This window comes from Conger conger, chromosome 2, assembly GCF_963514075.1.
Source record: "Conger conger chromosome 2, fConCon1.1, whole genome shotgun sequence".
Classification (NCBI taxonomy): Eukaryota; Metazoa; Chordata; class Actinopteri; order Anguilliformes; family Congridae; genus Conger; species Conger conger.
The window spans coordinates 51,298,623-51,370,711 of NC_083761.1; the positions used below are offsets into that span (position 1 = coordinate 51,298,623).

At 39.8% G+C, this 72,089-nt stretch overlaps 4 protein-coding genes across 7 annotated transcripts; all 4 read right to left on the bottom strand.

Moving 5' to 3' along the window:
* Positions 1–218: 218 nt before the first annotated feature.
* On the bottom strand, positions 219–23,675 carry si:ch211-234p6.5 (pleckstrin homology domain-containing family A member 4). Of its 4 annotated transcripts, none has more exons than XM_061222570.1 (24): positions 23,374–23,675; positions 19,743–19,815; positions 19,399–19,497; positions 18,420–18,492; positions 18,137–18,237; positions 17,484–17,602; positions 17,188–17,394; positions 15,521–15,857; positions 15,221–15,280; positions 14,242–14,376; positions 11,999–12,067; positions 11,778–11,858; positions 11,444–11,611; positions 9,910–10,008; positions 9,631–9,739; positions 9,461–9,546; positions 7,213–7,323; positions 6,726–6,825; positions 6,499–6,554; positions 5,646–5,783; positions 4,426–5,010; positions 3,489–3,613; positions 3,168–3,283; positions 219–2,941 (listed from the first exon to the last, which is right to left on the bottom strand). In XM_061222570.1, the coding sequence occupies exons 1-24, from the start codon at positions 23,427–23,429 to the stop codon at positions 1,422–1,424; spliced, it is 4,623 nt and encodes a 1,540-aa protein (XP_061078554.1). In that variant the 5' UTR covers positions 23,430–23,675; the 3' UTR covers positions 219–1,421. The 4 variants fall into 4 exon arrangements, with proteins under 4 accessions (XP_061078554.1, XP_061078570.1, XP_061078561.1 ...); XM_061222594.1 differs by having other exon boundaries at positions 2,804–2,941; positions 3,168–3,278; XM_061222586.1 differs by lacking the exon at positions 14,242–14,376.
* A 1,480-nt stretch (positions 23,676–25,155) lies between these two features.
* nucb1 (nucleobindin 1) lies at positions 25,156–34,615 on the bottom strand. The gene is made up of 13 exons (XM_061231711.1): positions 34,469–34,615; positions 33,551–33,680; positions 33,290–33,397; positions 32,778–32,910; positions 32,083–32,186; positions 31,760–31,945; positions 30,821–30,911; positions 29,805–29,863; positions 29,525–29,617; positions 28,886–28,975; positions 26,535–26,708; positions 26,289–26,409; positions 25,156–25,971 (listed from the first exon to the last, which is right to left on the bottom strand). Exons 2-13 carry the CDS (start codon positions 33,677–33,679, stop codon positions 25,877–25,879), a joined length of 1,383 nt encoding a protein of 460 aa, XP_061087695.1. The 5' UTR covers position 33,680; positions 34,469–34,615; the 3' UTR covers positions 25,156–25,876.
* Positions 34,616–37,948: 3,333 nt separating this feature from the next.
* ccndx (cyclin Dx) lies at positions 37,949–42,391 on the bottom strand. Its single transcript, XM_061231712.1, has 4 exons — positions 42,185–42,391; positions 40,214–40,429; positions 38,963–39,293; positions 37,949–38,118 (listed from the first exon to the last, which is right to left on the bottom strand). Exons 1-4 carry the CDS (start codon positions 42,389–42,391, stop codon positions 37,949–37,951), a joined length of 924 nt encoding a protein of 307 aa, XP_061087696.1.
* A 14,076-nt stretch (positions 42,392–56,467) lies between these two features.
* On the bottom strand, positions 56,468–59,480 carry LOC133121249 (tripartite motif-containing protein 16-like). The gene is made up of 5 exons (XM_061230453.1): positions 59,474–59,480; positions 58,755–58,793; positions 58,169–58,231; positions 56,995–57,134; positions 56,468–56,893 (listed from the first exon to the last, which is right to left on the bottom strand). The coding sequence occupies exons 1-5, from the start codon at positions 59,478–59,480 to the stop codon at positions 56,468–56,470; spliced, it is 675 nt and encodes a 224-aa protein (XP_061086437.1).
* Between the last annotated feature and the right edge of the window lie 12,609 nt (positions 59,481–72,089).

Consider the following 72,089-nt stretch of genomic DNA (forward strand, 5'->3'; position numbering starts at 1 on the left):
TAGGCGTAGGTTTCATTTAGGGTAAGAGTCACACCGCTGGACAGTGGACACACTATCTCGCGAAATTGCTCGCGAGTGAAGTCTTACAAGCAAGCGAGTCTCCAAATTAATTCATATGAAAACAGTTGAGATTACAAATATGAGTTTGTGTCTAGCAGCATCGAGTGACAAAGTACGTTGTGCATATGGTCAAATATGTGTATATTTCAGCAGTAGGCGTATGTAGGTGGAACAGTAATTTAATTAGCAGCGCACCGATGGTAAAAAAAGAATTCAGAAACCGGATTACCCGCTTTCTCTGTTCCACCAATCCCATTCTGTTAAACAGCCAATTGATGTGGTGGATTTTCTTTAGCCAATCCACAATTTAGGTTAAATGAGCGCTTCCAGTTAAAAGCGAATGGGGGATGTATCTATATTGGTCAAAGCCAATACAGATTTAAATCGGCCGACACTTGAGGAATAAGGCGCGGTTGTCTTAAAGGCAGTGGTGTCCAGAAAGAGATGATGTAATGTATTTTTGGACGATGATGTCATTAACATAGACGCGGAAAGAATTTAAAGAGACATCGCTTTATTTGAAATGAAGTACCGCATCAAACCACTCTCTCAATTAGGAGAGAGAGAGATTGCGATGGGAAAGGCATTATATAAACACACACAAATGAACATGTAAAATGAATAAAAATGAAAATATAAATATACCAAATACACAAAACAATAGACAAGTCTTTAGCAACAGTACCACAGAAGTATCAGCCCAAGTCTAAAAAGCAGTGTGTAAGTCTAAAAGGCAGACTAGAATAGAAAATGTTTATTTATTAACACATCAGAAACACAATGTTTCAGTAACTAAAATCTAGGTTATTGGTGAAAGTATTTCATTCTAAAAAAAACATGCAAATATATGTCTATTGCAAACAATAATGGAATTATAATGGAATTAAGCATAACAATCATTTAAGTAAGTTTATAGTCTGCCGCTGATGTGTCAGATTCATTTGTACAAATATGGTAATGACATTTCTTGTACTTCCTCTCCATTGTGGTATCACCTGTTTTCAAATATACAGTAGAGGTTCAATGTTTGCAATAAACCACAATGTATTCAGAGTATTGTAGAATAAATGTTGGCATAACATCCTTACTGTACACATGTTCCTGAAACTGAAAAATTCAGGACAGAAACTATGTAGGTTCCTATTGCCACCTCATGCCAGTTCTCTCTTAATGCCTTTCTTGCACTGCATTGTCAATTAGGTTGCTTTGAGTCTCCTCCTAGTCTATTGTAACTGTCCACTCTTCACACTGTGTCTCACTCCCATTCTCACTCTGTCACTTACACATTTTCTTCTTCGACATACATGCACCATCCATTCCATTATTCTGTTTCTCTTACTCTCGTCAGCCCTCTCCCTTCTTTATAAACTGGTCCTCACCACAGTAACTCTTGCCTGAATAAAAGGGGAGCTCCGATTGTCTTTTCCATTCTTTAGCTTAGAGTTCAGATTGACTTCATCCCTTCGAAGACGGACATCCTTTCCCTTCCTCTCTGATAATTCTACATTCTCACTGGTCCCCTCTAGCTCAGCCTCAATGGATAGTCCATTTCCTGTTTCCATTACTGCCTTAGCACCTTGACTGGATGAAGCAGAATGCCCTGGCAAATCGGTGGGAAGGTGTTTGGTGTGTTCGGACAAGGGGGGATTAGATGTGGGGAGATTATTAACTGCCACTGGGCATTCTTGGATTTGATTAGCTTGTAACGTGGCACCATAGGCTATTTCCTCATAAATGTGTAACTCATGTGTTGATTTTGAGGAGGGATGGGAATTATTTTTGACACAGAGAGCTGGACATACGTTCTGATCAACCAGCGGTGGACCTTGAGGCTCAGTGCTTAAGAGTGAGCCAACAGCAGGTACAAAATTGATTGTGGCATATGGAGTTATATGTTTTGGCAAACATTCTGCCGTGTTACGCTCCTCAATATCAGCGATATCGCACCCGCTATTAGCTGGAGACTTGTGCTCTTTATTCAAAGCACCGGCCAGTTTCTGGGACTCCTCATTCTTGCCGGTTGTTTGTTCCAGTACTTTTTTCTGACTGGCAAATAATGTTACCTCCTCTGTTATGTCTGAGTCAGGATGATCTGATTCTTTTGTTTCATTGGCTAATTTGATCAGGATAGGCCTGTGATTGGATTTAGGCAGGTTTTTAGGAGATGAGGGATGAATGGCTGTGGTCTTCAATCCTGTGCCTTCGATTTGCTCAGAAGCATCTGGAAATGTACTTGATGCATCCTCCTCTAAACTTTCCACACTTTGTTTGGCTGCAGACAATAGACTCTCTGAGGAAGCATCAGTAACTGTGGGCTCAATTGTAAAGTCACAGGTTGTATCATTATGGTCTTCTGATGTGGCATTTTCACTGGAGGCTGGTTTTATTTTGGGATTGATGAAAGGTATACATTCTACCATCTGATTGGTGGAAAGGAACCATTCTGCCCTCGGATTGGTAGGCAAAATTGGGATTTCATTTAGATTGCCTGTGAGTTCCTCTACCTTTTTTGTGACACAATGGAATGGACAGGAACTTTGTGCCTCCTGAGTGGATTCTATGCTCCTATTGGTTGGAAACACAGTAAGTTTGGTGATATGATTGGTTGAAATGAAGTGTTTCTGGGTCACGCCTTTATGGTGCCAACTACTGATATCAGTATTACCACAGTCACCTTTAAGGGGTACCTGCTTAGAATCACAATCAGAATTCTCACTATCTGTGTTTCTTTCTACCTGAATAAAATTAAGAGTTGGGACTCTGGAGGGGTGTGGTTTAGTTGTAACATTAATGCTAAGGTCAGGATCCCTGTAACTATGGCAACAGTGATCACAGTCCACTCCTTCAGCACAGCAGCATACCTCTGAATCTCCTGATCCAGCTGGGGAGGAGTGAGAGAGGTAAACATATCAACTCTTTCTACTCACAGTAGTAACCGACCCTACACACAGTTAAAACTGACAATAGGATTAAAACCCTCTATATACTGTATGTACATTAAATCAATAATAATTCCCTTAATCTCCCACCCCGACAGCCACCGAATATCCTAACATGCATAAATGCCTGGGAAAAAATCTGAACAGTATGGTAAATGTAGACCGTACCTGCCATTTGCTTTTTCAAAGCTTTGTTAGGTAGGGTGGAGGAGTGTTTCATCAATCTCTCGATATAGTCGCCGGTCTGTGGAGTGTTGGGCTGCATATTGCTCTCTCTGACTGCACTGAGAGAGAGAGATAGACATAGAGAGGGAGAGAGAGATAAATACATGTAATGAGGAAATAAGAGTATATGAGAAAAAGTATAGGAATTTGGTGGTTAGAGTAAAGTAAATAAAACAATTTTTTCCCCCCGTATTCCAAGATACTCTGATGGTTCTGTAGGTCCACCAGCATGAGACAGACAGAAGCATAGAAAGATTCACGCACCTCCTGATTACTCTCGCCCTGATTCTCTCCACTCGTTTTAGTTTTGCATCCCTCTGTTCTGGCGTCAGGCAGAGGTCAGGGTCAACATCAAGGTCAGAAACCAGAAAGGAGGTGCGCCCTCTGACCTGTAAAGGGGAAAGGTCAATGCACATACTTAGAGCCAGATGACATGTCTGCACAGGTGTTTAGGGCCCAGCCTCCAACCAAGAATCATGGTGCGTATGTGTGCATGTGTGTGTGTGTGTGTGTGGTGGGGTTTGTGCAGCTGCTACAAAGGAGATCCTTCCTTTGCATTTGCTGTCTAAAATTCTGTTCCCGTGCCCTCTGGGGGTGCAGTTCTACTGTTGTGTATGGGAAATAGCTTAAAGCACTAGTGCATGCTGAATTTTTTCTTATTGATTGTCACTTATTTTAGTTCTTTAGCAACATTGCAGAAAAGCATGTGCTTTCTAATATATACACCTCACACAAGAAATGTTCTCAAGTGGTTGTTACCTGACAACTTTGATAGATTGACAGCTTTTCAAAGTAAGTTACATGAATGAACAAGTTCATGGCATTCATTGGTGAGTTTGGTTGGCATGCAACCTTAAATAGATAACAAAACCATTACGCTAAAAATGTTTTCCATAAATGACAGTTGAATAGATCCTACAGAGGGAACACATTTGGGCATAAGACATGGAGATCACTTTCTTTTGTCTTCAATCAGCTAAGCTAATATCAGGGTAACTTAGTTTGCCACTTTGGTCTTGTTATCATCTTGTATTCGACGCTTGGTCATGAGAAAGTACATAGGCATGTACTGAATTTATGTTGACTACATATTGATGCATATTGATGCGTCTACTTCAGTTATCAGAAGTACCACTATATAGTGGTGAGTATTGGCCCACTTCATGCCTTTGTGCCTACAACCTGTTTGCCTAAAACTCACCTTTTCCCTTCTCTCATTGCCAGTAAATCCACGACACCCGTCTTCGTCTCTAGGTCTAAGGTTAGGGGGCAAACTTCCATTTCCTGATACTGACCAGTCACTTCTGCGTGGTTGCACAGATTTTTCAGGCTCTATAATGGATGCCTCTGGGAGTACAGATTTTTCAGTTGCTCCTTGTATCTCGCTCATAGTGGACTTAGGTAATGAAGAAGAGCCATCCTCTATAGCAGTCATGTGCTGGTTCTGAACAGGCAATTCCCTAGCTGGATGAGACAACTTTGATTGGTGGTCAGTCATTTCTGATGACAGCTCTTCACAGGGCAGACTTTGGCCGTGTCCATCCTTCATTACTTCTGTTGCTATTCTGTGAGAATTCTGGTGACGCTTCTCAAGAAACATTTCTCTGTGTCTCCTGTGTGGCTTTTTGTTCTGATCAGGAACTAATTGATGCATCCCAGGAGATATTTGCTCAGGCAATGGAGTGGCCAGCTCGTGAGGAGGGTCCTCGACAGACACACGCCTGGCAACCAGAGCAGATGGCAGGACAGCAGTGAGGACTCGTGTCACTCTGAGAGGAAAGGGGGGCTAAAGAAGCAAAGATAAAGAAAATGAGAGAAAAGATTACATTAATATAATGCAAATGGCTCATTCAAACATAGTCACACATATAGTTAATAGTCACACAGTGAAATACACAAGAAATGTATTTTATATTCTTGAAGAGGGTGATGACTAGGTCTTGGTAATGCAAGAGTGGTCAGAGCGATGTATGTTCCTGACATAAAAGCAAAATTAAACACACAAACAAAATTCTACACACATACGCACATGTGCACAGAAACCATACACATACAGTATACTGTATACATATGCGCGCGCACACACACACGCAGGCACACACACAAACACACAATATCTACATGGCTCATGCTTTGTGAAACCAGAGTGACTCATCAGTACATTCCCTGGCTTTGGCAGAAAGCAGAGTAGCAGTCCTGTGTAGCTCCTCCCCTCTCTGTACTGCAGTTCTGTAGCCCTACTGCCTCGTGCTCTGGAAGAATATAGCAGCACGCTCCTTTGATGCTTCGGTCAACATGCATCACCTATGAGTGAACCGAACCTCATCTCCATTACCAGGCGGGCAGGGAAGGAGGGCTGGGCAGTCCACCTTGGACTGAGCAATTTAATGTTCACTCTCGGTGCCACTCAAATATACTTACCTCTTCTCTGGGAGGAGACGGCTGTTGAGACTGGCTGTGATTGGTGGGGCTGGATGTCGGTGCTTTTTTCTGATTGGCCAGCCTCTCTTGGTTTCTTTTGATCCTCTCTCTCTGCTCCTCTTCGCTCATTCTCACCCTCTGCGCGAGATAGAATGGTTAATACAGTGGGCAGGCTGGTGGCTTTTTAACCAGCTGATGTAAAGGTGGGTTCGCACACTGAGCACAAGCGTACATTTCAACTGAAACAGATAAAGACTCTAGCTAAGAGTTTAATACATTTGTAGCAGCGGATATCCAGATATCTGCTGCCCTCTGTTGTTTTTCATAGGAATGACACCATGCCCTAATTACACTGAATTTGACAATTTACATTTCACACAACTAGTACTATTCCCCTTCACATTGGGCTATTTCATCTGAATAATATTGGGGTAATGGAGTTATGACCACAGGCTGCTTTGATATTGACACTGTGCTCCCTGCCGCATCCACAACACGTCAGAACTGCACACTCCCAATGCCGATGTCAGACCTAATCACGCCTAACTCAAAAGAGGGAAAAACTGCCAATCCAGCTGCCAGAGGACCAGCACGCTGCATTCCTGCTTAACACATCATTACCTGACCCAGACACAGAGAGATGCACCAAACACCTGTTTCAGACCAGTATTTACCTGTATTCACTGACATGGCAAAGTAACACACAGTAGTATATAAATTAGCAGGGTACGACATGTTTACATTGGGCGTCCTTGTTTACTTAAAGTTATTAGTTATCAACATTTACTGTATGTTGGTGTACAGCATTGTAATGGGCTCTTGTTCTGTTTGAATCTGTGTCGGAGCAGCTCACCTTGATTGTAGTGTCTGGTGTCGACCAGTTGGAGGCAGTAAGACCAGGCACAGTGCCTGTGTGAGAGAAAGATGACCTCACATGATTTCTGTATCAATTTTCAGGTACACATATTACAATATGTGTTCAAGAATGCAATAATTGAGGTTTTATATATTATATTAAAATAGGTCATTAGAATTTATCATTTTGCATTGGGTACATAGGGACTAGAAGAGAGATGTTACCTGGCATGGTATCTGAGAGCTTCCTGTCTCTAGACAGGACAGACGGGTTGTCTCCGAATTGTTCTGACCGATGATGGGGGGACAGACCGCCGTAGAGACCCTGAGATGGTGAGACGAAGAGCAAAGAAATGAGAGGAGAAAAACTGGGTGGTAGGGGAATGGATGGGAAAAGGGTGCAGTGTGATACAAGTTTAAATATCATTTCATATATTAAATATCATTGATGCAAATTTTTGGTTTGAAGAGATAGTGGGGAAAAACAATAATGTGTGAACTGATGAAAAGCATTTATCAAACTTCAGGTCAATCTGTTGTGTGTGTATAAGTTCAATAAATGCTAGTATCTAAGGGTTTTTTTGCACAGGATTTTTCTTCTTTTTACATTTCATGAGATGGTAGCAGGGAAAAACAATAATGAAACTATTTGAACTGCAAAATATATCATTGTTTAGGTCTGTTGGCAGCTGTTGAATTGCCTGACACTCACCTCCAATTCTGATTCGCTTTCCAGCCAGCCTTGCTCCACCTCTCTGTCCTGAATGATCCCCTGCAGCTCCTGAGGCAAAGGGGGGCGGGGTGGGGGTTCTGACTCCACCCCCTGAATGGACAGTTGATTACTTAAAACCCTTCACTTGTGAAGGCTGGTTTTTGAATGTGTCATTTTCCATTTGAGCATGCTGTATTTTATTGAATAACTGAAGAAATAACTTGTTTGGATATGTTGTAACTAAGTACTACAAACAATGGGCTTCGTACGAAAATATTTGTTCTTAAATCGTTCCAACAAGTGATTTAAGAGAACTTATTTAGAATGTTCTCTTATTTAGAATTTTTTTGTAGCAAATTACTTGAAAAGCCAAGATATTGTTCTACATTACGTTATATAAATGGCATTTGGCAGACGACGTACAATTGATTAGACTAAGCAGGAGACAATCCCCTCCTGGAACAATGCTGGGTTAAGGGCCTTGCTCAAGGGCCCAACGGCTGTGCGGATCTTATGTGGCTACACCAGGGATCGAACCACCGACCTTGCGGGTCCCAGTCATGTACCTTAACCACTACACTACAGGTTAATCATCAGCATGGGAAAAGCCAAAGAACTTTCAATTCAGAAGACAGATGGCAACTGAGCATCACAAGTCGGGTAATGGGTACAACAAAAATTTTACCACCAGTTAAAAATACCGGTTAAACGTACCACTTAACATAGGTTCCATAAAACCTATGGAATGGTGTCAAACTTGCCAGGAAGATCATGAAAGTGCATATTATCCCCACGGACAGCAAGGAAGATGGCAAGAGAGGCCATAAGTAACCCAAGGATTGCAGTTTAAGAATTGCAGAGATTGGTTGTGTGTTGGGGTCACCAAAAACATAAAATGGCACCTCCATACCAGAAAACTCTTTGGAATGGTAGCTTACTGAACACAATAAACAAAACCAAGCATCTTGAGTTTGCTGAACCTCATTTGAATTATGAATGGAAGAGAGTGCATGGCCAGATGAGATCCAAATTGAACGTTGTGGCCATACACACCAGCAACATGTTTGGTGGCAAAATGGAATGCGTGTGTTCTCTAAACTAATCACAAAATTATCGCAAAAACTTTCTTGGTAGTGACTTCTCACCTATTGTGGCCATGTAAAATAATTTCAGTGGACTGAAAATATTTTCATATTGAAACATTCTTAATTTTGCTGATGGCACGAGCATCAGATGGCTGTATTACAAGCATTAATATTTTTTTCTCATTCTTTGGCTTTTGCAGGTCTCTTAATTTCACTGATGATGCTGCTAAAAATGATAGGCTTTCGTTTAGGGATCTCAGAAAGCAGGACTTCAGTCTCCAATCTCGTAAAAGTATTTTTCTTAGATGCCAGGACAAATAGGATGCCTTATATGATATGAGAAAAGTACCATTATATGAGCAAACAAAGGCATATATTTTATAAAGATTAAAATATATGAACTTGCCATTCAAGAATCGTTTTTGCGCTTTGTTTAGCTTTGTAAATCAAGCAATGTGATTGCTTTCCCACTAATGCCTCCTTTTTTAAAATCCCATTATTTGATCCCCATACAATTTGTTGACCTGCATTGCGGGTACAAGGCTGATTGGTTAAAAGAAATTTAAGATAAGAAAACAAAAATTTTCTTGCATGAGGCTGGTGTGCAAAAATCAACCTAAAATTATTTAATTAATATATAATAATGTTCTTAAGCAAATTATTGTTTAGGATTGACATTGACATTGGCAATACATTAATTAATCACCTACAACAACAACAACAAAAGCATGAATTTCCAAACAAAAGATATTCTCATTAACAATAGACAAAATAGCCAGGGAGCAAGGAAATGGAGGGACTGCAGAAGGAGACAGAGAGGTGGGTGGCTGACTGGAAAGAAAAGGGAATGAAAAGAGAGAGAATGAAGCAATGCACATTTTTAAAAGCTGAAATGGTGAAGGATAGGATTTGTTTGAAGATGACACCCAAAAAATGAAAGTTATAATAGAGGAAGAGAAATAATGTTTTTTTTTGCACTGGAATCGTTGAAGAAGCACAGATCAGTGATACTTATTTAGTCGGTATGATGAAACCATTTACAATGTTCATGCATAATCTATTTTTAATGCAAACTTTTGGTGTTCTGTATTTAGTAAGAACAAATGAACAACTAACATTAATTCTACATCCCAAAAAGTTTATAAACAAGAAGTATGCCTTACCATGGATGCATCATTCTGCAACCCATCTGTCTGTGAACCTGGGGCTCCAGGGTGGAGGACTGACTTTTGTAGAATTGGGGAGGCCACTGATGAAGGAAACAGAATCTTTTTAAAAGTTTACACTGTAAGGATATTAAAAATGAATGTAATAGCACACTATTGTATGTTACCTATTTGCCTTGGCAACCTCAGCATGTTCCGGAAAAGATTGCGATTGGCCTTAAGGCCACAGAGGATATCCTCCATCATCCACAGTTCCCTCTGTGCCTGGGACTGCTCCTGGAAATATAATATAATCCACGTATACAGACAGCTCAGCCAATTGGTAGGTACAAAAACTAAAGTGTAAGTTAAAAAACCCAGTGGTAATAAAGGTAGACATGTAATGAGGGATATTAAACATGGTTTTGGCCAGAGGCACAGAGGAAGAGGAAAGGAACAAAGTATACCTGGGGCCTTCCAAAGCGACAGATATGCTGGAGGTGTGAACGGAGGACGGAGAGCTCACTCTCCATCCGTTCATACTGGCTCCACACTCTCTCCATTTCCTGACAGGAGCAGAAAAGAGGAATCAGATGCACCTTTTCAATATATGTATTATTTAATTAATTTATGAATATGAATATGTAATAAGTATACACTATACACTCAGTGAGCACTTTATAGGGTATTTATTAGACTTCAATTTTAGAGTTATTAAGTCTTCTGCTGCTGTAGCCTATCCACTGAGAGGTTTGACGTGTTGTGTGTCTTCTGCATACCCATGTTGTAAAGTGTGGTTATTTGCGTTACTGTCACCTTCCTGTTAGCTTTGACCAGTCTGGCCATTCTCCTCGTATCTCTCTCATTAACTATGCGTTTCTGAATGCTGCTCACTAGGTGTTTTTTGTTTTTTGCACCCTTCTTTGCAAACTCTAGAGACTATTGCGCATGAAAATTACAGAAGATCAGCAGTTTTTGAGATACTCAAACCACCAACAAACTAACCAACCAACCAACCAACCAACAATCATTCCTGGTCAAAGTCACTTAGATCCAGGGTGGAGGACTGACTCTCCATTCTGAAGATTGATCATTAACTGAAGCTCCTGACCCGTATCTGCATGATTATGCACTGCACTGCTGCCACACGATTGGCTGATTAGATAATTGCATGAATAAGTAGGTGCTCAGTGAGTGTATAAAGTATACTAAATTAACTATATTAGTACAGAAGATAAAATGTACAGTATCATACATTCACAAAATATCTTGCTAGTAATTTCACTGTGCCTATCTTTCTACTTTTGAGACTGACACTGCAGCTGTTCTTTAAATTTAATTCATGGCATATCACAGTGAATGCACTCAAAGTGCGGTAAAACATTAAGAGGCCCTTAAGCACATTGTGAGACAAAAGGTTTCACTGCCTGATCGCTTACGTATGAGTACTATGTACAGTGACATAGAAGTGCAAAATGTACAAAACTCATTTCGGTCTAAATATAGTATTTACATGGAAACACTGAACTTCACTAATGCTTATTGTCTTCATTTGAGACAGATTTTAATAAATTATTCTAATAGATAAATAAAGAAAAACTGAAGTTTTCAGTTTCAGTAGAACAATGAGTCATAGACAGCATTTGGTTAAAGGTAAAACCTTTTTGAAAATCCTTTTAAATGTATTTATTTATTTAGTAAAGAGCGATATCCATGTGTGAAACCACTTGCCAGATAATTTATTGTAGCTAAAAGTCCTCAGGGTATTTAAGATTTGAAGCAGTGCTGGACACTCTATAGTCTGTAGGCAAATGTTGGACCTAGAAGGGCTGATTATTGATGTTGTGCCTTCTGACATTACTACTATATGTTCTTAAGCCGATAACTGCAGCTCAACTGGTAAACCACAGAGTGAAACATTGCAGTGATGTGAAATAACTAAGTATATATGGAGATTACAATTGGAGACAAAATAAAAACATTAGATAAAAAATATCCTACCATTGATACATCACACATTCTGGCCCTGATAGTGACCAGGTCATCCTGGAGGAAAGCTTTCTGGGATAATAACCCCTCTTTCCCTCTGATACATTGACCTTTGAACCCTTGACCCTTCCATTCCTCCAATTGCAGCCTCGCCATTTCCAGAGCACACTGCACATTGTCCTGGGACAGAGAAAGAGATGGAGGTAAGTAGGTGGAGAAGATAAATGCATTCAGCCAAAATTGATATATTGAATAATCAACAGGCAGACTGAGTCGCTGAGTCACTGACTAGCCCACTCACCCACACTCATAATGTTCACAAGCTGCTATGACTGCTAGGACTGACCTTGTCTGCTTGAAGCTGGGCAATTTCTAATGAGAGAGACTGAAGCAGCTTGTCACAGCCACACAGCCTAGTCAGCACAGCCTAGGAAAAAGGATAACAAGGAGAAGACAACCATTCCTACCGTCCCAATGAAAGAACACAATAGAAAAGATCACTCCACTAAAGACAATAATCATAACTGTAATTCATATTCAAATTAATGTCAGTTTGAAGTTACTTACATCAACTTCACTCTCTGGGGTCCTCAACTGCTGTTGATCTCTCTCCTGGAAGAGGTCAGAGGTCGCAGGCTGCAACAGAAAAAGCGCATTGGTCAAAACAGACAAGGATTTGATGGCATTGTATATAACATAGAATTGAGATGACATTCAATCCATTGAAAATCTTCAGCCTTGAACTTTCCAGATATGCATACCATCTGCAACCTAATGTTTTTTCTTTAAAGAGTTGTGTATCTGTATCTATGTTGACATGTCTGTATGTCAGGGGTTTTAGAAGCTAAAGCAGGAGATACTCCCCACCAATCATTTCAAGTCGTCATCGAGTCAAGTTAGATGTCTAACATCGAGGTTGATATGGCACTGAGTAGTGGGGCAAAAATGAAAGTTTCTTGAGGTCGGTAAGTCAATGAGTACAAAACACTGATCTATTATATGTAGAAAAGTGGTTGTGTCATGACTCCACATCAATCAGCCTTGTACCCGCAATGCAGGTCAACAAATTGTATGGGGATCAAATAATGGGATTTTAAAAAAGGAGGCATTAGTGGGAAAGCAATCACATTGCTTGATTTACAAAGCTAAACAAAGCGCAAAAACGATTCTTGAATGGCAAGTTCATATATTTTAATCTTTATAAAATATATGCCTTTGTTTGCTCATATAATGGTTTGGCCCATTCTTACACATGAAACCATAGGTACCTTTGAATAATTTAAGCAAATTATCAATTGCCTACATTACATAGCTTCCACAGAGTCAACCAGGCCACAGTGGAATAGAATAAGCCTACCCATTATATACAGGCATGTGAAACTTTTCACACAATAGCAGCATCTCTAAAATGTAAATACTGCATACATACAGAAATAATACACAAGCAGTACACACAAACACGCGTGCAAACACTAACATATGTACAGACGTACAATATATAGACAACAAGAAACAAAGGGCCAGATATACTAAGCCTTTTGCGACGATTTTCAGGCGCACATATGACGCATTCGGCCCGAGAAACATACGTCGTATGTAACAAACTGGCGCACGAAGCTGGAACCGCAGAATGGTGCCATCTAGGTGAGTCATCGCAAATGCGCTTCTCTCCTTATTACATATGGATTTAAGGATGGATCGCGCAAATAAAGGGCGGAGATATTATAAGGGTGGATGATTATGTATTTCGTTGAATATACTAAAGTTTACGCAATTAACGAGGGTCAAATTTTACATGAAAAGTATCCGCCTCTAAAGAGCATGCGTAAACAGAGGCTCAACGAGACAGAGACAGAGGTGTAGGCTCCGAAGATACACTGAAATAATCTTTGAAACAAGAATCTAAATATTTCAACTCCCAGAGCAAAATATCATAAAATATCGTAAAACAGATTATTAATAGTAAATATTAATGAATGATTGCAGCCAGGTAATAATTAAGACTGATTTTTGTCACTGAAAATATTTACAAACTCATTTATTAAATTAACCATGTCTCATGTGAAGCAGTGGGAAGTCACTGAAATAACGTGCTCAACCGTAGTTACAGTAACAAGAGTCTGAAGTAACAAGGCCGCTAGTAAAACATATGAGTAGCCTAAATTCATTGAAATGTTGTTTTAATTACCTTTGACCATCGTGGAAAGAGTGTGTGCTTATTTTGATTAGTTATCTTCCAAAACGATCGCGGAAAAGAAATGGGGAGTTAAAGGGACTGCCGAAAAAAAGAAAAGCGCCCAGCCATACAAATAATTACGCTTCTGGGAGAAATAAAAAGATGTCCTGGAACCTCACACACAGTGTTCTCATACTATCCCGGCAATAGTCAAGCTCATTGCAACATTACATTTCGCATTTGGATTAATTCAAAAGACAACTGCCGCCACAGATGGATTATCTACACATTTTATGCTGCGCTCGATAGCTGGATAAACTTTTACATGGCACCAGATACATGGATATCGCCGCATGCAGTGAAGATATTCAATGCACTTAATAGGTGTTCTAACTGCACTGTTTAAGATCTGCCTCAATCGCAAAATGTGATTAGTAGGCTGTCCCATTAGTAATGAGCTGTAGGCTGAAATTAAATAAACCGTTATTTTCAGGCAGACTGCGCCCGCGCTAGTATACCCTCGTCTGGTCGCCTTTTGCGCTGTGCGTAAATCTGGCCCAAAGAATCACCATAACCCGTTCATTCAGAGCGACATACAAGAATTCAGACAGACGTGAAGACTAACAGCTGGTACCATAGCTGGCTGTAGCGGACAAACAGACATATGGCTGCGATGATGATGGTGGTATTGAGGTGGGGGAGGGACAGGGGCAATTCTTGGAGGGGGCAATGGAGGCAATAAGCCAGCCTGCCCCCCCGGAGAGCAGGCCTATGGAGACAGAAAGGGCATAAATGTTCTGAAGTAAAAAAAACATGTATAATAGCTGGCCATAAAGAACTAACTAAATAAGGGAATAGAGTGTACAGTGTAATATATGACACATATTTGTTTTTGTTTTTACAATTTATACAAAACATGGTGTATTCATACTGTCATGCTACTGGAACTGACTGAAATCTCCACATTCATATTATAAATAATTTATATGCTATGTTCAAACATATAGTAAAACTATATACTTTGATTTCAATACATTCATTCTCATGTTTCAATGTGAAGACACCCCTTACTGAGCACAATAAACAAAACCAAGCATCTGGAGTTGGAATTGTGACTGGAAAAGAGTGATATGGTCAGAATTGAATGTTTTGGCCATGCACAACATCAACCTGTTTGGTAGCAAAAGATTAATTTTTTGGGGAAATATATGTTTTATTTGAGAAATTCAGTTGATTCCTCTGAATCATCAATGAAGAACACTACTTTACATGTGTTGGAAAAAAGGCTCATGTCAATAACTGTATTATTTTTTAGTTTACAGTATCTTTTGTGCATATTTATCACATAATATTTACCAATAATTCTAGAGCCCACTGTATATATATTTATAATTGCGCATGAACAATTTTGATGCAGCAAACATTTGTGTCACCGAAAAGAATCAACATATCAATCAACATAATTACACAATACCCCCATCAAATTGTCCCCATCCCCCTTCAACTTCTGTCCAAATCTCCTCCCCTCACAAAGTCTTTTGTGAAGTACATCTAAATTGACCAGCTCTGTGATTACAGTATAGTGACATGTCTCTGCCTGTCTCCATCCATACCTTTCCTGCAGCTCTCCTCGCTGTGCTGATGGGGTGTGGGGAGGAATACCCAGGAGTAGGCTGAAGGCGAAATGTACATGAAGAATAATGTATTAGACACAGTATCTTATGTGGATGTTGTTAAAGAATAGCTCTCTACCCACTGCCTCCTTCCTTCCTTTGTCTTCCTAATCACACCACTTACCCTCCTAATTGAATCCACCCCCTGTGTTTACACAGCACCTGTGTTTACACAGACAAATCCTTGCTTTTTTCATTCCCACCTGCCAACCACCCACCTGTGCTAACAATCACGCTTACCCTGTTAAGAGTGTGCCTTTTCTCTGGGGTAGGAGTGAGGGAACAGGGGCTGAAATCCAGCCTGGGGGATGGTGGGGCAGAGCCTATAGACTGCGGTGTTAAAAGCAGGTCATCCTGCGGTCGAATGTCAACCCTGCCCACAGGAGTATGGGGTCGTGACCCGAGTTGACCTTTTGGGGTCAGTGGTGCGGATCCCGTGGATTTCATGGTTTGGGGTGGTGTTTGATGAGGGTAGTTCAGGGGGAGGCTGTCTTGCTCAGCAGCCTCCTGGGCATGGGACTGGCGACGCCTCGACTGCCCAGCGGAGTTTGTCGGAGTCGAAGTTCTTGGTGATGGACTGAGAGGGAGGGAGGAGAAGGAACATAATTTGTTACAGTTACATTAATTTATTGTTATTTCAGCTGACATTTTTATCCGAAACGGCTAACAGTTGATTCGACTAAGCAGGGGTCAATCCCCCCTGGAGCAATGTGGGGTTAAGGGCCTTTCTCAAGAACCCAACAGCTGTGCATTGTGGCTACAACAGGGCTTGAACCACCAATCTTCCAGGTCCTAGGAATGTACCTTAGCCACTAGGCTACAGGCTGATCACTCTCTGATTGACTGAAAATCTCCTAGAATCTAATTGTTTCACCATTAGATTCCATAAAAGCACTACAAAGAGGACCTGCCAGTAGCCACAGCATACCCCTGAATCATGCAGTGAGGTTTTTCAGCCACGCAAAAATACATAATCCGTGTTGATATATGGCCAGTTCACTCTACAGTCCTATGAAAGATTCTACACACATCAGGAGAGGTGTGCTTCTGGTCTTCAGCTGATGGTGGTGTCACAGAGCTGAACCAGAAACCAACATTAGATGAGTATTGAATATTCTATTAGCACATATACTTGAAATAGTAGTCATAGTAATGCCTGAAGTCTGACACAATGCATTATAACCATTGTTATACATAAGTATTATACCCAGCTTATAATAATTAGTTTTCCTAGGATATGTGACATCATGTCACTAGCGTCATAATGCTTAGTATTACAATTGACATACCATAATTTTGTGCTAATTACTGTCGGCCCAGTGATAATATTTTTTTAGACATTTTTTATGTATTTATTTATATATGAATAAATACATAAATGGCCATTATACAGCCAATAAAGGTATTTATCCTGACAACTACCTCTAAAACTTTTTTATGCTAAGACTGTAGTATTTCATGGCTGCAACTAAGAAGCTAGGACACTTAGTACCAGAGGAACAAATAAACAGCCGCAGAGTAAAAACTTTCACCATTTTGCATTAACAACCAGTTCACTAAGGCTGGTTCTAATTATGCAATAAAATGTATTCAGTTTAAGTAAGAAGACACAACATTATGGTGCCCTAAACTTATAGTATATAAAAAGTGCTGTAATGTGTGAAACCAAAATGTATAAAAAATACCCTTTAATAAACACTTTAACCACATGGGAAAAATCGTGGAATGCAGAGCCAAACCAAGAAAAGTGATGAAACAGCGTCCCTGACACATGGGTGAAAAGAACCTAGGAAATAACATCCCTGACTGAGTGAATGAGCTTCATGTTGTGCCTTCTGCCCAGTAGGAAAATGGCACTTTATTTGCACTATTATTAGCTATAAACAGAATTGTGTGTAATGCCCTACCTCTGTCTCATGCTCCTTTGCTTCCCCCTCTGTTCCAGTTGTGGCGTTCCCATTCTTCCTCCCACCAGTGGGCTCGCTTCATTCTGGGATCCGTTGCTGTGCACTCTCAACTGTGTTGGGCCATTTCTGACAGCAGGTGTTTCAGGAAGGTCCAGTGACTCGCTGCTGCTCCTGATTCTTGTGAAATCCTGATAACTCGAACAACGCCTGGCAACAAGAAAGTTAGTACAGGGTCAGTTTAAATGTTTTCAACAAACAATGGCCTATTTAAGATGGCAAAGTGAGTTTTGAGGTACCTGTTGAGGGAGCTCTCCATTTCCATGCAGGCTGACTGGCTGAGAGCTCTGACCCAGCCCAGCATGTCCTCCTGCGTGTCAGCACTGAAGATGTAGGAACGCATTCCCTGGTGCACTGCCTGGGACACAGTGCACATGATTCTGTATGTACACACTGACTGACAGCATTACAGTACATTGGCTTTGAAGCTGAGAAAGACTAAGAGGATTTCATGATTAGAATAAGAAGATGTACTGCATTGAACCCTGTGAGGTTATTTTGTCCTCTGCATTTCACCCATCCTATTTGCTTAGGAGCAGTGGGCAGCCGCAGTGTTGCAGTGCCTGGGGAGCAATGTGGGGTTAAGGGCCTTGCCCTAGGGCCCAACAGCTGTGCAGATTGCAGCTACACTGGGGCACCAACTTTCCAGGTCCCAGTCATGTACCTTAGCCACTATGCTATGGGCTGCCCCAAATGGAGATGGAGAGACACTGGGACTAAAATAATGTCTTTGTACAGTTTCCCCTTAGATGGCTTGCATGGTAAAGAGCATTAGCACCAAGTCTGAAAAAGGTGCCTGTCATAATGATTGGATGTGGTCAGTGGTGAAGACAGTGATATCAATGCAAAGTAGAATGAGGTATTTTCCATGCTGATGAGGACTTCTACTTACTTTAAAGGCATATTTTCTGTTTTTGCATTCACGAGGAGTACAGAAGAGAATATTGTAGCTGGGGAGAGGAATACTACCCAAAACGGACTCCTCCCTACTATCTGTAACAAAGATGACAAGAAAAGAAAGAAACAGTAAGAAATATAAAAAGAAATACTAAGTCCTTTTCTTGTTAACTACGAGTCATTGAATACATTTAATGTGTTTATAAAGCATGACAAAATAGCTTTCATATCTTATTTTATCTAGCTATTCTTGGGTATAAACAGACATGCATACTTACCTTTGTAATAAAAGAGACAAAAGTCAGACAAGACAAACCATCTTCTTTTCCACAACTTTAATCCTGAGCTGTCCTGAAAAAAAAAATGCATTTACAATGCCCTCCATAATGTTTGGGACAAAGACCCATCATTTATTTATTTATTTGTCTCTGCACTCCACAATTCAAGATTTGTAATTAAAAAAATCACATGTGGTTAAAGTGCACATTGTCAGATTTTAATAAAGGGCATTTCTATACATTTTGGTATCACCATGTAGAAATTACAGCACTCCCCCCTGTAGTCCCCCCATTTCAGGGCACCATAATGTTTTGGGAGTTTTGGCAATGTTATCTAAATTAAAGAAGTCATGTTTAGTAGTTGGTTGCATATCCTTTGCTTGCCATGACTTCCTGATGTCTGGATATCTTATTTTCAGGTTGTCCTACGATACTAAAACTCTGTGGATTTCTATGAGAATTGGGGGCTGGGACTAGATTCAGCTGTACATTATGCTGATACAGTATGGAACACTTCTATTGGCTAAATGTCTTGTCTGAGTCATCAAGGGTCCAAGGTATCAAATGAGCCTCAATCCACCATGCTGCTGCCAGATATGCAGTAGATAATAGTTTAATATTTTTTCCACTTGGTACAACAGGAAAATTTGTCAAGAGAAATAATTTGTTTCTATCTATTGCATATCACATGAGCCTCAAACCACCATGCTGCTGATGGATATGGAGTAATTCCCCACATTTCATTCATTACAAATCTCAAATTCAGTGCTTTACAGAGGCAAATTAATACATGATGGGTCTTTGTCCCAAACGTTATGGAGGGCACTATATGACCATTACATTCAGACCATTAATGCAGAGGAGTGATAAATGCAATTGAGTGTACTCTTTTATATTACTGCACATTGGTAGTGGTATAGCATTAAACCTCAAGGCAGTGTAGCATTGGCCTATATTTTAGATGACTAGCTGGAGGTACCTGCTTGCAGAGCCAGCCCCTGATCACCACTGGACAGTTAGGGTCTCTCTTCACAGCTCTACCTCTCTTCCCAAAAGTCTGCAATTTACCATCACCGCCCTGCAGGGAACACAGAGAACTCTAACACAAAAACCAAGAAAGACATGTATAATGTATATTGTAATGCTGGGAATGTGAGAGACATGGAGAAATGAAATTGTGACATGAAGAAAGGCATGGAGAAATGTAACTGAGAAAGACGCAATGATTCAGTAACACAGACACTTTGAGACACATGGAGAAATGTAACCCATGAAGGACACAATACATTTAACATTCAACGCATCACTGACACTGAAACAAACCTTGCCATGGACAGGAAAAGCAGAGATTGTGGCCAGACTAGAGGCTTGGCTTACTCTATCCTGCTCATTCATTCTGAGAGAAAGCAAAAGCGAGAGAGTCAGAGAGAAGGAGAGAAAGGGGGGGGGGGGTGAGGAAGTCATCCTCAAATACAAAGCAAAGATCAAACATTTGTGTGGAGGTTCATAGAAGCTATGTTCATAGAAGCAGAGTTATTTTCATGTATGTATACATGACTATACAGTATATCCTAGCAAAATAAATGTATACTTGTCATGCAAATAATACTGTAGCCAACTAAATTGCACTCAGTCTGAGAGGGCCAGAAATACATCACAATCACATGCTAAATAACATCTCAAACAAAGAATATATCTTTTAATAGACTACAATATGGTAGGCATGTCTATGATGAAAATGAATGCTAAAAAAGAAGAGTGGATTGAGTGAGGCCTGGCTATGCAGAACAACAACAGGATGATCTATCAACCTGGAGATGTCTGACTGTGCTCACCATGGACTACAAAAAGAATGTTGAATGTAAAAGATTTGTCCATGACTTGCTTTAAGTGGTTAAAAACTTCTTGACATCTGAAATATTATTTTGTTGCATATAAAAGTTTGAGTGCCCTTCATCAACGTGTACATTACAATGGATCTCAAGTGAACAGATGCTGACTTGACCCCCTGTGGTACTAAAATGGTTCAGCGTCAATCATGACATCTTTTAATGCAGGACTACTATTTATTTGCATTTATTACAGATTCAAAGTAATCAAGTGAACATGGCATGTGCAAACGTTTGGGCACCCTGTCAGTAAGTAATATCCCAATTTCTATTGGAATTTTCCCCCACTTAAAAGTCCTTAGAGAACTTATCTAGTTCATAAATTCAATGGTGTCCTTGCATGCTCTTCATGTTTGAGATCTCAGCACAGATTTTCATTATACTATTCTTAGTTTTGGGGCTCTGAATTCCATTCTAAAACCTTCACCTTTCTTCCTGTGAGTACTACAGTAAGGTATGCTTGGGATCATTACCCACCACTGGCGTTCATAGTGAAAATGTATAACACCTGATTTCAAGTGAAGGCCCAGCGATTGCAGTTATGGGCCTTGTTAAGTTCAATGGAATCGCTTGATTTCAAGTGAAGGCCCAAGTGGACCATGCCCACCATGTGGGTTTGACATCAGAAGAAGGATTGTCTTGTTGAGAATACTGCCATACCTACAACAAAACCCTCCTGGTGTGCGCGGTCAAAAAACTCTTGGGGACACACACTGCTTAACTGGGCCCTGGAAGGTTGGTGGTTGAAGCCTCAGTGCAGCCACAATAAGATCAGTGAAGTTGTTAGGCCCTTGACTGCACATTGCTCCAGATGGATAGACCCCCGCTTAGCCTAATCAACTGCAAGTTGCTTTGAAATGCCAATTGCTGTGGCAATTACAACCAATTTTCAACCAATGAGCTTGAATTATTGTACAGCTATACAATGTTTTGGTACAGCGTGCCGGCCCGTCAACTGCATATTTTGAAATGCGAATTTAAGGACTATAAAAACCGGATGAGTCAACATGTCAGTGATAGGAAGAGATTTACAATGGTCTTTTAACAATGTTTTAACACAAAAATTTTACCTATTGTACCATTAAGTTCAATGGTACCATTGATTGTAAGTAGGTACTACATCTGGTCAGATGAACTAAATTTCTAAAAACAAAAGGCAACTAAAGGATTTTCATGTTGAAAACGATGTCATACCTACAGCAAAATCTGTTTGTAGGACCAGTGTGTAGTACAGTGTGTAAAATATACTGTATATTCCACTCAATCTGAACCGGCCTGATGGGAAGTTAGCAACCAAATTCCTGGTTAGAGACTGTTGTTGTACGTTGACATTATGAAAATTGAGCAATTAAACTTAAAAGGGAACAAAAACAGAAAATCAAGTCAAACTTCATACCTAATTTACTTACAGGCTCTCTGCTCTACACTCACTGAGTTCTATCCGGAGCCATGCCATCTCTGTTATTCCAGATGGTAACTGACAGGTGACAGCTGCATTGCCATGGGGCAGGGAGGGTCAGGGAGTGTGTGAAAATTAATCTGTTGGAATGCAGAACTGGAATGTTGCATATGGCAGGGACCGGGTGTAAACTGCATACATATTACACATAATAGTCATGGAATATGCGCAGCATAAAAAAAGATTCCATATAAACTATAAGCATGAGAGACAGAGAGAGAGAGAGAGAGAGAGAGAGAGAGAGAGAGAGAGAGAGAGAGAGAGAGAGAGAGAGAGAGAGAGAGAGAGAGAGAGAGAGAGAGAGAGAGAGAGAGAGAGAGAGAGAGAGAGAGAGAGAGAGAGAGAGAGAGAGAGAGATTTTGGTTTTAGCGGGCTCAGGTTTACTATAAGGGGATGTGGAAAAACAATACAGGGGGAAGAGATGGAGGGAATGAGAAATGTACAGATGGAAAGGATCCCAGTGAATTTACGGAATCAGTATATAAATAGAAAAATAAAAAATAATACCCAGGTTAAATACAACCTCTTCCACTGCCATTGTGTTAGGAGTGAGAGGAGAACTCTATACACTGTAGTGTGTAAACACTCTTCAGACAATAAACCCAGTGTGAAAGAGAAAGAGAGTGAACAATAAGGAATTGACAAGACTGGGAGTAGGGATTGAAGGGTCAGGTTATGTGGGTGGCAGGGGGAGCTGAACTGCCAAAATATTCTGAAAATCTGCCTCACTGGTACTGAGGTCAGAGGTCACAGATCAGAAATGCAAAATTCTAAAGAGCAAGAGCAGCTAAAGATGCTGGTTTGTCCAGCAAACAGACACAGCATTGTGAGGCTTGTGGGCTGGACTGCATCATGGGAACCCAGCACTGGGATGTATTAAGACTACAGTATATCCTTGAGCACAGACAGTATCGCACAACAATGTACAGACAGCTGATATCAATGAATCCAAGAAGATCACTACATACGTCAACATATGTCATGCCTGGTAGTTAAAGTGCCTAGGCCTCTCAGAGGTCATGACCTCAGTCTGCTTGCACTGTAAAGAGGGCTCTATATTGCACTGAATAGTCTGTCCAGTGCCAGTAATGGAAACCAACTGAATTGGAGTCAGTCCCATTGAATACAGGACCATTGCAGCACAGACACTAGAGCATGACAGTACCAAAAAGCGAGAAACAAATACATTTATATGAAGAACTAATCTTTGACCATGGTAATTTTTTTAAAACAAATATTTAAGACCTGAGGACTGAGTGACAGTATCAGTATAGCATAAATTCACAATTCTCTGCAAGAACTGTTAGAAACAAACTGTTGTCGTTACTTGCCTTTAGCAAGCGCATTTTCATATCACCATTTGTAAGCTCTTTAGTTGTATTTACAAAAATGCAGCGCTTAAAGTGTGCCCAAGACTGGCGCTCTTGAATGCTCATTGAACCCACTTAATCATAATTATGTATTTTTAAATATACAAGAAAAAAACCCAATTATGACAGAAATATTATAAAAGGAGTGCTATCTCTTATAATCAGTGATTTTTTTAGCATTACATACAACAGAGTTACAGATGCCTTCTAAGTGTAAAGATGCTATATTCAAGTACCTGACCAAGCTTTTCCACTCCTTCGCCGCTTCGTTCTCTTCCTCCATCCCAGACATCACTGCATCCTACTGTTGGTTGCTCTGTCCATCAATACCGCCATCCACCCGCTTAACTTCCACAAAGCGCAACTTTCTTTGCTTCAGAGATGCCTTCCTTTTCGTGCCCTATCTCCTCTCTATGTATTCTGTGTTTATCTGCAGTCCTTCTCTGCCTACCTACACTGTCTATTGAGCGTCAGTCTCTCTTTCTTTCCTCTCACAGTAAGCCCTCTGTATTCTCTCCTTCCTTCCCCTTTGCTCTCTCTCTTTCACTCTTTCGCTGAGTGTGGGATTGTGTGACTTGGGCATTTGAAAACAGCTGTCCTCTCTCTCTCTCTCCCTGACATTTGATACCACCTATATTAACCCCCTTTTAAAGGCCTAGCTCTATGCTATGCCCCTTCGGACTGTGTTGTCCATCTTTCCACATATCTTCTGTATTAACAAATTCAAATGAATTTTGAATAGCTCTTCAGTGTGACTATACCATTATTATCTCCATCACTATCACGCTTGTGAGTTATGTTGGTGGTGTACGAAAACTTTTACCTTTTCCCAATTCGTACAATTGGATTTGGAGATCAATTCATTTCGTACAGTAGTAGGGAAAGAGTAAAGTGAAACAGGGCATGTGTGAATGCTCTTGTGTGTTTGCGTGTGGCAGGGAGAGGGGGGGATTACTAAGGAAAGACAAAGCGTGGGAATGAAACATTTTCCAGTTTTTTTTGCTTCTGTGAAAAACAAGAGTGGGAACAATTAATACACTGTGACCAAAGCTGAGAGGGAGAGGGGGAGAGAATTTGGACAAACAGGATATCACATTAATAGGATCAACACTACTCACACTGCCTGCACATCGGAGCACAAAAGTGGACTTGGGAGGTTAACGAAGAGGGCAGGAAGAAAGATGAACAGTGCCCAATCTATAATTACCCCCATTACAACTGACTAGCCACATAGCGTGCATAACTTCTAACGGTGTGCCAGGATGAGGAGCCAGCTCAAGGAAGCCACAAAGAGAGGAATGGACACGCACAGACTCATACCAAATACAGACATGCACAATGCACAGACACAGGCGCAATATCAGACACACATGCCGTTTAATTCTTAGTTTAGGTCCACATTTACAAAATACATTATAAGGGCCCAAATACACTCAGTGACCACTTTATAGGTATGGACATCAGCTTTTTAATCCAAATATTTACTCAGCTAATCTTGTGGCAGGAATGAAATGCATAAAAGCATGAAAATGTGGTCAAGAGGTTCAGCTGAAGAAATCTAAGTGAGAAATCTAAGTGACTTTGACTGTGGAATGATTGTTGGTGCCAGGCAGGGTGGTTTGGCTATCTCAGAAACTACTGATCTTCCGGGATTTTAACGCAGACAGTCTCAAGAGTTTGTAGAGAATGGTGCGAAAAACAATGCAAAGTCAGAGAATGGCCAGACTGGTCAAAGCTGACAGGAAGGTGACACTAATGCAAATAACCACACATTACAACAGCAGTATGCAGAAGAGCATCGCTGAACAGACAACACGTCAAGCCTCTAAGTGGATAGGCTGCAGCAGCAGAAGACCAATAAGTAGAAAAATAAGTCTAATAAATACCTAATAAAGTGCTCACTGAGTGTATATTTCAATTTCATTCTGATATCCTTCACTTACACACACACACACACACACGCGCACACACACAAAGAAAAAAAAACAAACATACCAAGGAAGTTCAATAAAGCACCATTATCTAATTAAATTGAGCTCTTTATTAGAACTGAAAGACAACTCCAGAAATAACCAACTGTTTGTGTGAATAAGAGAAGAAGAGAACACGAAAGAGGGAATTCAATTTTGAGGATGGTAGCAGATGGGACAGTAAAATAAAGAAACATTCTAAAAAAGCAGCATCAGAACAGAGTGCGCATGGAAATAGGAACTTAATGCAAAACATTACAATTATCAACACCATTTACCTCATTAAATACAGCACAGTTTCACCTGCATCCACAGATAATCAAATGTTAGCATCTGACGCAGACTATCATTACAATAATAATAATGTGCACATTGACTTTATTCCACAAATACTTCAACATAGCCACTTGGCATGATTTCACGAGCATGATTTCAGCGTAATGGCTCATTAGAAACTGCTAATAGTGGCGAACCCTGACTACAGATGCCAGAGACGGAATCTACGACTACGTCAGGGGAAGAAATAACATCTTCTCAGTCCTCCCGGTTTTACGCCCATCCACGTTTTCAAACTGGTTGAAAATGGTGATGAACTCTTCTCTGCCTCCAGGGAGCTGCTGCGGCTGGCACCGAGCTGCCGGGCTCAACGGGAACGGCCAGGTGCGGGCTCGCGGAGAGGAAGAGGACGGCAGGGCGCTCTTTGGGGGCAGTGAAGCTGAGGACAGATGGTTTGAGTGTGACGGTGTGTGCTCAGGGGGGCGGGGTGCTGTTAAAGGGTGTGCAGGGGAAGATTCTGGGGCGGCTCCACCGGTAGGTTGTTCTTGGCCTCTCCGCCAACATCCTGGGGAAGGGGTGGGTTGGCACCTGGAGAAGGAGAGAGGGCATTAAGCAAGCGCAAAGCAGCTGAAGCCCGGGCCGTAATGGTGCGGCCTTCCTGCTGAAATGAGGACGTTTGCTTAAGTCAGAGGTGGCTTAAGTCACAGAGTGGAAAAGCGGCACCTGTAAGTTAGTATCTGGACAGTCCTAGCTTTTGCCAACTTATGCCAGCTAGCTATGTCCATCTAGTTAGCACCGTGAAGAAAAAACAAGAAGCCGCAGTGCAAGGTTACTGGACAATACAAACCCTTCCTCCTTTATTCCACAATTATTACACATTGTCCCATTTTCTCTGTCCCTCTCACCTTCTTCTAGTTTCTTCAGTCCTTCCTGAAATTGTAGCTCATTATTCGGACCTGTAGGGGGCTGCCCTTCCGCTGCCTGTGCCTGAGTGTCTTTCTGTCTCTGGGACATCTCCATTACTGCCTGAAGTAAAACAGAAAAAAGGTACAATTCAAACTCTACTTATTTGAAAATATACATGATTTTATTGAGTGAAAAGTAGCAAGCATCCTAGATTTGCCCAGTGAAACTCCAGCCCCGTGCCTCACCTGCTGGTACTCTTTCCTCTCCGCCTCCAGGGCCTTTCCCCGCTCCTTCAGCAGCTCCTGCTGGTGCCGCAGAGACGCGGCCCTCCTGCCCAGCTCCAACTCCTTCTCCCGGAGCTCGGCCTCAAACTTCTGAAGCTCTGCCTCGGAGTATACCGGCTTTGTGTTGTCCAGTGTCTTCAACACAGAAACCACAGCCTCACCACCACACTCGTGTAGATGCAGACGCATACATAAAACATAACGTAATAATTCATTCTTAAATATGTACTTCAGAGAAAATTCCAAACCAGCAGCACAGAATCATTTCCGGAGAAAGAGCTGATTGAATATTGCTGCAAATGCGCCTCTTCAATGCTATCGGGGAAATACAGTATGGGCCAGATTTACGTACATGCGCACATGCAGAGCAAAACACAGCTTGACGAGGACGTGTTGGTGCAGTTGCAGTCTGCCTCAAATTAACATCTTATTTACGAAGGCTACAGCTCATTACACAATCAGCAAACACTTTTTCCACAATGGACAAAAGCAAATAGAAGCATTGCATTTCGCCTACTCATATTTTTCTATTAGCGGCAACACTGATTTTTTTCAGTTACTGTCACTACAGCTGAACACGTTATTTCAGTCGTGATGATTGGTTCATTTAATAATCTATTTCGTAAATATTTTCTGAGACAAAAAAACCAGCCTTAATTATTGCTTGGCTGCAATTATTAATTAATATTTACTATGAATAATCTGTTTGATGATTTCTTGCTCTGGGGGTTGAACAGATTATTTCAGTGCATCTTCGAAGCAAAATGCCTAATAGTTTATAATTCAAAAAACGTGCTAACTCTGAGAAATTTCAATAGAATGTTCACTGTTTACTTTTTCAGGGGGAATTATCATTGTTGTCCGCTTCACTTTAAGAATTGCATTATTATGAAGTTGGTTTGCTGGACCCTTGTGATGAAAAGGACACTGACATTACCTTATTTCTTGTACTACATTGATTTCCAAAATGCAGAGAAGGTGAGGTCCCCCCACACTTGTTTTGCAACCCACGTTACAAAATAAGAAACTGATGTCGCTTAAACAATGGCATATTAAAATAAGCTACACAGATATAACTGTGAGTTTTAATGCTTTCAAATGGTATATCCTGATTGAAAATTGCACCTTGAACAAAGGAATTAATGCAAAAAAAAGTGATAACGTACACTTAAAGTGCAGAAACGTATAATAAAGTGTTTAATTAAATAATGTTCCAGTGTTTTTCCCACCATAGTGCTGCATAATAAATCACCACATAATAACGTAAAACCGTGAAATCATGATAGTTCCTCATACGATAATTGTACCTTCAAAATACCATTACATGCTTATTTACAAACATACATTTTTGCTTTGTTTTGCCTGTTTTACACATTTGACAGTTGTTTCAGGAAGTCTAGGCCCACGGGCTCATTTACAATGCGAAAAACTAAGAATAAATCTGGTTTAGCACCTTGATGAAATACAGTGCCACTCAGAGGAGTTGTCCAAAGCTCTAAATCTGACCACTGTCGATACTCTAGTGTTGCAGCCCATGAAGTGACCTCAAGGCTGTTTTCCTGAAATTTACTTTAATTTGGTGCATATACTGGTGCACAAATATTGACTATAAAAGGAACCTTAGTCATAAAGATGATTGGTAAAATGACCAGCAAATTCATCAATTAAATTTAAAATTGATAGCAGTTTCAATTGAATTTGAAATAGCAATTTCAATGTCAATGAATTATTGCTAATCAATTCAATGAACTGAATAATAATAATTTCAATTAATTTTTATTATTTCAAATGACTGATTTGACTGAAATGACTGACACATGGTTGAAGGGAAAACAGGAGTAGGCGAAAATATTTGTTCCATATAAGGAAATATTACCTAAATTATAAGACAAATAAAATTATATTAAAGGTAGCAGGTCATCTTTTCATCAAATAATTCCAGTATTGCAGCGAAATATATACAAGCAACTGACTGACCAAGATATGCAACTCTGCTGTTATTTCCCTGGTAGTTCACTAGCATGTGCTTCCCATCCCATCCATTGTGGGTGCTTAGTGAATTGTTTTTTTTAATGGTGCTGGCAATGGTTTGCTGATAGCCACAGCCCCAATCAGAACAAGAGTCTCACAGAAAATGAGCAATTAGGAAAAATACTCAGCTGCACATTACGTCTATAAATGTTGTGACATTAGATAGAGAATAATTATTAATGCATTATATAAAGAATTTACAGTGTCAATATAATATAAATATGAATGTATATTTTATGTTGTATATTACTATTCCTACAAGGCCTCAAACGCTTACCCACCTCCCATTCTTTAGGATTGTTGAACTCCTTCTTCTCTGTTGATTTCAGAAACTCCTCCAGGGTGACGAGACGATCGTGATTGGCATCCACCTGCCAAAACAATTGGGGGAATAAAAGATTGCCATCTTTTCTTTCCATCCTCCACAGTTTCTTTTATTTTGCCCAATTAATTTATTAATGTCACTCCAAATTTTGTATCCTCTCCATTGGTCTTGTATGCCTATGCTATAATACGGGATTGTAAAGCTGTACCTTGTTGACCATTACCGGATATTTCCTGATTTGTAAATGTAATTTATCTTTCTTGTGGATCCCTCGCTACTTGTGCCTGGTTATTTTGTACCTATTTCTTAGCCCCTTGTAATCTGGACATGCATCGTACATTGTTTCTTATCATTTTATGGGTGTCTCCAACCACTTGGTAAGTCTTGGTAAATCGGTAGTTAATGCGTAGGTATCTGCTATCGCAATAGAGCAGATGTTTTGCGCTGCTATTTCCTTTGGCCCTAAATGTGATAAAAATTATAACTGTACTGCTATTGCTAATCGTATGCTGGTGCTCTATGGACTTTCTTAGGCATAGAGGCAATGATACACAGACAGCAATCAAGGGATGGATATAAAAGAGAAAATTCTGACATTCTGCATGACGTGTTCTCTCATCCTCAGCCTCTCTTCCTCCATCTCCATCATATCGTCCTCTTCATTCCTCGGGTCATACACCTTCTCCAGCTGAAAGGGGGGGGGGGGGATGGGAGGAAGGAAGAGTATAAAAAAAGATGTATATATTTTTGTGCCAATACACCAACTGAACAGCACACAGATAGCGAGAAAGGACAGTGTTTTAACACACAGCACATGCATGTTGACAGAGGACAGCAGACCACTGACAGAGATACCAAAAGAGAGATAACAATACCTCTTTAGTGAACAAAGCCTCCAGTTCTTGCTCATCCAAAACTCCATCTCCATTGGTATCTTAGAAATAATTTTATGAGAAGCAGCATTAAAACATTCTGTAGTACCTTCTTGAACATTTTAATATTGATCTGTTATAGGATACCATGAATAAAGCCAGAGCAGCAAAAATTCTATAAGAACATTTTTCCCTTATAATTCATAGACTCTCGAATCGCGCAGCATTAGTGTAAAATAGGTCTCTTCCACCATTTCTTCCTGAGACCAGATGCGAAACAATTCCCATACTATTTATAAAAGTATTATTATTAAGAAATTAAATTATTTACTATTTATGATTTATGATTTATATACAGTTTGCACATGTACAGCACAATAAGCTGTCTTTTTTTATACATATATATATATATATATGCTGAGCGATCACTTTACCACTTGTCAGAGGTCTGATGACACTGCACTGCACCAGGAAAATTGTTAGTGGAGGGGGAGGTGTCTTGGAGGGTAAGCAGTGGTGGAGTAAAGTGACAAGCTGTGGTATTGAGCGCATGGTATAGCCAAGACCTGACCTGCTGAAATACGTCTACACAATGCTAGTTTTGTCTAATCGCGCCACCGTGCCTTTTAATTTACTCCGTCCAAGGAAATTAGAGTCTGATGCTTTATTGATTTTTCTCTGATGTAGCCAACATGCTTGTGAATTCATCTGAGGTACAGTGCCTCCGTTATTAATACCTGGGGGAATCCCTGGAATTCTTATTACATGTGCATAATATTTTATCCTATCTGTGATCCAAGGCCAAGAGACTACATTTGGTGGGTTGCATCCCAGGCCCCCAGTTAAACAGCACTTCCATAAAGCATGAACATCATTGATTATTTAACATAAGTCATCACTTCTCCCATGAAGATTCTCAATAAACAGTGGAGTAGCTCTCTGTGCAATTCCGTAATTCAGGTCATTGTACAAAAAAAGAAGCAGAATCAGTGTGTTGGGGGTAAGACTGGCAAACAGACCATGTAGTTTAAAGAAGGTTTTGGGGTTGAACTCCTGAGGGTCAAGGCCATCGGTCTCCTCCCACACTTCTCTGAGTTGAGCCACGCTACCCTGAGGCCCAGAGAGAAGACAGAAGGAAGGTCAGAAAAGCATACCATACACTCACTGAGCACTTTTTTAGGAATGTTTTTGCTTTACTACACCTTCTTATTCATGCAATTATCTATAATTATTGTGTGGCAGCAGGGCAATGCATACAATCATGTATATACGGGTCAGGAGCTTCAGTTAATGTTCACATCAACCATCAGAATGGGGAAAAAATGTGATCTAAGTGACTTTGACCATGGAATGATTGTTGGTGGCAGACAGGGTGGTTTGAGTATCTCAGAAACAGCTGATCTCCTGGGATGTTCATGCATACTAGTCTCTAGAGTTTGCAAAGAATGGTGCAAAAAAACAAAAAAAAGCAGTTCTGCAGACAGAAACGCCTTGTTAATGAGACATCAGAGGAGAAGGTCAGACAGGAAGGTGACGCAAATAACCACACATTACAACAGCGGTATGCAGAAGAGCATCTCTGAACACAAAACGCATCATAACTCTAAGTGGATAGGCTACAGCAGTAGAAATCTAAAAAAATAAGTCTAATAGATACATAATAAAGTGCTCGGTGAGTGTATATCCACAACAATATAGCAAACAGACGAACACAGAGCAGGTGGGAGAGGAGGTTGGTTAAGTGCGCAGACAGAAGACAATCCCTGTCTCTACAGCATTTGTGCCTCTTTATCCTGCTCCATAGTTCCTTCTCTCGCCTTCATTTCATTTCATCCCTATCTTTCTTGCCCACCTCTCTCTAACTGGCCTCCTTTGCAGCCACCTGCTTTGCCTTCAGCTCCCACCGTTACCTCAACCTGCCTTCTTTATCATCGCATCGTTCGTCCCTCCTCTCTTACCGGAGCATTGACTTTGGGGTGCTGCCTGTGCTTCTCCTTTAACTCCTCCAGCCTCTTCTCCTCCTTTTCCCTCTTCTCCTCATCCAGGCTCTTCAGGTACTCCCTCCTCTCGTGCTCCTTCAGCATCTCGTAGCGCTTGAACTCCTCGTGACGCTCTGCGTCATAGCTCTCCAGGTCCTTGGTCGCCTGTCAAGACAAACAGATTGGATGGGTGCCTTGAGGAAACAAAGCCAAAAACCAAAGCCCAACGGGAGACCTATTTCGTAATGTCCTGTTTCCCCTCATTGAACTGCGTGTTGCCACGGTATCTCCCCAATTTTTACCGTGGAGATGAGGAGCTCCAAGTCTTTGGCCTCAAAGGTGTTCTGGTTGTGGGGGTCCAGGTGCTCAAACTGCTTTAGCAGTGACGCATGGTCCATCTGCATGTCTGGGAAGAGAAGGAGCTATATTAGACTTGAATTAGCACCAGACACTTTGGCAGCACAGAAAATTTTACAATATGATTTCATCAATTTACATTCCAATGAGAGCTAATGAGAGCTAAATATGTGTAGGTTTTCCATCATGTAGTCCTGACTCCACATAAACTAACACCATAATGGGTCATAATGAATTGGAATGTCCCGTCATACTGTAGACTGTATCAGTAACCATTGCAGTGCTTCCAGAAAGTTCCATCCCCCTTGGATTGTTTCTCATTTTGCTCTGTTGCAAAGTCAAATATATTTAAATGAGATTTTCTTTCTACTCATATACAAGTAATTCTACATTATAAAAAATGTATTAAATAAAACAACACCTATTTCAGACTCTGGTGAGGAGAATACTTATATTTTTTCGCATTACAAATGTGTTGAATTAATTTAGTTCATGAAGGTGGAAAATATTTTGATGTAACAGGACAAAATGCTCTAAAGGGGTGATAATCTGAAGGTACAGCAAATAATGTTTTACTCCCCCAATCACTACTGTTTGCATTGGTACAGTTTGCACGGTTCATATGCCCTCTCCCCCTCACTGTGTGAGTTGGTACTGTCCATCTTGGCCTTCAACAGCATCCTGAGTCTGGACACCTCTTGTCGCTTTAGCTCATCCAGACGGGTCCTGACGTTGTGTCCCACCAGGTCCAACTCTTTACTGAGACGACCATTCTGAAAGGAACAGATGGTGTGATGCAGTATTTTCACACACAAGATGAAAGGCTCGATGCTCACTATTTAGACGCTGACATAATAAAGGAAACAGCATGTTGGGCTTTTCTACATGGGTTGTACAGGGTTCTCCCCAGCATTTTCAACAGGCCCTTCAAACCTCCCAAAGTGAAAAATGAATCTCTCTCTCTCAAGGTGTATGGGGGAGGGACCCAGACCCAGTGATTCCTGCATTTCTGATTAGACCAAGGGACCAGCTTTTGGTTCTCAACCTCAGCAACGGAAATATCGCCCTCTGCTGATATCTATGAATTAAATGAAAAAACAACAACAATTTAAAGCAAAATGAAAAGACTGAGCATATGTGAGAGAAAATTACCTTGATATCTTCAGTGTTGGCAGACTGTAGCTTCTCTCTGAAGTGAGGGTCTGTCTCCAGCACCTCAATGACCTCCCTCAAGTACCTGTCATAGTACAGACCTGTGTCCTGTAGAAGGAGGTAGGCAAGACTTGTCTCATGCACTGACTGCAAGAAGTAGAAGGTGAGTACAAGTAACACACTGTACTAAGTGTTAATCTGACCACTCTTCGATTATTCAGTCCAAGGAGAGATGGAGACAACGTTTGATGCTAAACATACCACACTTTCTTCCTGTTTTGGCTCCTGGGGAGGTACAGCTTCCTGCTGCTTGACGTTATGGTCAATGGGTACTGACCACACCCCAAGCAAAATGGACAAGGGCAGGAGCCAGTGAAGTGCCACAGGCATTCTATTTAAAGAAAAAGGACTGACATTATCAAACTATATCAAAGCTATGTAGTAAAAACAGGAATGGCTACGGGATTATTAATTTGATTACATTTTTTTTAACATCACATTACATTATTTATCTCTAATGAAAGACTTAACAATGTTTGAGAAAGCGTCAATATTGCAAGCAATAAGCATAGGCAATTAAATTCAACCGAGCATAATTCAATAACTTTAATAGTTAATCCATGATTCAAGAAAGAAATTCAAGTTTAGAGTTTCTATGATAAGTCATTCAAGTTTCTATAATACACAGAGATCATAAACATACTTCAATGATTATTTTGACTAAATTCTAGCCCATGGCAGGGAGGTGAGCATTTAGCTAAGAAAATGACAGAGAGCTTAGCTATATTGGCTACGTCGCCATCTCGCGTATTCAGCCATCTATGAGCAACGAGTCGCTACGGTGGCTACGCAGAATCAAGAATCAGTCATTTGCCCTCATCTTGGATCGATTGTTTGAGAAGCCATGTTCGTGAAACATGGTTCTGGTGAGCATAAAGATCTCTATCGCTACTACTACCCAGTTACGTTTGTGTGTACAAGTGCATCTTGTACAAACTGCAGCTGTATGTTGTTAGCACTAGTAGCTAGCTACATACTAACACGCCACTGTGTATGTGTATGTGTAAATGATCAGTCTAGCATTATTGCTGAATTAAAAACCCTGCTTTTAAAAAGTTAATGTTATGGTTACTTGTGTATGCGGTTATCAACGTCACCACTAACATCACACTTGCTTACTTCAACAAATCGGTCGTAGTCCCTTGTCTTTAGGTCCTACGTATACGTTGCTCCCTTGATGTCCCAACTTCCGTTATGTTTCGTTTACGAATCAACCGCATCGAGGAACTGAATAGGATAGGAGGGGCCAGGCTGTGAAGTCTAAGGAAGCAGCCTCTACTGCGCATGTTGAGGGCAAAGGAGCTCGTTGCAAGAAGGACAAGGTGATACAACCAAAAACGCTCACTTTTCATTATGTGTTTGTGAAACAATGTTTGTTATGGTCCAGACGTTTTCGAAAGGATATATTAAAATGTACATATATCATATTCGTATTTTCATATTTCAATATATTTTCACAGTCTGCTTTTGATATGGAACGTAACGAACCTAAACCGAGTTTGAAAATTACATCGGGAAAGTTTTATTTTCCTTTCAAAAGTCTGATAGTCCCCATTCACTTTAATGGGAGCTCTAATGTTTCGCACTCAACATGCGCAGTACAGGCTTCCTTCCGGGGCTTCACAAGCTTAGGTTAGCTGAAACATAATTACATAGGAAATGGGCAGGAGGGGCCAGCCGGTGAAGCCTAGGAAGCAAATAGAATGGCCTCCACTTCCACTGGCCTCCACTTCGCATGTTGAGGGCAAAAGAGCTTGCTGCCCATTGAATTCCCGGAGCCAGGGATTGACATTCCCTCGGAAGCTGGCAAACTCCAGTGGTTACCGGAGGTATTGCAGCACATGAAACCTTGGGTGCCAAAAAGCGCATTTCCCCATTGACACCCATTCAATACTATGAATTTACCCTGTCGAGGTTATACCATTTTGGACAGAGCTTTTAAGTTCTAAAATGAGATCCAGCGACCTATTTATTTTCTCTGAGCCGTACAGAAGAGGATATAAGACTTAAAATCACTATCCCCTATTTATCCCTTCCCATTTAGGCACCCAATGTATGTGTTCTGAAAGCCCCATAGGGCCCCATAGGACAGGGTTCCCAAACAGGGTTCCAGACAGTGCCTTTTTCCTTTTTCTATTATTTTGAAACTGTAAAAAATGTAAATTAAATGTTTAATTGCTTTCAAATGTGAAGAAATATATGAGGTTTAACATTGTACCATTTAGATAAGGTTAATTTCTGTTCACTCCTATAATTGTCTGTTACCACCTGATACGACAAGGACGTGGTGTTGAATTTTAAGAGGCAAATGAACACAAAACTATTTTCAAAAGTACAATATCAGAATATACAACAGACCGAAAGTGATATGATGCCAGCTGTACGAACAAACTTCAACCCACGCACATGCTAAAAATCCTCTGCTATTGAAGTATACTACAGGTTTGTATGCATAACAGCTGGATAAATAGCAACAGGATAAGCTAAAAACATAGTTTTACAATGATGTAGCCCATCCCTGTGGTAAAAGCTTAATGTATTCTGCACAGATTTATGTAGGACAAAGATTGGATGTTTTCCGCATGTCTGAATAGTCATTCTGCTGTTGGAATGCAGTGATATGCCTAAACTGTCCGTCACCTTCATATGACATATTATACCTTGTTGGGAATGGTAGGAAACCCTGTACCATATTTTACATTAGTTTGGTACTGAAATGACCTAGCAATGCATTTATGCAACAGCACAAAGTGACATTCCCTTAGGCAAATAGATTGTTTTCTAGAAAATGGCTGAACGGATTATGAAATAAACTTAAACATTAGTCAGAAAACAGTCATAGCTTCATAACCAAGTGAGATATTTGGTTCCATAAATATGTCTGAATCTAATAATTTGCTAAACAATCTTATGTTTCCACCAAACCGGAATTATGTCGGCCAGAAGCACAAAATAAGTGAGCTAAGAAAAAACAAAAAACAATATGTTTATTCATGCAACTTCTGAATTGTATATTGTTGTTCATTGTTGTTCATTATTGTTGGAACATGTTTTTTTTTGACGTAGAGAAATGGTATCCGTTAATAACACAGTTTTAATGGTAAGGGTGATGGTAGATTATTATTATTATTATTATTATTATTATTATTATTATTATTATGATGATGATTATTATTATATGTTAAATTAAATAAGACAATCGACAAAATAAAAATTTGGTACTGAAATGACCTAGCAATGCATTTATGCAACAGCACAAAGTGACATTCCCTTAGGCAAATAGATTGTTTTCTAGAAAATGGCTGAACGGATTATGAAATAAACTTAAACATTAGTCAGAAAACAGTCATAGCTTCATAACCAAGTGAGATATTTGGTTCCATAAATATGTCTGAATCTAATAATTTGCTAAACAATCTTATGTTTCCACCAAACCGGGATTATGTCGGCCAGAAGCACAAAATAAGTGAGCTAAGAAAAAACAAAAAACAATATGTTTATTCATGCAACTTCTGAATTGTATATTGTTGTTCATTGTTGTTCATTATTGTTGGAACATTTTTTTTTGACGTAGAGAAATGGTATCAAGGATTGTTAGAATATGCCTTTTATTGACTGAATCTGTGGTGAGGTGAGGGTTGTAAACCGTGAACGTGGTAAGGGAGAGGCTGTAGTTGTATTGCCCTGCTTTGCAAATAAGAGGCTGAGAAGAATCTAACTACTGTTCTAGCTAGTGGAGATTCTTTTTAGCAATTTGGCATTGCCGTTTTGTGGTTTTATTATGTCACAGTTTTTTGTATTGTATAAATATGAACACAAAAATAATTTGACACATCGACAACAACCACAATGGGGCAAAGTGGTATTGGACTTTCTGTTCAGAATGGCAGGCACATGACTTGCAAAACAGCTTACAAGGCACCATATCGTTGTGCAAGTTATCACAAATGTTTAGTATTATCCGTTAATAACACAGTTTTAATGGTAAGGGTGATGGTAGATTATTATTATTATTATTATTATTATTATGATGATTATTATTATATGTTAAATTAAATAAGACAATCGACAAAATAAAAAGACACTGTGAAAAGACACTGGACTCTACATGGTAGGGTATGCTTAATTTGTATTAATGAAAAACATTTCTTAGATTTGAAAAATACATCTGTATAAACATTTGGATAGATTATTCCACACAATACAACATGTTGCAGTATTAATAAATACACATAAATAATAAATAAATAAATATATAGATAAATAACACATTCATAATTTTAAAAAAAGTGATTACGGTAAATACATCAAATACTAATACATAGTCACAGTCAAAGTATGGATGATGTAACAAAGGAATACAATATATAAATATGTTCCAACTTAACCATTGATTCAAATGGATAATAAATAATATTATATTAACAGACACCAATTTAATATATAAATACATGTAAAACATACACATAGGGTAATGGATAGACAGTCGCCCAATACTCGAACTGGTAAAATATCTAGTACATATCTCTCAGTTTAACTGATCCAACTAATTAAATAATTTACATTTAACAGATATTGCTTCAGTACTCATTCTCACACTCAAAAATCGATCTCTCTTAAGTCAGTTGGTGTGCTGGCTCTTTCTGTGACTATTTCCTCAAGTTCTTCATGCTTCTTTTCCACTTCTGGACACGTTTTTCCTTCCCTGAGTCCATTCCTCAGACGCTCCACGAGGGCTCCCTCTATCAGCTCAGTGTAGTATTGCAGCACTCCCTGAGGGATACAAAGACAAGCAACACTCAGTTATAGTATGGTTTTCACTTTCACCAAATAGGACTTGTTATTTATGAAGTGGTACATTCAATATTTAAAATATATTCTTAATAGTGCGTAACTTTATACTTTTTCAGTGGAATGAAACAGATACAAAACCAAAATGGTGGCATTGATAGATGATATTTTGCATATGTCTCATTTGGATCAAATTAAACACCTTTCAGATGGCAGTAAAATTAGAAAAAAGATCCTGCAGATCCTTGAGAATTGTTAGTTAAACATGCTTCCAACAGAAATGCTGATTCAAGTATTCTGTTCTGAATATTGTTGGAGATGGGCGGCACAGATGGTGCAGTGGGTAGCACTGCCGCCTCACAGCAAGGAGGTCCTGGGTTCGAATCCCCGTCGGCCGGGGCCTCTCTGTGCGGAGTTTGCATGTTCTCCCTGTGTCTGCGTGGGTTTCCTCCGGGTACTCCGGTTTCCTCCCACAGTCCAAAGACATGCACGTTAGGCTGATTGGAGAGTCTAAATTGCCCGTAGGTATGAGTGTGTGAGTGAATGGTGTGTGTGCCCTGTGATAGACTGGCGACCTGTCCTGGGTGTATTCCTGCCTTTCGCCCAATGTATGCTGGGATAGGCTCCAGCCCCCCTGCGACCCTGATCAGGATAAGCGGGTTCAGATAATGGATGGATGGATGGATATTGTTGGAGATGGTTTGATATATTTTGCAAAAGTTTTCTAATATGAAAGTATCTGAGGGGCAAAAAAAGCGGTGATTTATATGAACTATGAAACTTATATGCCTCTGAATGATGATCATAATTTAAATTAGGCACTCACCAAATCAATCTGACAAAGTGTAGCCAGTTCATTAGGACCCAGCTGAGGAACTTTGCTCCCCAGACCGGAAAGCGCCGCATTCAGTGCTGCTGCTGCAATTAAAGATGGAGGAATTCCCAAGAAACGGGAGTCACAAACACACATGGCAACCAGTGTGTCAACGTGTCGTCGTAGAGTTGATAAGAAAGCTTCATCATCTCTATCTGTCTGTCCATTCTCCCCCACCCTCTCCCTCTCCACTGAAGACAATAAGTGTGGGAGGAAGTCATGCGGGGTTACCACAGCAACATCCCATTGGAGGGTTGCCAGGACAACACGTTCCATGTCCTGAAACAGACGGAAATATAATAATTGCAGTACACTTTGAAAATCAGTAATCACACATGGATACAAAAGGAAAGAGAGAGGGAGAGATAGAGATGGGTCTGAAGTAAAAGACAAATATAACTTCATGCAGGAATTACAGGGTCCACAGTTCAAGTTGCTTCAATATGAAGAAAAATGTACATCAAAATATATTCTATGAAATAATACAATACACAGTTGTTTAATTATATGAAATCTACGCATGTGCATTTGATTTATTTATTTATTTTGTGTGTGTTTCTGGTGTGTGTGTGTGAATTTGGTTCTATGAGTATAAGTTAAGTTTCTGTTGTATAACTGGAATCAAATGGCAAAGTTTTTCTTGTAGCATCCAATTACCTACAAGCCTGTAGTCTTAGCTTCATAGACCCAAAACAACAAATTTCTTTAATTTAATTAATGCAAAAACTTTTACTTTCAATGTGTTGTAATTTGTCCTTCATAATGTTTGTGCCAATCAGACTAACAGTGTAGAGGAAGAGATGGCATTAAGTACCAAAAAAAAAAAAAAATAGAAAATCTCTGTTTTTTTGGTCAACAGGATATGTATACAATGTTTGATTTCAGCTGATTTATTATACTTTTTTGGAATGTGTATATGGCAGTCAAACTTCATTTTGTAGATGGATACACATTGGGCTTGCTCAGATGCAGCTCACTGTAGTTTGCTCTGTTTACAGCACATGTTTGCTCTGTTTTCATAGGTTTTATAGTCATTGCTCAGAAGTGGTAGAAGGAAAAATGAAATACTAACAATCCTGGAACTCTGGTGTCTGTAATGAATGGCCATGAATGCAACATGAAGATGGGTACATAATGCAGCCAGTTACTGTAGAAAGCTCAAAATTAATAGTGCCACTGTAGCATGTGAAATAACTCACCCTTAAATTCTCAGGCAGGAAGCAGAAGTTGGCTACAGCACACAAGTTGTCCACACCCACTTGTTCACTTCCCGTCACTTTGGATGCGAGGAGAATGCAGGCCGCAGAGAGACAGAGAGGTGAAATAGACAGAGATAGTGACGCAGACAGGAAGCGATCCAGCAGAGCAACAGAGAGGGGGTACACCGATTCCTCACAGCCACACTCACAACACACCTGAGGAAAAAAGACAAACATAAACATGCACAAACTCAGTGTTAACTAATTATGAAGTCACCATCATCGGAACATCAATTAACCACGATTAGCATATTTTATGAATAACCATTTCAGCATGATTATAGTCCACAGCATAGAGGTACAGTAGCATACGTTCATCTACGATGCATCTATGTTTCCTCTTAGTGTTTAAGGAACGCATTATGAAAAGAATGAAACTATAGCACATGGGGTGTATCTGACCAATGGATAACTAATATGAATATCTAATTTGCCTGACTTAGTAGGAAGAAACAGATATATCTTAATGGTGGTAATACATTTATATTACCATGATATCTCAAGGTTCTGTTCCACTGAAAAAATCTAATTTTCAGTCAAATATACCTTTTTCTGTTTACTGCTGCAAATCCCTCAACTATTCAGGATAATACCACCTTTTGAATAATTACGCCATGTGTATGATGAAATTGTAGTCGCTTTTCTCAAGACCTGATTTTGGAATATATTACAGAACCATTTTTCTCAGTGCATAGTCATCCTACCATCATGAACCTCTACTCCATAACCAGAAGACTGTTTTGAGATAATTATGTTCTTGTTTTAGGGTGCGGGTACAGCATCACAAATCTCATTGTTAAATCCTGAAATTCTATCATTTTTATTCATGAAAAATAAAAGATTTCTCGCAAAATTACTATTGGGTATTGGTAATAGAAATGTCTCAAAATTATCTTCAAACTTTGTCTTATTTATAATCTGAAAGAATTATAACAATATGTTACTGGGTTCAGATTATAGACTGCTACAAAAATGTTCGAATTAGTCATTTCCGCCAGTTCTAACTGACATTTTTGAAAATAATTGATTAGTATCATGAATATGTTGTTTATAGGGAACTAAATGCATGTATCAAGTTTTATACAAAAATACTGTTTAAAAAGTATGAAAAAATGCAACATTTAAGTTTCTGCTTGGAACCCATTCACTTTGGAATCTTTGAAACTCAATATCTCAAAACTCTCAGAATGCAGATAGAAGCTTCTAATTCACAGCTCACAATATTTTGAAGTTTTCCTTACCCCTTTAAATAGTTTATATTAATAAAAACTATTAGTGTCAATGAATAAAGTTTGATTTAAAAGTTTTGCCATCCAACCAGTCAATACAAACAGTGATTGCAGTGCATAAAGTGAAATTGTCACAAAACTACATTTATATTTTTTAAAACAATGGTGCGACTGGACAGTTGGTTTTCCCATATACTTATTTCCCCAGTAATTAGGAAATTATTTCAGAACCTGGTCAGTCTTTTGAAATTTACATTTCATAAAGAATTATTTAAATTTCAGTACACTTATGAATGTTACGCTATTTGAAGTATCTCTATTATATCTAGTACATCTATTAAAACTGCACCGTAAGTCATTTTAAAACTGTGATTAAAATGTTAGTTTAAGTACACTTCTTCTAAATGTTATTTTAAAAAGCCATTTTTTAATGTCAAAGCTTTTAAAAGGTATGATTCTCTAACAGATCATTATAAAAACATAGATCTCACGAACCCTATGCCCTGTTCTTATTACTGGACTTTTTGTTTTGTTGTGCTTTCTGTATGTGTATGTGTTGATCTTTAATACCAATTCTTAATGTGTAAATACCCACATACTGTATTTCAGTTGTGTATATACATGACTGCCATGTGGAGATCAATAAACTAAGTAAATAAATATGGACTTGCCAAACACTCACCTCAAGCACCCATTTTGTGAGTTGTTCCCTCCTGTGGGGCTCCCCCTGGATCAGGGAGATGTAGAGGGGTGAGAGCAGGTATCTCTCCTCCAACAGCAGCAGCCTGTTGATCACGCGCTCCCCAGACACACTGGGGTCCCACTGGGCTCTCAGCTGAGCTTTCTGGGAGTCCTTTCCCTCCTCATCGCACCACAGTGACACAGACATCTGCAAAGCTGAGGTGGGCTCTATTTGTCCTTGGCGGAGGGTCACTCTAACCTATAAGCTTGGTTGTATCTTTTCAGAATCTTTCCCCTTACGCCTTGTCTGAGTCCCTTGTTCACGTGTTGATCTGTCGGTTTCTAAGTCTATGAGTCTCACCCTCGATAAGACTCTGGAAAGGCATGTGTTAGTCTCTAGACTGACTCCTCATCTCTGTTTTCATCTTTTTATACATCTCATGAAAGAAAGGCAGAGAAGGAGGGGAGAGTACAGACAGAGAGTGTCATAGAGAAGAAAGAGGGGAGGGAAGAACTGGTAAAAAAATATAATAATAAAAAAGACAACAATTGTGTGTGCTCAACAATGGGATTAACAGGTGGGCAGAGAAGGGGAAAGAGACAGGGAGCCAGAGGGAGGGTGCAGACAAGAGAGGGAGGGGCCAGGGAGAGAAGGGAGCAGATTGCCTCCGACAGAGAGAGAATGTTAAAGAAAGAGAGCGAGAGGGAAAGAGGTCATCTCCAAACTGTGACAATGAGAATGAATAACAATGGAAGATGGTATGTTTGGTGGTTGTGTGAGGGAGAGGGGTGCACAGAGGGGAATGAGATAATGGTGAGTATTTCTGTAACATCACATTCATCTCAATACCCTCAACCCAAATCTGTTTTTGGTTCTTCAACAGTTGGCAAATGGAAATCACTTTCTTGCATTAGCAAGCACAAACCCTTGAGGCTTGGAGTTGCAACAGGTGCAAAGGCAGCATTAGGGACACAAAAGCAAATGTACAGTATTATACTATATACACTACATGGAAAGCATTTTCAGTACTCTTAAATGATGTAGTAGTCTTATCCATCTGCCTTGATAACTTTAGTTTTCTCACCAAACTTTCATTGTCAAAGGGATCTGTGGCACCCTCCCCCTGTCTGTATTAATCTGTTTATTGCACCATGAATACACCAGGGAGGGCAGGGCGTGGTATGTGAAACAGACAGTGGCGTTCAACAGGTCAATGAGGCGTATTGTCATGCTCACAAATCACTGTCAGACACCAGCTTCTGGCCTTATGGCCCATTGTGCTCTCACACAAACACACACTCTCCTCTGGGGCTCTCTGTCAGTCACAAAAGGGTCATGCGCATAAGGAACACATGCACTGTATTTGACACAGCCAGTGACTTCACTTGACTTTTTACTTGCTGTCTTTGTAGTTTAGAGGGTTATATTTACATCTGTGTGTAATTTTTTTATGTTCTTATTTTTAAATCTTGACAAAATCAAGATTAACACATTTACAGTATTTTGTGGGTGAGGAACAATATAATATGGCAAAATATTTTCAAATCCATTTCTCAAGCAATGTATTAAAAATAGTGAATAACAATAATTCAGCCATAGACAATATTGACATATCAATAGCTTTACATAAATCAATATCAATATTCAATATTATTTATAACTGTAATAGTTTAATTTGTCTTGTGACCTATACCCTACACTGTGCTAAGATTACAACATACCCTACCCAGGTGGATGACAAAAAAAATAAGTGGCTGCTATTATTGCTACATCTGAGCTCATCTGATTCAAAATGAAACCACCCAAACAAATCTCGTACACATACTATATCCACATAACGTACATTATACATAAGATACATAAATGTTTCTGCTGCCAAGTAGAAAACGAAAGCTATGTTTAGATTCAAGAACTGCTTTTGGTGGAAGCATCACCAGAAACACACAAATTAATACGATAAATTAATACAAATTAATCAAATGAAAATGTGTAACATGTACATGAAAATGTTTCAGCTCTTGTTAGCATTAAACAGATGCCTGAATGTATGTAGAAGTGTGGAGCTAGCATTTGAGACAAAAAAAGTGTATAGAGAATACACTTATATGGCAGCATACTACCCACTGTGCCAATACAAATGCACCGGGTCACACCAACAAAGCTATTTCAACTGCACTTAAAAACATGAAATACTGATGGACTCAGAAAGTTAAACAAGGAGAGGGATGGAGTAACAGATAGGCTGTTTAAAACAGTGTGCTAAATTCATGTGTCGCAGCTGTATTCAAACAGACATCTAGTGGAGGGCAAAGGAGAAAAGAACAAGACAGAAGGAGGCAGAGAAAGAGGAGTGGCTCTCCTCCCCTTATTTTCCAGCTCATTTGTCTGGAGAGGGGAGACGTGTGCTCCTATTCTCTAACGGGACTTTCCCCTGACACCTGCTGACTGACAAAAGCAGGCAAAAAAGAAGACTGAGAGAAGTTCACCCAGTCATTAGACTGCATTAAGTCATGGTATATTATAGATGTTTTATGGTTTGCTATAGAAATGTACACATAACATCTCAACACTTTAGTAAACCTGGGTAAATGAGTGTAATTGCAAGATCATTGAAAATGAAGGCACAGTACTAATAGAAGTGAACAGGACATTGGACAGGAGACAGTCAGAGAGAAAGATTCAGAGGATGTGGATCATGAATTCAAGCATATCTTTGACCGAAAAATAAAAATAAATGTTCTTTTTAGTTCTGGGGAAACTTATTTTATTTAATAGATTTCAGCGATTTTGAGTTTTTAGATAATATTTTAAATGGCAAAACCAAAAATAATGTGTGACACAATTGATGGCAATTTTACAATCTGAGCTGATCTATCAGTGAGTTCAATAACAGAAACTTAATGGGCAGGAATATGGTAATTAGCACATCAACACAAAGGTGTCATAGAAGTAAACAAACTGCCAGACTTAAAGCCCATGAAGACAGGACAATTTTGACAAATTTACAAAATTAGATAAAAGTACTCTTGAAGTACAGTGCTGTGAAATTTGTTTTGCCCCCTTCCTGTTTTCCTCTGTTATGGCATATTTGTCACACAGAATGGAATCCTTAGACAAAATGTACTATTAAACAAAGGAAACTTTTTAAAGATTATTATCTTATCTAATTATATTCTCAAACACCCATATCACAGTAGGTTATCAAGCATGAACTGTTTGTTTCAGGTCCTGGATGGGGGAACTACTTCATCACGGCACTGTATGACATCATATATGTATACCAATTGTGATGTAATGCATAATTGAGTGATTTTACTTAGTTCCCACAGATTCCCTTGACAATGAAAGTTTGGAGAGAAAACTAAAGTTAGTGTTAAATACCTGTTTTCCTGATATTGTAGGCTATTTGCTCAGTATTGGACTCATATTGGCAGATGTTGGTGTTGCATTAACCCTGGATGTTTGCTTTATACAATGGACTAACAGAAGTGATTTACATAACGAAGTGGAATTCAGTATTATGAAAAATTTAGAAAGATATGCAGCCGAAAAACAGATATGTGAATTCTACATTTAAGTATTTTCCTTCATGTGAAATTACATTTTGAGGTTGTAGACTAACTAGTCACAAAGTCTAGTAAGATTAGTAGTTTTAGTTATGGTTATAAGCCAACAAGTTATATATGCAGATGCAGTGGTGACAGACTTGATAAATCAGCAACAACTGCGTATATAGCTAGACAAACCTGAGAATTCCATTGCTGCTTCAAATATAAGCTTGGGAACCAAGAAGCGCTTCCAAATTAGAACCGGATCCAAAATTCCAAGAACCAGGTAACCGATAATGCGTTATGCTTATCAGTTCCTAAATATGCATTTTCACTCACGTTTGTATCGAATAATCGGACTCGATTAGGCGATTGCAAATAGTCACTTTGACAAAATATGTTCGAGCTTTTGTTTTTTACAATAATTAACGTCAAAAATGACCACTTATCGTACATATCTGGTGTGTGCAGGCTATGTCCACTAGAGGGCCAGAAAGTATTGTCAAAACACAATGAACAATTGTTTCCCAATTTAACAAGATGCATTCAGAACATCAAAATGTAAGAATCATAAACATGAACATAATTCAGGCACTATTACGCACTGTTCTAGCCTGCTCTCCAATCGTGGGTCAACATTCCATCCATATAACACAATTAGTGTAGAGACTTGCATTTCACCAGAGGATAACACAATTAGATCAATAATAACAGTAATATCTAGTTCGTTTTCTTAGACGAGTGTAGATAAGTTCGCAGGATAGTTATATACTGTTACTCAAGTTACGTAAATAGAAGTTTTAAATATAATGTGCCGAAGCGATGGAGACGGAATCGTAAACGTTAGTTATATTTATACGCGGAATGCGGATGAGTACGTGTATAGACTGTAGACTACTGGTTTCAAGTCTTGGTTAACCATCTTTTTTGCCAACTAAATTATCTACAAAAATCTATTGGATATTTTACACGTGAAACACTTTTTGTGTTTGTGGCAGAAGGAATGAAAACCGCAGGGTTTCAGATGTTATCTTTCACGTTCAAACATGGCAAATTAATGTTGTAATATGATTCGAAGATCTTATGTACATGTAACAGCCCGTTTGCAAACAAACACACCTGCCCAGGATCTACACATCTGCCCAGAAGTCATGCGTCAACATCATGTGACTTTGTTTAGCTACGAGCACTGGTACAGGCAGCATCTCCTGTAAGCCGCATTTCCATAGGGTAAAAGATGGACCACGGTAGCTTCATTTTCTGAGGGAAAATGACGACCAGGCAAAATGCAGATGAGAAGAAAAGACAGCATAGTGAGAATGGGCAAGAAAAAGAGCAGAGTGAGAAAGAGGAGGAGCATGTAAATATATGATAAAAGTTGCTGAAATTATATTTGATAAGGTCTTAATGATTACGGATTTCAGGGATCTTTTTTCATAATAAATCTGTTCTCTGTGTGTCTAGCCACCCCATTTCTTGACTTAGAAATTACAGTTATAGTAAAAATACGCATACAGTAGTAATTCCATGTGTGCGTGTATGTGTGGGTGTTTGCTTTATATGAGAATATGAGCATGTGGTCGTGGGCGTTCAGACTAAAACAAAATGAGATGATTTTGTGCAAAAGATGACTGCTGTACTTCTGGCATGACTCTTTCTGCAATACTTTGATTCACCTGCAGAGGAGGCCATTGTTTTGACAATGAAGAAAGGACCAATCTTTAATGAGACAGTTTTCTTCTGTTATCGCTGACACTACTCCAGACAGAAAAGTAAATTATCCTGTGAAATATATACAGAACTATGTCGTAATTACAGGCATTTAAAAAAAATATTGCTCTCATAACCATTTTTTCTTATCATTTTGAGCTTTTTTCTTCTTTTTTTTGCTGGCAAATAACTTTTTACTGGCATCACAATTTATGTTTTGGCAGATTTATTGTCTTTGGCACACAATAGATTGAAATGGGATGACATTTGGGTGTGTGCATCTTATCCTCTCTTTATTAAATTAAATTCTCTTTAATACTATGCATTCTACAAATATAGTGGTTTAAATAGGAATATCCAATTTACAAAAGTGTAATTAAATTATTATTGTCAGAAATATGTATTAAGCCATTGAATCTGCCTTGAGGACATTGCAGTAAACAAAATTCGAAGTGTCTAAAGTGCATTAATGCCACAGATGAGTCGGTTTTTCAATGAAGAGGGGCATTGCACAATTTAGTGATACAATTTAACCTGTATTTTACAATTTTACAATAATGTTGATTGTAGATAAATTCTTTAATAATATGTATGAAAATACTCAGTAGAAGCAGTGGACCATTTTTTGTGGAATGTACTAAAACTAAAGAGGCCTTTCCAGATCATTCAGAAATGAACAGTGCCCTGATCAGATTGTATTAAATTAACCCCTTTATTTATTTATTTATCTATTTATTTATTTATTTATTTATTTATTCATTTTGCCTGAGACTGTACAGCTATAGTATCAGCTATAGTATTAGCTACTAGCTAATTTAATTTCAGCAGGTAAAGTCTGTTTTCAAATGATTACCTGGATGGCTTTCATGGATTTCTGCAGCCATGATGATGGCTATTTATCAAACAAACATTTTACATTTTACCCTCTGCCTAGTGTCCCTAGTTGAACATTGCTAGCTTGTGTTCTTATCCTCACATTCCCATTGGTTCATAACTGAATTTAATACAATTAAATGAATGCCCAACATAAGAGATTTTTAGATTTTCAATGATTTTTTACATTACTGAGATTTCAAAATAATAATTAAATGTGTTCAACAATAATGTTATCATATTTCATCGGAAATACACCACATCCATTACACGTGTAACCCCAGCACTTATGTATAGACTCTTTTCAACAACAGATGACACAAATATCTCTATGCAATAATGTGAAGCTGCCTTTTTCACAGTCTACCAGTTAAGCCTGCACAGACAGTGAGTGAGAAGAAGACCCTTTGTGTGAAACTTGGGCAGGCAGACTGTGGACGGATGATTGAACAAAGGGGGTCACTGGCTGTGTTCCCTCTCATCTTTCCATTCATGAGCAAAGTCTTATGTCTCATGCGCATGAACTTCAGCACTATGGGGGTGGGAAGATAGGATAAATGTATTAATGTGGGTTTATGTGACAATTAAATGCATTATAGAAATATGCTCTCACCCCATTCACTTTGCCCCCTTGTGGTTGAGTCGTTGACATCTCAAATTATTGTTGAGTTCATATTTATATCATACAAAAGACGTGATGTAATAAAACCGCAAAACGGCAATGCCAGATTGCTAAAAAGACTTAATTGCAAAGCAGGGCAATACAACTCCAGCCTCCCACTTGTCATGCTCATGGTTTATAACCCTCACCTTGCTACAGACTTTATTCCATGTCTGGCCAACATATTTTCAGTTTGGTAGAAATATAAGTTTGTTTAGCTAATTATTTGATACAGACATATTTATGAAACCAAATATCCACCTGGTGATGAAGCTGCGACTGCTTTCTGACTGACGTTGAAGTTTATTTTGTAACCCGTTCCACCATTTTCAAGAAAACAATATTTTTGAATGCTGTCTGTAACTACTCCTTATTGTTGAGTAAATGCATTGCTTGGTAATTTCAGTACCAAACTAATGTAAAACATGGTCAACTTCTTGTACGGGGGTTAATAATGGGTCTCATGCAGCATTAATCTTAAAGAAGTCAACTCCAAATGCACCAAATGGTCTTAACCATCCAAATCTGCTTTTACCCAGGCTTGCAGAATGATTAATTCCACTTGAACATAAATTGGAGGCGCGTGGCAGATTGTTTGTAATTAGCATAGGTAACACCCCCTAAACACTATATATGGGCAGGTGTTGTGCTCTCCCAAATGCTCAAGAATTGGAGAGATGCCACCAAAAAAGGCTGCAAGAAGAAAAAGAACTTAAGCAGTAATACTGCTCTCCGAACCTCCACATCACGCTCCCGACTACTGTCTGTTCTGGCTCCACGGTGGTGGAACGAACTCGCCGTTGAGGTCAGAACTGTAGAATTTCTCCCCACCTTCAAGCGCAAGCTGAAGACACACCTCTTCAAGCAGCACCTCTCCCCATCCCTCCCTACCTCCCTGTGAACCTTAATTGTTATCTCTGTGACTTGCTTTGTGTATCAGTATTTTTAGTTGGCTAGGTAAGCAGTGTTTGGATAGTTAACTTTGGTTACTTTTGCTCTGTTTGTTTGTTTCTTTGTTCTCGTCCTTATCTTTGTTGTACAGGTAGCAGTTGAAATTGTACTTCCCTCTAGGGTCTTTCAGCGAACTTATCCCTGGTTATGGGTATGCACTTTGTTGTACGTCGCTCTGGATAAGAGCGTCTGCCAAATGCCAATAATGTAAATGTAATGTAATGTAATGTAATAAAATCGATGTACTGTTAAATAAACTTAAAAAAAGTAAACGTGATTTTCCAGAGCATCAGTACTGGCGTTACAGGAAAAATCAAAAACCCAGCAATGGCAAAACATTTGTGATGCTGTAAATGGCGTGTCAGTAGAGGGATGCGCAGTAACTGAATGAAAGGAAAATGGTTTGACATGAAAATGAAAGCAAAGAAATGCATTTCCCAAGCCAAGCGCTTCATGATAACAACTGGAGGAGGACTGGAGGAGGAGGCCGTCTCGCAGGTAGACCTAAGAATTGAATAAATGATCTCAACGTTACGGGATATTTCCACAGCTTAAATTTAATGAACTTCTTTATTAAATAATATAACCGAAACCTTCAAAGGATTAATGAAACACTCAAAAGCAAGTCTAGATAAAATGTGACATTGCAACTGGCTTGTGTGGAATTCCTTATTTGTTATTCACCAACATTTAAAGTTCAGCTTTATTTTAAGTCCAATATCACTGTTCACTGTCTCAAAGGGCTTTACAGGCCCAAAACCATATGCTAGCAGCACAAAGGAGTCGTGTACTTCCCCTGGCCAACGGGCCACCATATTCAGAAGGTGTCCGTTTGCATCTGCTATTATTTGGACATTAATGGAATGGGAATGGATCTGGAAAGGGCTCTTTGATGAGTATGTGGGTACAGTCTACAGCACCAATGATATTTGGGAGTCCAGCTATAGCAAAAAATTTTTTTTTACATTTATGTCTGTTGGTTACCACTGTATGGAAACGATATGTACTGGGGCATGAATTATATGATAGCTTTCTGTACTCTCTGGAAAGCACACAAATTGCTGAATCCCAGAAATCATGGGATATTAACAAAATAAGAACAAATTGTGGATACAAAAAAAAAGAAGAGGAATTTTTTTTGTATATCGCTTCCTGCATGAGGCCCAATGTGTCATATTCAAGTGTCAAACAGATAAGGAATATCACTGTGTTCAGGCAGAATGAATATATAGACATTATTATAGGATTTGGACTTGCTATACCTGTAATAGCACTGGCTATTGGGGCTAATGGGGCTCTAGAGGTTTAACCTAACTTTGAACTAAAGTCTCATTTTATATGTGATACAGGTTGGTTTATTAAGCATTAGGGTGAGTAATCCTTTTTGGAGAGTTTTTTTCGACACGTTGGGCTTGCTGTATATATTTTTTTAAACACGTGAAGGTTAATTTTCTTCTGTATCAAAAAATCTGTTTTTATAGAAAAATAAACTTATCATTCATGTCGGCACAAAAAGATATGCAGTTTTTTGTATTTGTATTTGGAGAGATTTGGGGACACTTGAGGATATTTGGGTACAGTTTTGGAAAAACACATGTGGAGGCCATGCCATGCTAGCCATAATTATAGGCAACCATATAATTATATTAAGTCCTTTATTAACTTAGGAACCACACATGTGTGGAAGCACTGTCTATGATATACTATGTCCTGCATTTACAAAATTGGAAAACTTGAAACACAGGGGCTAGTTAAGCAGTTGTCTGGCAGTTGGAGGGTTGCCAGTTCGATCCCCAGCCCAGGTTGTGTCGAAGTGTCTCTGAGCAAGACACCTGACGAGCTGGTTGGAGCCTTGCATGGCAGTCAATTGCCATTGGTGCGAGAATGGGTGAATGAGAAGCATCAATTGTACAGTGCTTTGGATAAAGGCGCTATATAAATGGCAACCATTTACCATTATTATTATTCTTTTTGTTGTTGTTGTTATTTCACCTTGGACCTTGGAGTCTGTAATTTATTGCACTGCTTTGCAATATTTACTAGGAGGAATTGCAAGCAAGCAGGGACGCAGAGTTAAACACTGCCTCCGCTTCCACATAATTCAGAAACTATCTGACGCAGGTCTTGATTTCTGAGAAATGTGTCCATAAGCAGGCAGAAGTGCGAGAGTTCTCGCCAGAGCAGCACTCGCCACATCTCCAAATAATAAAATGAGTAGACGTATGCAACATGGTCCCACTGATGCTGGACACTTTTTCAGTGTTTCCACAATGGGAACGTACAAATAAACATCAAAAATACATAAACTCTTGTCTGCTCACTAGTTACAACTGTATATTTTGAAACACGAATCCAAGGATGATAAACACAGGCAGAGGGCGGGTCAACATGTCCGTGAGCCTTTTTCAATGATAGGAAGGGATTTACAATTGTCTTGTAACAATGTTTTAACACAAGAATCGTACCCATTGTACCTTTACGTATTCTGTATCATAATTATGCTACACCAAACTTAGTTAATTACTGAGTGGCATATGAGTGGTTTTAGAATACGGCTCAAGAGGCGTCAAAACAGCAAAACTGAACGCATGAATGAATAATGTTTTAAGTCACATACAAGGTAAGTAAAGTACATGTTGAGGACAGCATGACAGGACAGAAAATGATGGCTCAGTGCATTTTAAGTACTGTATGTAGGACAACATTACTGAAGGACAGATTGATGTGAGCATTGTATTCCATCTCATTCGCTTTGGAACTAGGCTACATGATTACTCATCTTCTCCATTCCCAATTTGTCCCACTTATTCCCTGCCATACATCAACGCAAGCCATGTGCACTGTACCATATGTCAAGTTAGGAATAGTTACGCAGAGCAACAGGTCCGGTTACCATTTTGACACATGCCAGACATATACATGCACCTACGGACACAAATATAGCATCTCTGAAATTACAGTCATAATATTCACAGAATGCAACCTCTAATGGTATGTGTTCTTAGTAAGGAGGATATGTAATTTTTCTTGTCTTTTGCTAACTCAGTTGAAGTAAACTGTAATCACCTTCTCAGTCTTACACTTTCGGTGTGATTGGATTCTCACCTCCTGACCTTCCAATTTGTCATGGGCACTCAGCCACTCAAGAGGGGGATGAAGTTAATACAGGCACGCCAGTTTGGAGACTTAAATTAATACATTCACACTGACACTGAGTATATTTGAAGCTTGCTGTCTATAAATCCGTTATGTTTAATAAATAAATGCAGATTGCATTTAGCTCTTCTGCTTAACTTTTGTGCTTTTATGTTTTTCATCATCAAGTAACCTGCAGAATTGAAATGAATGGTAATTATTCATCTGTTCCATCTGGAACTCCATTCTTTGACAAGATAATAATCTATGAACATGCTTTTAGAATTGAAATTTGAATTTGAATGAATTAATAAAGTGTCAAAGGCTTGTCGTGTGAACATGATATTTAACTTGCCATGTCGTTCCAGTACATGATATCATTGCCTCTCACACTTTATGAAAAATGAATGTGTGCATGTTTTTTATTTTTTGGCAAGAGTGTGTGTGCCCCACTGGGTCGCACTGAGGGGTAAACCCCTGAATGCCCCCACAAAGGTGTGCATATGCATGGGGGTACACTGGACAGCTGTTACTCTCTCAAATAACACCACTCACATAACATATGACTGCAACGTATAACATATATGGAATGAATCCAGCACGGACGTATTAACACCTGCAAGATGATATAGAGCCGTACTGCAAGACCAAAAGCTTTGCACTGACTAGAGTCAATATATGGCAACTACTGTTACACAATATTACTCCTTAGTCTACAATACCACATAGCTTTGGGACAGATGACGGTTCCTCAAATAAACAATGTTGAGGCAATATTAATGAATTGTCAATAGTTTTTAAACATTTTATAAGAAAAACTATGAGCACAGTAAAGTGTACATTTGTTCAGATCAAAATAAGCTCTGATAGAGTGCATTTGATCCATTTTGGTGTCTTAGAGCTAAACTGAATATTGTACTGTGGGGTTTGACCATGGATACAACGAGGGGTCATGTTTAAGACATGCAATAATTTGGTTTGGCCGTATACTGCTCCTATGGACATTTGAAGTTATGAGAGCAGCCTATACGAAAATATAATGAATATTTAATTGCTGTGAGAATTTTAAAAAAGCATAATCTGTACAATAATTTGTAGGAAGAAGCTACTCAAATAATATTCATAATGACAAAAAATAAGCAATAATTTCAAATGCACCAAAGACTAGGAACTGGAAGGTGAATATGTTTTCTAAGAGTAATGATGACTACGAACCTGTCAGACATTGCCCATCTTCTTCTGTAGTCTGAAAGACACTACTCTTCAGACTGCACATTAATTAGCTCTAACACTACTCACTTGTATCTTGATCTTCTAGCACTTTCACGTTGCACTTATATCTTCGTCTAGCACTTTCATGCTCCACTTGTATCTTCATCTCGATGTTGTATCTCTTCCGTTCATGCCGCACTTCCAGTTATGACATGCCATAACCTTTCTGACTTACATGTACCATGTGAACTACACTTGATGTTCATTCATATGGATACCTGATACTTATTGAGAATCGTATCTTATATGACCTGTATTCTGAAGTTGTTCCAGTGACCTTCAGTATGCACTATTGTACGTGTCTTTAGATAAACAGTATCTGCCAAATAAATATAATGCAATGGTGAAATTGACCAATACTCGAACAACTACAGCTGCAACTGCAGATTTAAATGTTTTCTTACTGCTTTTCATGTTTAAAGGGATTATTCCCCTCTTAAGCCACATTATGTCAGAAATATGTACGTGATAAAGAATAAAAATCCCAGGTTCACATTGGAATTATTCTGCTACATTGCAAAAGAAGAGGTAACAAAGCCTGAGGTTAATTAATATTCTTTCAAGTGGTGGGACAGTTGCAGATGATGCAGTTACAGCAGGTGTCCACTTATCACTAAGAACATAAATCAGGCAATGGAAACAATGGAGAGTGAGATACAGCCTTTTCAGAGTGCAGAGTGCAGTTAAACTCCAGATGAGCAGGGACGGTTATTAATAGATTTTCTCTGTTACAATGCTGAATCACATCCAACTAGTATCATTCGCGATTATCATGTCACTATCAGAGGAACTGGTGAGCTGTGTTTCACTTTAAATGATTTTACAGATAAGCCAAGTCAGTTGAGCTACCTAGAAAGGTGTTAAAGTCTGTCAGGTCCTGCTTCAAAAGTAAAAAGACACATATATTTTTAAGTCTTTATTCAAATAGTATTTAATAATGTTTTTTTGTCATTTCATGAGTTTCTATATCCACCATATATTCTTATATTTTACTGAAACACATGAACCTCTCCAAAAAGGTTTTCATTGGATTAACTGCAGTCTGATTTATAATTTATGAATCCCATTGCTTAGAAATACCCATACTTATGGCTTATAGCTTGTAATTATGCTGTAATTAAAAAATAAAAACTGATGTGTTGCCTACTGAATATATTGTATCCTCATTCATTCATTCATTATCCTCGCAGGGGGGCTGGAGCCTATCCCAGCATACATTGGGCGAAAGGCAGGAATGCACCCTGGACAGGTCGCCTAACCTGCATGTCTTTGGACTGTGGGAGGAAACCGGAGTACCCGGAGGAAACCCACGCAGACACAGGGAGAACATGCAAACTCCACACAGAGAGGCCCCGGCCGACGGGGATTCGAACCCAGGACCTCCTCGCTGTGAGGCGGCAGTGCTACCCACTGCACCATCCGTAATAGTAAAATGCATTTAAATGTAATAGCATCATGATAAGCTGACAGCAAAATAATAATAAAAAAAGAATCACCAAAAATATTTGACCACACAACTATATTGGTTTGTACATACATATTTATTTGCACATATTAATGTACTGCACTACATGTATCATAACTTCACAAAGTCTGGATACTCAAGATATCACATGCCATACCATATACAATAAATGCATGTAACTAAAAACAAACAAATACAATCAAATTCAAATGAGAAATACAGCAAAAGGATATGTAGCAAAAATAAAAACTTTCACATTATTTCATAATAATTATTATCATTATTTTTCTGACTGCCATTATTTTACACAATTTAAAGAAACACTGGGCTCCCAATAATGAAGGAATTGTAGGAACACAAGAATAACAATAATACAACAATATCATGAAAATAATGATAATAAGAATAGTTTACATAACTTGTTTAATCATTTTTATATGAATACTATTCAATTCCATATATTTCTAACAAAAGATTTTGCCTTCTCATTTTCTTTTCCAAATCCTCGTCTGACGTTGCTTTCCATTATGTCCACCAATGTTCCATTCTTAGAAATTCACATCTATTTTTTTGATCCCTCTCTTTGTCAATTTCACTCTCTCTCTCTGTCTCTCTCTCTCTGTCTCTCTCTCTCTCTCTCTCTCTCTCTCTCTCTCTTGCTTCCCCTCTCATTCTTTCTTTAGTATAGAGCAGGAAGATGACCTCCCTACCCAGATACCTGGCACAACGCGCTCTGTCATTGGGCTCTGATACTTGTAAATCAGCTTGGCCTCTTTCCTACCTGTGTCCTCCTCACCCTCCACCTTCCATTCCACCAGGTAGAATTTTATGATCCCGGCTGGCTGGTCCACATACACCCCCAGAGTGGAGCTGTAGGGGGTGTCCACGACCTCTACAACATGCCCCTTGTGCCAGGCATGATAACAGGATCCAGCCCAACCCACACCCCAGGATTCATCATTTTCTCCAAGACCACAGGGCCCGTCATAAGCCTTCCTTCCAACTTTTTCATATGTGGCACCAATAACGACCCATCCTGAACACTTCATTTCCCAGTATCCCCTTGTATTCCAAAAGCCCTCATTGCAGAGCACCTAGAGAATGAGAGAGAAAGCGATGTAGACATTTTTCAGAAGAAGTTCCTGGTCAATCACTACATCATTATAACACCAGCACTGAGACAAGCCAACCATACCTGTGGGGTGAGCTCAAATCTCTCAGGCCTATCCAGGTACGGGCAAACCTCTTCAGTCAAGCGGACCACCTTGGTACCACCCTCTGACACCCACAACATCTTTTGGGCAGTCTTTTCATTCATAGTAAGGTTGACCCAGTCTGAGAGTGACATCAAGAATGAGAGAGAGAGAATTGATTTAGATTTTTATGTCCCCTTTATTTAATTGCAATGGGTATCTGCTGAAATATATATACAATTTCCTTCAAACCATAACACTGTGATGTCATGGGATAAAACCTGAAACATTAGAACCACATAGAACAGACAATAAAACCAATGAATCACTATAAACCAATAAAAACACATACCTCGAGTAAGACTGGGACAGTACAGACACGATTGTGTTTTTAAAATCATACAGTAGATAAGTAAAAACACAATAGAACCAACCAGAGTAAAAGATAAAAATATTAAATCCACCGATTGCACCATAAGCAGAGCATTAAAAAGATCCACTTAAGTGAATTTGTTTCTTGGTGGAAAAACCTTCCCAACTCAGTCTGGACAGTAATGTGTTTGCTTAGGTTTATTCTTGAATTTTTTTGGAAAATGGCTGAATGGATTATGAAGTAAACTACAACATTATAGCTTCATAACCTGATGGGATATTTGTTTCCATAAATATGTCTGCATTGAATAATTTTCAAAACAAACTTATATTTCTATTAAACCGGAAATATGTTGGCCAGTCGTGCAATAAAAGTGAGCTAAGAAAAAACAATGTGTTTATCCATGTGACTTCTGAATTGTATAATTTTGTTCCTATGTTGGGACATGTTTATTTGACATAGAGAAATGGCATCAAGGATTATTAGAATATACCTTTTATTCTCTGAGTCTGTGACCAGGTCACGGTTGTAAACTGTTAGCATGGCATGGTGGAGCCTGCTGTTTAATTGCCCTCCTTTGCAAATAAGAGGCTGATAAGCATCTAAGGTGCTGTTCTCAATCAGGCATCAGCGTCTTGCGGTTTTATTAAATTGCAGTTTTTATTATCTTAGAAATATTAATGCAACAATAATTTGGTATGTCGACGACTCAACCAAAAGGGGGCAGCGTGGATGGAGTTAAAAGAAAATCAGACCGAAAAAAGAATGACATTTCATTCACAAATTAAGGTGAAATTCCTTACATTTCAGGAGCTCATCTCTGGTTGATGGCTCTGGCACATTTGGGTCATAGACAGGAATTTCCACTGTGGTGAGACAGAAAACATAGCAAACAGCTCATTCAGTAACTGAACATAAAGATTCAGTTAACATTTGTTCTTAACTTTGACTCAAATATAAACCCATTCCATTGACTTTGAAACAGACACTGAGTCTGGAAGATTCTTTGGGGGGACCATGACTCCCTGATTAGCATCTAAGGGTGATATGCCATGAAGTAATCATTGAATATCAGGCATAGTCAACCATAATACATAACACAGCATTAAATAACACATGTAATATATAAACACTGTTTATATTTATTTTTATCAAGCATTCCCTTGGCAAATACATCATGATTAAGAATGTAAATGCAAAGGACACTCAAATGATTAAACACATGTACTACTGTTCAAATGTTTGGGGTTACTTTGACTTTTTCTGCTTTTCAGAAAAGGTGACCCAAACTTTTGAGCGGTCGTGTACCTACATATACTTTATACAAATATTCTCTGGGACATTTACATTTAATTCTATTCATTAATCAGTTCACACAACTTTTCTTACCAGCAGGCTTTGGGGCAGGCTTTTTCGCCCTTGCAGAGTCTACAAAAAAAAGAAACATTTAAATGTAAGTCATCAGGAGTTAAAATAACAATAAGTGGTTGGTGGTTCAAAAAACAGAATGTGAGTAGTTAAAGGCTCATCATAAGTCCAGCAGTTTGCCTTAAGAAGTAATATACAGTATCAATACAATAGAGCATGCATAATTAAACTGTTGTTGCCTTCACACCTTGATGCCTCTCAAAGATCAAATATGTGTTTTCACAATATTCCAGAGGCTAGAACACAGTGGCCAGGCTTTGTCCTGGAAGACTGTATTGTCTATATTAGTTGACATTTGGTCCAGAAAACACTGACTTTAATTTACTCCTCTGTATCATGAACTTGCTCCTACTTTGTAACTACAGTGTAATGTACCTTTACTGACAGGGCTGTTAAAAAAGCTAAAGAGCACAGATAAATGTCAGTATTATTGGTACCCTGGATAAAGATGCACAAAAAATGCTTTCCAACATTGTAAAGAAGTGTGGTTTATTAATGATTCAATGGAATCAAACAAAGTCTAACATTTTTTAGATGAAAGAGAAAACGCATTCATTTGGTTGGAAATTAATGAATCAAGGTGCACCACAGTCACTGATAACATTTTCCAAATCAACTCCACACAGCGCATTGGCGCAGTCACCTGGCGAAGTGCGTAGCGTACTGTGTGTGCCCCTCACTTGACATGGCAAGATTCAGTAGTCAAGCCCAGTAAGTCATGCACCTCGGCAGGTGAATGTACCAATGTACCAATTGTTGTAAGTGTGGTAGGGGGAGTTAGTGTTGTAAGTGTGGTAGGGGGAGTTAGTGTTGTGAGTGTGGTAGGGGGAGTTAGTGTTGTGAGTGTGGTAGGGGGAGTTAGTGTTGTAAGTGTGGTAGGGGGAGTTAGTGTTGTGAGTGTGGTAGGGGGAGTTAGTGTTGTAAGTGTGGTAGGGGGAGTTAGTGTTGTGAGTGTGGTAGGGGGAGTTAGTGTTGTGAGTGTGGTAGGGGGAGTTAGTGTTGTGAGTGTGGTAGGGGGAGTTAGTGTTGTAAGTGTGGTAGGGGGAGTTAGTGTTGTGAGTGTGGTAGGGGGAGTTAGTGTTGTGAGTGTGGTAGGGGGAGTTAGTGTTGTAAGTGTGGTCGGGGGAGTTAGTGTTGTAAGTGTGGTAGGGGGAGTTAGTGTTGTAAGTGTGGTAGGGGGAGTTAGTGTTGTGAGTGTGGTAGGGGGAGTTAGTGTTGTAAGTGTGGTCGGGGGAGTTAGTGTTGTAAGTGTGGTAGGGGGAGTTAGTGTTGTAAGTGTGGTAGGGGGAGATAGTGTTGTGAGTGTGGTAGGGGGAGTTAGTGTTGTAAGTGTGGTCGGGGGAGTTAGTGTTGTAAGTGTGGTAGGGGGAGTTAGTGTTGTAAGTGTGGTAGGGGGAGTTAGTGTTGTGAGTGTGGTAGGGGGAGTTAGTGTTGTAAGTGTGGTAGGGGGAGTTAGTGTTGTGAATGTGGTAGGGGGAGTTAGTGTTGTAAGTGTGGTAGGGGGAGTTAGTGTTGTAAGTGTGGTAGGGGGAGTTAGTGTTGTGAGTGTGGTAGGGGGAGTTAGTGTTGTGAGTGTGGTAGGGGGAGTTAGTGTTGTGAGTGTGGTAGGGGGAGTTAGTGTTGTAAGTGTGGTAGGGGGAGTTAGTGTTGTGAGTGTGGTAGGGGGAGTTAGTGTTGTGAGTGTGGTAGGGGGAGTTAGTGTTGTAAGTGTGGTCGGGGGAGTTAGTGTTGTAAGTGTGGTAGGGGGAGTTAGTGTTGTAAGTGTGGTAGGGGGAGTTAGTGTTGTGAGTGTGGTAGGGGGAGTTAATGTTGTAAGTGTGGTAGGGGGAGTTAGTGTTGTAAGTGTGGTAGGGGGAGTTAGTGTTGTGAGTGTGGTAGGGGGAGTTAGTGTTGTAAGTGTGGTAGGGGGAGTTAATGTTGTAAGTGTGGTAGGGGGAGTTAGTGTTGTAAGTGTGGTCGGGGGAGTTAGTGTTGTAAGTGTGGTAGGGGGAGTTAGTGTTGTGAGTGTGGTAGGGGGAGTTAGTGTTGTAAGTGTGGTAGGGGGAGTTAGTGTTGTGAGTGTGGTAGGGGGAGTTAGTGTTGTAAGTGTGGTAGGGGGAGTTAGTGTTGTGAGTGTGGTAGGGGGAGTTAGTGTTGTAAGTGTGGTAGGGGGAGTTAGTGTTGTGAGTGTGGTAGGGGGAGTTAGTGTTGTAAGTGTGGTCGGGGGAGTTAGTGTTGTGAGTGTGGTAGGGGGAGTTAGTGTTGTAAGTGTGGTAGGGGGAGTTAGTGTTGTGAGTGTGGTAGGGGGAGTTAGTGTTGTGAGTGTGGTAGGGGGAGTTAGTGTTGTGAGTGTGGTAGGGGGAGTTAGTGTTGTAAGTGTGGTAGGGGGAGTTAGTGTTGTGAGTGTGGTAGGGGGAGTTAGTGTTGTGAGTGTGGTAGGGGGAGTTAGTGTTGTAAGTGTGGTCGGGGGAGTTAGTGTTGTAAGTGTGGTAGGGGGAGTTAGTGTTGTAAGTGTGGTAGGGGGAGTTAGTGTTGTGAGTGTGGTAGGGGGAGTTAATGTTGTAAGTGTGGTAGGGGGAGTTAGTGTTGTAAGTGTGGTAGGGGGAGTTAGTGTTGTGAGTGTGGTAGGGGGAGTTAGTGTTGTAAGTGTGGTAGGGGGAGTTAATGTTGTAAGTGTGGTAGGGGGAGTTAGTGTTGTAAGTGTGGTCGGGGGAGTTAGTGTTGTAAGTGTGGTAGGGGGAGTTAGTGTTGTGAGTGTGGTAGGGGGAGTTAGTGTTGTAAGTGTGGTAGGGGGAGTTAGTGTTGTGAGTGTGGTAGGGGGAGTTAGTGTTGTAAGTGTGGTCGGGGGAGTTAGTGTTGTGAGTGTGGTAGGGGGAGTTAGTGTTGTGAGTGTGGTAGGGGGAGTTAGTGTTGTGAGTGTGGTAGGGGGAGTTAGTGTTGTAAGTGTGGTCGGGGGAGTTAGTGTTGTGAGTGTGGTAGGGGGAGTTAGTGTTGTGAGTGTGGTAGGGGGAGTTAGTGTTGTGAGTGTGTTGTGAGTAGGGACAGTGAGCATCATCCACGCCAAATTATTGGATAGTGGTTTTGTGATGACAGGTCACTCCATAACAGATGCACTTGTAAATTCCTTTGGATTAAAGGTGTCTGCCAAATGACTAAAATGTAAATGTAAATGACAGGTCATCTCCCTCTTCACAGAAGCCCCCCATATAAAAATAAAATGTAAGAGAATCCAGAAATGGGGGATGGTTACAGGAGTGTGTGTGATTGATTGCGTGTGTGCCGGTATATGTGTTTGTGTGTGTGCGCCAGAGTGCAGGCCTGCATACATGTGTGTAGATGAATGAATAACATACTATCAGATTATTTCCCAAGAATACATGTTCTCTAATATATTCACCATAAAAGTGAAGTAGTGTATTACATGTATGCATTTAAGCATCTGTGAGATGCCTGATTCACAGCAAGTTGCATCCCAGCTGAAATTTAAACCAGTTGTTTGTATAGGATGGGAACAGATAGATGGATGTAGAGAAGATATTAAGATTCAGAGAAGAAAGTTGACAGAAAGAGATGGGTTATAGACAGGCAGAGGAAAAGACTGAAAGTAGTGATGTGAGAAAGAACATAGAAAATGATTGAAGAAGGGAGAAGAGTGGTAAAGAAGACAGAGGAAAGAACATGGAGCTCTTGTAATATAACCACTCTGCCTATAAACAAAAACTAACCAGACCATAAATCAACACAACTAATGCTCAGTAATGAAAGCTTAAATCTATTTTTATGGCTGGCCTCCCCATTCTTGTTAATTTATGTTTGTACTATAGCTGTTTATCGGTTTCTTATTCTCACTGTACATTCAAACATCCAATAAAAAGTGGAAGACTGCAGTAAACATGTAAGAGCAGCTGTAAAGTGTCACTCCAAACAAGATGTTTTAATGCCTACTGTGTATGCAATACACAATATAAGATTTCACTTCCTAACAGAGACTTGGCCATTCTCTTTCCATTTTCTTTCCATTTATGTTCCATTATGACTAGCCCAAACAAACCAAATATCCTTTTAAAGTTAAGGTGTATTTGATATACAGTAATTGCTTGAACCTTCTTCACCATTGGACAACTAAGGCTGGACATCATAAATGCATGGGCCCCACCACTCCAGGCCACTATTACAACACTTTGAATAAAACAACATTTTTGAGGGCCCCAGCCAGTCAGTCAGTATGTAATGTCATTACATACATTACATTACATTAATGGCATTTGGCAGACGCTCTTATCCAGAGCTAAACCCCCCCCCCCCCAAAAAAAACCCCAATATTTATAATGATTATATTATCATTTGTTTTACATATGACCATTCCACAATTTAATTGTGGAAACCACAAAGAATATAATGGCGGCCTGTGGTGTAGTGGTTAAGATGCATGACTGGCACCTGCAGGGTTCGCTAGTTTGATCCCTGGTGTAGCGACAATAAAATCGCCACAGCTGTTGGGTCCTTGCTAAGTCAAATCAACTGTAAGTCTCTTTGGCTAAAAGCATCAGCGTACTGTGAAATATACATTTGTAATGTCATCTTTTTATTCTTGATATTGACTGGCAGTATGACTATGAAAATTACTAATGAAAATTAAGTAGATATAAATGCTCAATCTCAATGTGAAATTCCCATTATTTAAGTCTTTTGCAGAATCTTGTTTTAAGAAAAATATACTGTATTGACTGGAGCTTTGTAATGTCATTTCAAGTCAGATATCCATTTAAAATATATGATTCATGTGTGGTATAGAATGTACATTTTATAATAATAGTTTCAACCACTAACATAAACATTTAACAAATCCCTTTTCTTTGTGTGTTGTTTGAATTAGCAGTTCCTACCTGGCATTATTCTGTTTGTTGGTGTTCTGGTAGGCATTTTGGAGCTTGGTTGTTTTCCTCTTTTTCTTTTAGACCGTAAATGGCTGGCTCATCCCTCTCTCAGGGTACTTATACCCACAGAAAGGGGGTGGCGGGGGATTAAAGGGAAAGGGTGTGAGGGACTAGGTCAGGCATGAAAGTTGCAATGAGGTTGGCATTTCAAACGTATGTACGCAAGTGTCAGTGAAGAGATAGACAAACATTTCAGGTATGTTCAACTGACTGGCTACCAGAGATACATCAACACCAAAAGTGGGACAGACAGGATTCCTCCACGAAGGTTGTTCATCAAAGCCAAGGAGAGCTCATCCAAAATAACAGTTTTTGAACATGAACACACAGTCTAAAATATAGACTACCAAATACAGTGGTGCTGTCGAACATATTAACTTGCTACATATACATATGGTCTGCTTTAAAGAAGCACAAATGATACACAGAGTAGATGTTTCATATCAATTCTATTGAAAAATAAAAAACTTTAGCCATTTAGGCCTAACAGAAAGTTCAAAATGATATTAAAAAATGTATTCTCTGTATCTTCTCTGTATAACACCAGGTGGATCAAACCAAAATTAAGTTTAAGTTAAGAAATTATTTTATTTTCTGATAAAATTATTGTATTTACAGTATATTAATATAATTTGTATATGTGCATTGCCATCCAGGCGTGTTTGGTTCACAATAAAAATTTGGCAGGTCAGTCATCAAAGTGTGTCCTTTCCATTCGGGCTTTGGGGGAAGGCAATTCATATTTTTTCAGTTTTGTCATTTTTGTTAATTCATTTTAATTTAAATTTTTTGTCTAACAAAAAAACCCAAACCTAATATATTTAACTCTTGATAAGTCATGCTTGCATGTCTTACTGTAAATGAGCATTTGCTATACAGCAGTCAAAACAGAGAAGTGAATACTGGAACACTTGTTCTTTTGAAGGGAAAGTATCATTTGAGAAAAGTGTTATTTTTATTGATTCCTTCAAATCATTTTTCATCTATAATATTTTCCACGATAATTTGAATGTACAGTAGAAAATATAGAATATAGTGGAACATTGATTTTATTTTACCATGGTCATGGAATGATTCCTGTGTCAAGATTTTATTCTTAGCTTAGCTCTTAGATCTGACAGAGTAAATGCACACCATCCATGTCATGCCTTGAAAATAACTGTCACTCCATGTCTCTTTGCATTTGATTGATGAGCAAGTGTAATATCGCTGCTTTTCCGTGAGTAAGGACTTTGTAAAACATTACAGACAGCTTAAGACCTCCCTATTTCATTTCTGTTTGGAATTTCTCTTTGATCACGAACAGCAGCTCAGAATGGGGGCACATTGTAATGTGGCTATTAGTAGATGGAATCTTGATAAAAGGTTAGTGTAATATCCCAGAAGACTCATTACTCATAGCCCACAGAGAGCAGCTATCCAATTCCATTCCATCCAAATATTTTAACCCTCAATGTATTATTTGTGTGCATATTGTGAATCATATAAGATGCTGTATATACCATTATATTCCACCACATATACAATTATACATATAAAAGGCACATTAATTTATATTTAAGTTTATTTATATCTTGTGTTTCATTATGGCTTTGCCTCTCTCTTCCTCCTCTCTGTTTCTTGATAGTTTTTGTATTGGACTTTACAACTGATAATGTCACATTCTAATGAGATTATGTTGAGCGAAACATTAAATACAAACCATTATACAACTCATGCCAATGAACATGATAATTATATGTAATTATGTATTGCGCAGACTGGATGATTTCATACTTGGTAGGTATATGACAGGTAATTAATTCTCAGTTATTTTTAGCCAGTACATGTACTGTCTCCTGCAATGTTTAAGCCTGTGTGTTATCCAGTGCAAGCTTACCTGCACAAGTATGGTAATGGTAATTTAGTTATAAAATTGTACTGTATTTGTAAGGCATTTCGATTTGAGATCAACCGATGAAGACAAAGACATAGAGGCAAGGATTGTAGACTTGATGCAGTTATTGCACTTTGGGGCTATTTTTCTTTACATTTAACTTTATTTCTTTGATTTACTTATAAATTAATCTGTTACCTTAATTTCCCACAGCTGAAAATGGTAAAACATTTGCTGATGTAAATACCAGAAAACTAAAATCTGATCTTTACTTTTGTCTCATATTGATCTAAAAGTAAATCACAAATAAAACTAATTTCACTCTAATTCATGTGTGCTTTGGTAATGCACATTGACATATGCAGTATCACATTTTATTAAATGGTATGTTATACAGTTTGGTTTCACCATATAGTGATTGCAGCACTTTTCATACTGTATATGGCCCAACCCGATGCTGAAAGATAGAAGATGTGAATTTGGCATTTCCTGTATTTATTTACCCCTGAAGCCAAAGAACAAGGGCTCTTTAACAACACTTTTCAAATGTCTTGAGGACTTCAAATGCTGGATGGCCAAAAATGCTTAATGAAAGCAAACCCCCCCCCCCCCATTCATTCAATTACATTACAGTCATTTAGCAGACACTACAATAAAGTGCAAATCAGGACCAGGGACAAGTGCGTTGAAGACCCTAGAGGAAAGTACAGTTCCAAGTCCTTGAGTGATCACATTGATCAAACTTGAACCTTGAAGAATAAAACAACTTTCCAAGTAACATACCATGGTTGGCAGCCATACATTAAACCACATGCAAAGAATCAGTCAGTCCTCCCTATCTTGCCTGCAACTGGTACAAAATGCAGGCAAAATACAGGCACCCGAAAAAGGGACCATATCTCTTCTGTACTTGCCTCTCTCCACTGGCTACCTGTCAGGATATGCATAGTTTAAGTTACTTATATTTGTATTTATATTTGGCCACTCCCTACGTCTCTGACCTCCTTTCCCGACATTTCACCACCGGATTGCTCAGATCCTCTTCCCAACTACTGTCAGTTTCAAGTTCGTGGTTTAAACTTAAAGGTGATCGAGCCTTTTAAGTAGCTGCCCCAGGGCTGTGGAACACTCTGCCACTCCATATTAGAACTGTCCCCACTATTCCAACATTTACATCCTATCTAAAGACACCCCTCTTTTCTTTGGATTTTGGAGACTAAGCTGTCATGTCCTTGTCTTTTGTTGTTTCTTTTTTTTGTATGTAAATTTTTACTTTTACATTGTAAAAGCACTGGTCAACTTCTGGTTGTTTTTAAATGTGCTTTATAAATACATTTGATTTGATCTATTAAAACCTATTATTTGATGGTATACAGGTATGGGCAAATTATTTATGAAGTCAGCAGTACTGTATATATAGTCACTGACCCGTGAAGTCTAGAAAGCCTGTATCCACTGTCACTTGTCAGAGTTCTAGAGTTAGTTTTAGAGTTCTAGAGTTAGTGTAGAATGAGGCACAACTGATGCCTACTCTACAACTGTCATAAAATAGTGTAGTGCTTCTGATACACTCATAACACATTGAACATGGCCTGTACCTATAAACCTAAAAGCTTTGTGATTTATTCCAGCACAACACTGTTGATGTTTATGCTGTCAAAGAAAATATCGAACACCCAGATCATCAAAATGTTCTTACAGTATCCTAAGATCACATTTAAGTCATCAGTAAGCTTTCAACTCCAATAATAAACAACCCCTGTTTATATAGAACATTCAGTTGCTTACACATGTGTGTCAGCTAGGAAGCTACATATCTAAGGGACTGTATGACCCTGGCCAGAGGGGGATAAACTAACAGAGATATACTAAACATGGATAGGGCTAGAGGGGAGGTGGGGCTAAGAGAGAGAGATGGACAAATACAGAATGGAAAGAGGGGTGAGAGAGTGAGAATGACAGGTGCTGGAGAAGTACATATTCTTGGGAAAACATTATTTGATACTTGGGTCAACACCATGGGATGTCAACCAGGGGCCCTTTACATGTACAGTGTAGTATCAGTAAATATAACAGTACCTCAAAACTTCTTTACCATGTCTGCATCCTCCTGAACAAAACCATTCCAAAGATGAAATTGAAATTCCCAACTAGAGGTCCCAACTAGATCAGGAGTGATTATTCTGCTCAAAGAACCAATTCACAGTCAGAAACACATTCTACAACAGTTTCAATCAGCACTTTGTTTCTGTTTGATTTAAACCTTTTTGGGGTTGAATGCATTTCATAATTAGTGGTTAAGCAAATTGCTATCCACCTGAATTTTAGCCTGTACAGTACGTTTTGAACTTGAGTGTATCCGTTTGGAAATAGTGTGTGCAATCATTTGGAAATTGGACTATATAAATGAACCGTTTTTTTGGTGGTAGAGACTGACTGCGAAATGAATTCCAGATTTTTGAGAACTGTGTCCATTGAATGCATTTTATTCAAAGTTTCGCCCACATAGAGTGCTGTTGTGCTAAGTGTGTAAAGAGTTATGAAAAGTAAACGTAGTATCAAAAAATGCTTGTTAGCAAATGCTTGTTACCAAAAGTGTTTGATTATTATCCTTACAGTACTAAGTGGTATTTTTAACCATTTATGTATTTTCTTGTATCTGTCACTCTTGAACTGAAAGTTCATGTTTTCCTGTCATGTCCTGTGCCCCTTATTTCCTGTTATTCCCTGATTTCCTGATGTGTTTCCTCATGTTTCATTGCACCCACCTGATCCTCATTGCTTCCTTGTTAGCCTTGTATTTAAGCCTGTCTTTTTCATTTGTCCTTTGCCAGATCATCTTTTGCCTTGGCTTCCTGCTTGTGTCCTGCTTTCACAGCTCCTGTTTCCTGCTTGCTCCTGTTTCCTGTGTAATAAAGATCCCTTTCTCTCAGTTATGAGTCTGTGTGTGGTTCCTGCCTTTTGACAATCGGTACATGAATCCAGTCTATTATTACAAACCGCGATAAAGGATGCTTCCAAGCAGTAATTTAGCAAATAATAATTAATATAGCAAATAATGAACTATTTTCACAGTTTGGAGGATTGGCTGGTGTTGTCAGCACTCCCAAGAAAGTGATGAAGGTTGAGTACGATGAACAAGAAAAGCTGAAAAAATTGTGTTATTTGGGAGGAGGCAAGATGCCAGCTATTGGCTGTATCTGCAAATTATGCCGTATTTACCTACTGACTGATGCTTATTTGGCTACTGGTCATAAAAAGTTTTATGGAAATCCCAATAAGGTAATTCAGGATCAGATTATTTTGAGTCTGTTCGACATGAATCCAACCAAATGATGTCACATTCCTATCACAGATGAAGCAGTGAGGGAGAGTAGAAAATTCCATGTGAAGTATTCACTATTGACAGAAATTCACCCAGGAAGGTGAAAGTATGCAAATCAATCTTTATATTGTATACATATATTGTATATTTATGAAATATAGCATTTTAGCCCCATTTATTAGTAACAAAGATTGGCCTATATAAATGGATATATAGTGTTTTGCAATGAAAATGTGCATATATACAGTGCAGTCTGTAAGTATTTGGACAGTGGTACACTTTTTGTTCTTTTGGCTCTGTACTCCAGCACATTGGATTTGAAATGAAACAATGAAGAATGAGGTTAAAGTGGGGGCATTTACATTCATATTTTCCTTTTTATACATAGTCCCCCCCCCCATTGTAGGGGAACAATGGAATTAGACAGTTGGCTTCTCAGCTATTTCTGCTCAGTCAGGTATGTTCAATCACTTCCTTAAGGTAGATATAAGAAAGCATTCCGTGTTTAGTTTTGATTCTAGGATTTGATTGCTTTTGGAGGCTGTGATTGGCATTTGTCAACATGAAGACCAGAGTTGTGCCAGCGACAGTCAAGGAAGTTGTTATGAGATGAGAAACAAGACAAAAACAGTCACAGACAATAGGGTTACCAAAATAAACAGTTTGAAACATCATTAGGAAGAGAGCACTGGTGAGCTTAGTAAGGCTAAGGAAGACCTTTACAGTTCATGACCAAATAATTCCACCATAATGAAGAAATCCCCAAAACACCTGTCCTACAGATCAGAAACCTTCTTTAGGAAGCACACATGGATGTGTCAGTGACTACTGTCCACAGACTACTTCACAAACAGATTCTTCTTCTTTCGTATATCGTCAGATGGCCAACTCAGTGTCATGCAGCCACGCCCTCGTCTCCGGTCCTAAGTCGAAAAGGCCAGCTTCTGAGGGTGGGCTGTATAGGGGGCAGCCGGTGATTATGTGCTCGGCAGTCTGTTCAGGCTCGCCACACTCACATGCCGCACTGTCCGATAGGCCCCACTTCTTCAGAGATGACTTGAAGCGTCCGACGCCAGAGCGCAGACGGTTCAGTGAGGTCCATAGATGGCGTGGCATGTCTTCTCCTTTTACACCGCCTCCTGGGTCCCGGATGTATCGTTGCATGCGGGAGGGCCCAGCCGTCTCCCACGTCTGTTTCCAGGATGCTGCCAGCCAGGCGTCTCTGGACAAGTCCTCAGGGATAGACTGTAGCATCTCCTGTGCTGCCTTGTTGTAGGGATGGCGAGACTTAAGCCTGCATGGTGGTGCCGGTGTTGTTGTGGCTTTGTGTAGGATGTGGCAGTCGTGCTTCTGGGCTTTTCTTGCCAGGGCGAGGGTAGCCGCATCCCGTCGGAGACTGGCTGGGGCGATTCGAGCTAGGACTGGCAGGTAGGACACAGGGGTGGGTTTCAGACAACCAGTAACTATACGGAGGGCGCTGTTGATGACCGTATCTACCTTGTTCACATGTGGACTTCTGCTCCAGGCTGGGGCACAGTATTCTGCTACGGGTAAGACCAGGGCTTGCGTGGATATGCGTAGGGTCTGGGGGGAAGCTCCCCAAGTCGAACCCGCCAGGCGGCGGATGAGCGAGACCCTTGCTGTTGTCTTGGCCTTCACTTCATCCAGGTGTTGCTTGTAGGACAGTGTCCGGTCCAAGCATACGCCGAGGTACTTGGGGGCTTGCTAGAACTCCAGGCGGTTGTTGCCAACATGCACGTCCAGTTCCCTTCTTGCTTCCCGATTGTTAAGGTGGTAAGCTGCAGACACTGTCTTGCCCATGCTGAGCTGAAGGTGCCTCTTCTGGAGGTAGTCTGCCAGGATGCCCATGTCTCGGTTGAGGCCATCTTCCATCGCCTTCCATGTTGGGCGGCGAAGCATGATGGCCAAGTCGTCCGCATAGCCATACTTGGTAGATGTTGTATCTGGCAGGTCGTGAATGTATATGTTGAACAACATTGGTGAGAGGACGGAGCCTTGCGGGACACCGTTCTTCAACTTTCTGAGCCTGCTGGTCTGGCCATCGCTGGTCTGTAGGATGAAGCTACGGTTCGATAGCATCTCCATAATGAACCTCACCATGTGCCGGTCCGGGATTGTCCTCAACAGTTTCAGATGTAGTCCACGGTGCCACACGGTGTCATAGGCGGCTGTCAGGTCCAGGAATACTACTCCAGCTTTTTTGTTATCCTGAAAGCTGTCCTCGATGTCCTGAGTGAGTAGCGTTACCTGATCCACTGTTGACCTGCCTCGGCGGAAGCCGGCTTGTTCCGGTGGGAGTTGTGGGTCCACCACTGGCTCGATGCGGCTGTGAATCAGCCTCTCCAGGATCTTATATGGGACACAGAGCAGAGAGATGGGCCTGTAGGACTTCGGGTCTTCGGCGGGTTTGTTCGGCTTTGGCAAGGCTATGACGGAAGCACGGCGCCAGGTCTTTGGGAGCTTGGACCTCCGGAAGCATGATGAGAAGAACGAGCATAGCCAGTAAGATGTTCTTTCACTTTGGTGTATGACAAACTCTGGGTGGATATTGTCTTGACCTGATGACTTGCCCGGCTTCAGTTTGTTGATTGCTGCACTTAGTTCGGCTACTGTGAAGTCTCCTGAGAGGTTAGCATCGACGCTGGCTGCCTTGGAGAGAGACGATACCTCACACGAGGTCAATCGTGTGACGTTTCTGTCAGCATCAGGGAAGCAACCATTTTTCAGGAGCTGGGAAGCAATGGCATCTGCTGTCACTGGACACCTGCGGGGGGTTGTTTTTCTCCCTGAGAGCAGGTTGATGGTCTGCCACGCCTTCCGGCTAGAGTGGGTGAAGTCGATAGCTTCCACTACTTCAGTCCACCTGGCCCTTCGGGTGTCGTCCAGCTTCTGCAATAGGGTTGTTGCTGTTGCGTCCATTTCTTCCCTGGAGCTTGCCTGCTGGTGTTGGCGCAGCAGGCAGCTGCACTCCTCATCCCAGCCCGGGATGTAGTTCTTATTGTAGCCACGTGGGATGTTGTGCTTTGCTGCCCTGAGGAGGACTTCACAGTAGGCGGCGTATGCAGCATCCACATCAGCTGCTTCTGGGTCCAGGAGACCAGCAGTTCTTCTTTCCGTTTCCGCCATAAACTGCCGCCAGTTCGCCTTCCTGAAGTTCC

Bases quoted from the DNA above. Each gene is read 5' to 3' on its own strand.
- si:ch211-234p6.5 (XM_061222570.1), bottom strand. From the start codon at position 23,429: ATGTCTGGGATGGAGGAAGAGAACGAAGCGGCGAAGGAGTGGAAAAGC. The intron at 17,603-18,136 runs GTAAGTAGAAGT...ACTGTGTCCCAG, and splicing joins ACAGAAAATATGCCTTTAAA to GCAGTGCACCAGGGAATGCG. The intron at 12,068-14,241 runs GTACCAGCTGTT...TTTCTGTTGCAG, and splicing joins GTCCGCTACAGCCAGCTATG to CCTGCGACCTCTGACCTCTT.
- nucb1 (XM_061231711.1), bottom strand. From the start codon at position 33,679: ATGCCTGTGGCACTTCACTGGCTCCTGCCCTTGTCCATTTTGCTTGGG. The intron at 29,864-30,820 runs GTCTGTTTGCCA...ATTATTTCTAAG, and splicing joins AACCTTCTTTAAACTACATG to ATACCAATGGAGATGGAGTT. The intron at 25,972-26,288 runs GTGAGAGGGACA...CTCCTTCTCCAG, and splicing joins ACTGAAGAAACTAGAAGAAG to GTGCCAACCCACCCCTTCCC.
- ccndx (XM_061231712.1), bottom strand. From the start codon at position 42,391: ATGTCTGTGTCACTGTGGTGCGATGAGGAGGGAAAGGACTCCCAGAAA. The intron at 39,294-40,213 runs GTGAGTTATTTC...CGTCTGTTTCAG, and splicing joins TCCTGCCTGAGAATTTAAGG to GACATGGAACGTGTTGTCCT. The intron at 38,119-38,962 runs GTGCCTAATTTA...TCCCTCAGGGAG, and splicing joins TTGTCAGATTGATTTGGTGA to TGCTGCAATACTACACTGAG.
- LOC133121249 (XM_061230453.1), bottom strand. The intron at 57,135-58,168 runs GTAAGGAATTTC...TGTCACTCTCAG, and splicing joins CAGAGATGAGCTCCTGAAAT to ACTGGGTCAACCTTACTATG. The intron at 56,894-56,994 runs GTATGGTTGGCT...CTCATTCTCTAG, and splicing joins GATTTGAGCTCACCCCACAG to GTGCTCTGCAATGAGGGCTT.